The sequence below is a fragment of the Schistocerca americana genome, chromosome 2 (genome assembly GCF_021461395.2).
Source record: "Schistocerca americana isolate TAMUIC-IGC-003095 chromosome 2, iqSchAmer2.1, whole genome shotgun sequence".
In the NCBI taxonomy this organism is placed as follows: Eukaryota; Metazoa; Arthropoda; class Insecta; order Orthoptera; family Acrididae; genus Schistocerca; species Schistocerca americana.
Genome location: NC_060120.1, coordinates 937523143 through 937577389, shown reverse-complemented (window position 1 = coordinate 937577389; position 54247 = coordinate 937523143). Strand labels below are relative to the sequence as shown.

General features: G+C 39.7%; 1 protein-coding gene across 1 annotated transcript; it reads left to right on the top strand.

Moving 5' to 3' along the window:
• Window positions 1-18077: 18077 nt before the first annotated feature.
• On the top strand, window positions 18078-53278 carry LOC124594562 (WAS/WASL-interacting protein family member 3-like). The gene is made up of 3 exons (XM_047132933.1): window positions 18078-18181; window positions 39518-39885; window positions 53215-53278. The coding sequence occupies exons 1-3, from the start codon at window positions 18152-18154 to the stop codon at window positions 53276-53278; spliced, it is 462 nt and encodes a 153-aa protein (XP_046988889.1). The 5' UTR covers window positions 18078-18151.
• Window positions 53279-54247: the final 969 nt, after the last annotated feature.

Here is a 54247-nt window from a genome sequence, read left to right as displayed (position 1 = left end):
AAACATACGTTTTTCATATTATGTGCATTGTGCGGCCACCTATTACCAGATAATCCATATCAGCGACCTCAGTAGTCATTATACATCGTGAGAAAACGTAATGGGGCGCTCCGCGGAATTCACGGACTTCGAACGTGGTCGGGTGATTGGGTGTCACTTGTGTCATACGTCTGTACGCGAGATTTGCACACTCCTAAACATCCCTAGGCCCACTATTTCCGAAGTGATAGTAAAGTGGAAACGTGAAGGGACACGTACAGCACAAAAGTGTACAGACCGACCTCGTCTGTTGACTGATAGAGACCGCCGACAGTTGAAGAGGGTCGTCATGTGTAATAGGCAGCCATCTATCCAGACCATCACACAGGAATTCCAAAGTGCATCAGGATCCACTGCAAGTACTATGACAGTTAGGAGGAAGGTGAGAAAACTTGCATTTCATGGTCGAGCGGCTGGTCATAAGCCACATATCAGACCGGGAAATGCCAAACGACGCCTCGCTTGGTGTAAGGAGCGTAAACATTGGACCACTAAACAGTGGAAAAACGTTGTACGGAGTGACGAATTACGTTACACAATGTGGAAATCCGATGGGAGGGTGTGGGCGTGGCGAATGCCCGGTGTACGTCATCTGCCAGCGCGCGTAGTGCCAACAGTAAAATTCGGAGGCGGTGGTGTTATGGTGTGGTCGTGTTTTTCATGGAGGGGGCTTGCACCACTTGTTGTTTTCTCTCCACTGTTGAAGAGCAACTCTGGGATGGATATTGCATCTTTCAACATGACCGAGCACCTGTTCATTACGTACGGCCTGTGGCGGAGTGGTTACACGACAATAACATCCCTGTAATGGACTGGCCTGCACAGAGTCCTGACCTGAATACTATAGAACAACTTTGGGATGTTTTGGCACGCCGGCTTCGTGCCAGGCCTCACCGACCGACATCGATACCTGTCCTCAGTGCAGCCCTCCGTGAAGAATGGTCTGCCATTCCCCAAGAAACCTTCCAGCACTTGATTGAACGTATGGCTGCGAGAGAGGAAGCTGTCATCAAGCCTAAGGGTGGGCCAACACCATATTGCAGGGGTTCCCAACAAAATTTTCTCGAGGACCCCCTCATTGAGCATGATTGGTACCTTGTCATATCTCAGTATCAAGTACCTAAAAAGCCAAATTAAGTCTTTTATGCCTTTTCTATTTTTAGTACTTAGAAAAAAAATTGACATAATCATTATTGAAAAAATATTGAGCTTAAAACTTTTTCGATGTAGCCATCATTGTTACTGTTAAATTTTTGATTATTGCTCAAAATCTTTGTCTTCAAGTCTAGGTGTTTAGTATAACAAACAACTTAAAAAATAATAATTGAGTATGAACTGAAAATGACAGGAAAAAATTAAAACTGAGTGTATTGGTCTTTCAAATGTACTAAACTTGAGATTGCATTGAGTAGACATGTGTGAAAAATAAGAAAACACTAATTTAATACAAGGTATTATTTATTTGAAGAAATACAGTTACAACAGAGTACTCTGTCAGTATACAGTTAGTTTCAATTTTCAGTTCTTAAGCTCTGCTCAGGCAGGAAGCGGCCAAAACAAAACATCTGTTATCATACCGAAATATATTTAATACATTTTTTATTGTAATAGCATCTTGCGGACCCCTCTGGCATAGCTCGCGGACCCCTGTGGGTCCGTGGACCACTTTTTGGGAACCACTGCCATATTGAATTCCGGCATTACCGATGACGGCGCCACGAACTTGTAAGTCATTTTCAGCCAGATGTCCGGATACTTTTGATCACGTGGTGTATATATATATATATATATATTACACACAGTGCAAAATATATAGACTATCTGCCTATGTCCGTCCTAATGTTAGAAATTCGTATAAAAATTTGAAATAAATAGGTCAAGAACTTTTCAAGGTTTGTGATAACTATGCTTCATTAGAATGTCGTGTAAAAATTCGCAGTAAACCGGTCAAGATGACAATGAGCGATCTCTCTTTCATTGGCCTTGGTGTTAAAACTGATCATTTGACACTGTGTCTCTGTGGTAATCAATAGACTTGTGTGAGTCACATTCAGACTGATTCCACTGTGGCTTTAACACATTATGTAAATTGATGGTGGCGCGGGAGAAAGTAAAGTAAAGGAAAGGAGCTAAAAATATCAGCTGCCTCGGAACTTTACGCGGAATCAGGGCGATGCAAGAACATGTGTGCGGGAGTGGGACTTGAACTCAGGATCTCCTCCTTACTAGGGACTTATGTTAACCTTTACTTCGCCCAGACACAGTGTTTATCGTGAATGGTGTATTATCACGGCACGCTCCCTGACCGACGCACATTCCCACCTAGTGCCATCTGCCCACAGTCCCTGACCATGAGCTCCATGCTCGTCAATATTACATGACCGTTGGAAGTCGAACGTAAATGTGCAACCGCACAGAAGGTCGCACATTCATTACTCACTGAGGCGAATCGATTGTATGAATGTGTGATGCCTGTTCTTTACCTTGATGGGCAATGAATCCACAACCTTCAGTGCGGGTGCAGGAGGTTCTGCGTTCGACTCCCAGTCCAGCACACATTTTCACTCATCGCTGCTGATTCCGTATTAAGTCCGACGAAGCTGATTTCTTTAGCTGTTTCCTTTCCTTTCTTTCCCTCCACCTTCAGTTTACATAATATGTGTATCACAGTTGCAGATTTTGGGTGGTCTGTTCTTTCAGATAAGTATGAAAGAACAGACACCACGCATTCATATAACTTTAACAAATGTTTTTATTTCAGTGAGACTGTTATTGGCAGTTACATACGTAGTCACCTTCGGAGAAAATGGAAATTTAGGGTGCGCAATACAGCACTCGGTGGCTGCATTCATTACATTTGCCCCACTTACATCCTTATGATTTGTCCTAATTCTACTTTAAGATGACCATTCCTTTCTTGGTATATTGAAACCAAGTGAATTCTGCAAGGATTAAGTTAGATGGTAAGGATCTGAAGAGGTACATCCTCCAGGCCAGGTGTAACGAGGCCTCGAAACATGATTTGATGAGTTTGTCAACAAGCTTCCATGATGGGTTCCTGGATTTCAGTCTATCTGATTTCTCTGGGGACTGCAGTCCTGATACAAAGCAAGCTGAGGTTACTGCGATATTTCTGCGATTGTCTTAGCAGAGCTGCTAGTCTTCAGATACAAGGGAGGCGTATACTAGGTGTCGGTGTGATGGTGCACAATAATATCTTCATTGTATCTTTCAGTTGGCTGATATCTTTGACAGTACTTGCGTTGTTGAGCCACACAGAATAGCAATATTCTGCAACTAAATGGACCAAGACAAGAGCTGATATTCGTACAACTGTTGCCTTTGCTTCCCATCTTGTTAACCTGCTCCTCTGAACTTGTGCATGGTGCTGCTCCACTTTTCGGAAGGGGACTTTTTAGCAAAAGTTGAATAAAGGAATACGAGCCATACAGAGACTTTCACGAAAAACGTAAGAAATCATCCAATGCAAGCCTTCACGTGAAATTTCGATTTTTTCACATCTTTTCCTATAAACAAAATGCACGGCCAGTTTCTGAGCTGCCATTAGTTTAACAACAATGACAAATTTTAAAATAATAGTCACTTGATATCACACGAGCGCCATCTATTGGGTGCAAAAATTTTAAAGTTGACCTAGCTTCTCCATCGGGTGGGCAGTATAGTAGACAGCCTGTTTGATGCGACATGTCTTCAAAATGGCCCTGAGCACTATGGGACTCAACATCTTAGGTCATAAGTCCCCTAGAACTTAGAACTACTTAAACCTAACTAACCTAAGGACATCACACACCCATACCCGAGGCTGGATTCGAACCTGCGACCGTAGCAGTCCCACGGTTCCGGACTGCAGCGCCAGAACCGCACGGCCACCGCGGCCGGCGCGACATGTCTCATTGATAGCTGTGCCCACCGCTTTGGCCATGTGTATTAAGCTGTTAAGCTGCGCAAAGCTAGCCCAAAAATTATCACAAAAATGACTCTGAGCACTATGGGACTTAACTTCTGAGGTCATCAGTCCCCTAGAACTTAGAACTACTTAAACCTAACTAACCTAAGGACATCACACACTTCAATGCCCGAGGCAGGATTCGAACCTGCGACCGTAGCGGTCGCTCGGTTCCAGACTGTAGCGCCCAGAACCTCTCGGCCACCCCGGCCGACCATTATTTCCGGCAGCCGCTTTCGATTTGAAATGTTATTACCTCAATTGACTACAACAGCTCATAAAGAGAGGTGTGTGATACTGTTAATACCGTAAGACGTACACTTCATCTACACGGCACCGACCGGCCATCGTGTCATCCTCTGTGAAATAGCGTCATTGGGTGTGGTATGGAGAGGCGTGTTGCCAGCACATCGCTCTCCCGGCCGTTGTCAGTTTTTCGTGACCCCGAGACGCTACTGCACGGTCAAGTAGCTCCTCAATTGGCATAAAGAGACTGAATACACCCCGTAGGCGGACACTTAACAGCGTTGTCCTTGAACTCTGTAGGAAGCGAATGCCATTCTTGGAACACTGTTCTCAGCGATGCAACTGCTGGGGAGTAATAATGTGAACAGCAATACCCTCCTGAGAAGTCGCGAAATAACGATACAGTTCTAAAGTCGTGTTTGGACTACAACAAGAAGATTTTAGATTTCTAGAATGAGTGTTGTCTACAGACAGCCACACGTCGAATCTACGAATAAAATCGAGAGGAAAAAGATGACGCTTCTAAGCGTCTCAGACCTACCACCTAAAGTCATCGAAGATGCGTTTACAAGGGCAATCCGTGCCCACAATATTGCCGACAACATTGCTCTATTGCGGATAAAGTATACGGCAATACAGCTTTATGGCTGGACAATATTGTTGACAAGGAAGGCTGTTGCAAGTAGTTGCAAAGGTATGGTTTAGGTGATTCCGGTGTTGTCCACAAAAAGGGATAATATTTCATATGGCAGGACCATATCTACCTCTGTCCTTGTCTGTAAATTCTTGCCCCTCACAGAGCGAGGTGGCGCAGTGGTTAGCCCACTGGACTCGCTCTTGGGAAGACGACGGTTCAATCCCGCGACCAGCCATCCTGATTTAGGTTTTCCGTGATTTACCTAAATCGCTCCAGGCAAATGCCGGGATGGTTCCTTTGAGAGGGCACGGCCGATTTCCTTCCCCGTCCTGCCCTAATCCGATGAGACCGATGACCTCGCAATTTGGTCTGTTCCCCCAAACAACCCAACCCAACTCACGCCCCTCAGTCTGCCTTGCTTCCTCTTTCTCATGGTTCAAAATGGTTCAAATGGCTCTGAGCACTATGGGACTTAATATCTGAGATCATCAGTCCCCTAGAACTTAGAACTACTTAAACCTAACTAACCTAAGGACATCACACACAAACATACCCGAGGCAGGATTCGAACCTGCGACCGTACCAGCCGCGTGGTTCCTGACTGAAGCACCTAGATCCGCTCTGCCACCGCGGCCGGCCCTCATTCTCATGCCGATGGCACTTCAGTGGCAAGTCTTTTGAATATAACTTATCAGTTAACAACAGTTTTGAGTTAATCAGCAATATTAAGGATCTAATAGTGCCAGGTACAGCAAAATGCCTCCTTTGACATAATAAATCTCCAACAAATATCCCCCGGAAAGACCTTCTCTCAATAATACAAAAGTATATAGTCAAGTACAAAAAGCTAAAGAATGCAGACATTTATGTTGCCTGAATGAATCTTCTCACATAATTATTTTTCATTTAATAGCGAGTTTTATATGCAAAATAATGGTTCAAATGGCTCTGAGCACTATGGGACGCAACTGCTGAGGTCATTAGTCCCCGAGAACTTAGAACTAGTTAAACCTAACTAACCTAAGGACATCACAAACATTCATGCCCTAGGCAGGATTCGAACCTGCGACCGTAGCGGCCTCGCGATTCCAGACTGCAGCGCCTTTAACCGCACGGCCACTTCGGCCGGCTGCAAAATAATGGTCTGACATTGGGTAGGAGCCTTGCAGATGTACTTGCTGAGATATTTGTACATAATCTAGAGCAAGAAATCTTCTTAGCTCACACACAATTTACTGACAAAATTACATATTATAAAAGATACAATATAAGAAAAAACGACGCAACACGACGCTAAACAATGCAGACATTTATGAACTCATGATGTTGCCTGAAAGAATCCTCTCACATAATTAGTTTTCGTTTAATAGCAAGACGTGTCTGGAGAGGCGCCGGACAGCAGTGGGATACCAGCCTGACTGTGGCCTGCCATACGAGGTGCATTCAAGTTCTAAGGCCTCCGATTTTTTTTCTCCGGACTGGAAAGAGATAGAAACATGCGCATTGTTTTAAAATGAAGCCGCGTTCATTGTCAATACGTCCCAGAGATGGCAGCACCGTACGGCAAATGGAATTTTACCGCCAGCGGCGAGAGTGGGAACTGTTTTAAATACTTAAAATGGCGACGTTTTCCTTACTTGAACAGCGTGCAATCATTCGTTTTCTGAATTTGCGTGGTGTGAAACCAATTGAAATTCATCGACAGTTGAAGGAGACATGTGGTGATGGAGTTATGGATGTGTCGAAATAGCGTTCGTGGGTGCGACAGTTTAATGAAGGCAGAACATCGTGTGACAACAAACCGAAACAACCTCGGTCTCGCACAAGCCGGTCTGACGACATGATCGAGAAAGTGGAGAGAATTGTTTTGGGGGATCGCCGAATGACTGTTGAACAGATCGCCTCCAGAGTTGTGGGTTCTGTGCACACAATCCTGCATGACGACCTGAAAATGCGAAAAGTGTCATCCAGGTGGGTGCCACGAATGCTGACAGACGACCACATGGCTGCCTGTGTGGCATGTTGCCAAGCAATGTTGACGCGCAACGACAGCATGAATGGGACTTTCTTTTCGTCGGTTGTGACAATGGATGAGATGTGGATGCCATTTTTCAATCCAGAAACAAAGCGCCAGTCAGCTCAATAGAAGCACACAGATTCACCGCCACCAAAAAAATTTCGGGTAACTGTCAGTGCTGAAAAAATGATGGTGTCCATGTTCTGGGACAGCGAGGGCGAAATCCTTACCCATTGCGTTCTAAAGGGCACTACGGTAACAGGTGCATCCTACGAAAATGTTTTGAAGAACAAATTCCTTCCTGCACTGCAACAAAAACGTCCGGGAATGGCTGCGCGTGTGCTGTTTCACCAAGACAACGCACCCGCACATCGAGCTAACGTTACGCAACAGTTTCTTCGTGATAACAACTTTGAAGTGATTCCTCATGCTCCCTACTCACCTGACCTGGCTCCTAGTGACTTTTGGCTTTTTCCAACAATGAAAGACACTCTCCGTGGCCGCACATTCACCAGCCATGCTGCTATTGCCCCAGCGATTTTCCAGTGGTCAAAACAGACTCCTAAAGAAGCCTTTGCCGCTGCCATGGAATCATCGCGTCAGCGTTGTGAAAAATGTGTGTGTCTGCAGGGCGATTACGTCGAGAAGTAACGCCAGTTTCATCGATTTCGGGTGAGTTAATTAGAAAAAAAATCGGAGGCCTTGGAACTTGAATGCACCTCGTACAGCCCGAGAGTCAGGAGCGATGGTCTGTGGTGACATTTATTTTCGTAACAGAGCCCCTTTGGTTGTTATCCCAGGCATCCTTACAGCACCGCAGTACGTCGACGGTATTCTCCGCTCAGTTTTGTTGCCCTTCATAGTTATCCAAAATGGTTCAAATGGCTCTGAGCACTATGGGACTTAACATCTGTGGCCATCAGTCCCCTAGAACTTAGAACTACTTAAACCTAACTAACCTTAGGACATCACACACATCCACGCCCGAGGCAGGATTCGAATATGCGACCGTAGCAGTCGCGCGGTTCCACACTGAAGCACCTAGAACCGCTCGGCCACGGCGGCCGGCTGTTCTACCTCCACTATGTTTTCGTACTTCCAGTACCACTCCAATACAGCCTTGCGTTGCTCAAATGACAATCTTGCTTATTAATTGCTGCACTGTCATCTGCTGGAAAATGCGCTCCAAGAACTGTTGAGAAAACAATGGACTACGCTACCGCGCAGAACTGCAACGATATTGTATTTTTTCAAAGATATTAACTATCAAAGACTGTCTACATTTTTCTGGACCCCTCTGTATAATGGTCAGTTTCGCTGTAGTCTCCCTCTTTACAAGAGTCCCACTTTTTGAATCCCAGGAACAAATCGCGGAAGGAAGTTCGACGATTGTTTCCCTGAGCTCTTAAGGGGATACGGAATCACCTATCCCCGCAATGTTAATATATGCCTACTATAGGGAACATTTTCTCACAAACTACTGGAGACAGAGAGGTAAAAATTTTACTGTATGTGCATTCATATGTTACAACAATACTGAAACAACAGTTTATTGTCAAAGTATTTTCTTACAGAGATATTGTACATTTATTTTTAAGTAAATTTTTTCCATCGCTTTTTACTAGACTATCACCCCTAAGTCTTTTGTAAATCAAGTAATTAAAAAATCGTTGTTTCAGTATGTAATAGGGACCTATGTCACTACGTCATAAAAATTTCAGACTTCTAGGTTGACCAGTACCTGAGATAATGTTCCTAGATGAAGTAAAAAGTAAACTTACGGGAAACGGAGAAAGAAGATTAAAACATTCCTGATCCGTAGCTAATACCCCCTTCACAGTCTTCATAATCATCTTCAAGTCTTCTTTTGGCACCCCTCTGCACCTGTCTTGCTTTTTTCGCTAATGTCTTGATTATATTATCAGCATGCCTTAGTCTGTGCTGATCTAAAAAGAACATAGCACGTACCGTACGGGAACCAACACACATACCCAACTTTTGAAGGACCTGGCATTTAGTTATATTTCCAAGATTGAAGGTTGCCACAGCATCATACACACCAAAATGTAGTGTATTAATTCCGACAAACACTGTTTTTGGGAGACGATGCCATATCACACTATTCAAGCACTCGTTGGGGTTCTGCGTTTTTCCGTGAAGACATTTCATCAGAAGACTTCTGTCAGCCAGATCTCTGAAAATGGGCTTTATTTCTGCCATGATGGCTGATGGTAGACTGTGGTGGTGAATGTATTTCTCTCCTGTTGTTAGTCCCCTATTGTATTTACACCAGCTGTTTTCACCTTTGGGGCACAAACCATGTTGTGGATGCTCATCCGTGGATGCGGTGTGGAAATATAAAGCCCATATAGCTCTCCTCATTTCTTCAAGATTGCCTGTATTTTGCCTGATTGCAAGGCCATAGCAGTTCTGAATGTGGTCTATTATGGAATCAGTCAATCTTCCTCTGCCATCCAAGGTTTTCCCATCATCTAGTTTTTTCCCTTTCATAACTGATTTTAACCTTCTCAGCCTGGCACCCATTCTCTTCTGCACATGTCCTATACATTCAAGTTTGCTTATATTTACACTGTTCCCATATGGTTTGCTTTCCAAAACTTCTTTGAATGCTTTAGAGTCACCATCTCCCAGATATTTGACATAGCGAACATTATACCACTGTGAAGAGCGATGAAAAATTTTCTTCACCCCAGCAACCTCCATGCCACCACTACTACCATAATAATTAGCAATACAGTCATCACTGTGTTCATTTTTCAGCCTGCCTGTGCACCTACAGTATTTAGACATTATTGCAACATCAATAACCTTGCCAGTATCAACACTAGTTGCTGTTACAACACCATTGTTGGAGGTGTGGCCCCTTTTCTGCCACGTGCCATCAAACGCCACTGTGAGGTCACGACTGCCGTCATTTTCTTCCACTGCTTCTTCCACAGCAACCTGCATTGACTTCTGTGCTACATCTTCAACTGCAGATCCTAGTACATAATTGTAAGCTTCAAACTTTGAAGGTGCACTTGGAAGATTTAGAACACCACATAGCATATCACCAGCTGCTTTGCCCTTACCAATTGCTCGCAATCCATAAACTAACCTAATATTTACACTATAAAGTTCAGTTTTCTTGTATCCATTATTTACAGTTACTGAAACCGAACTTGGAAACTTACAGCTGTATTTACAAACACTGCATATTAAATTAAACTGGGCAGCCAGGCTAACATGGGATTCTACTTTCAGAGAAACGTTTCCATGACATTTTTTGCAGCACAAACTGTTTTCAAGAGCTTCACACAATATATTCGTATCAATGAGTTCAAAAACTTCATTCCCTCTATCAAGTAAATTATATATCTCTTCCAAATCTCTTAGTTTTTTATGAGAAGCACTGTTTTCATTTGGTGTAAGTTCGTTCGGCAAATCAGTAATAAGTGGATTCACATTTTCCAACAGTGATGATGATGAACTGCTTTGCTTTGCTAATGAATCATTATTTCTTTTCTTTTGCCAGTTCACACGCTTTTTAAATACTTTTGCTTTAGCTTTAGGCATTTTCACTGCGAAAAATGAATCACTAAATACGAAATAACTCAACAACAACTACTTTCTTATATCACACTGTTTACAAAACAGTCCCGCCACAAAGTCAAAGAGTAACTTGAGGAAACCAGAGAGAAACATTTTCGGGCAACTAGTGTATAAATAGTCGCTGGAAACCGGGATATTTGAATTCATGTCACTTTAAAGGTACTGCCAAAAAGTTCATGGTCAGCCACGAGAGACGTGTATAACTAAAGCGCAATACCCGATCTCACAAATATATAAAAATAAAATAGTTATAATTGTAGTAGAGCTATGTATGATACGTCATTTTAAAGAGGAAACATGGCAGAATATAATACGCCAATAAAAAAAAAATTCGATTTTTTAAACCAAAATCCGATTCCGTATCCCCTTAAGGCATGTTCTCTCTGTTTGAGAGAAATTATTATCAGCAAACTGAAGGTGTTGCGAAGAGTAGTCCATTATAGCATTGCTTGACGAACGTTTGCGTGAAATACTTTGAAGCATGCGGATTAGAAGCTGACAATTTCAAACCTACGTTTTTGTTATAGATACATGGGCGAATGTTTGTGATGTGGCAACGTGGAACGAAAGAAATTGAAGAGTTTAGGGAATATTACAACTCTATCCATTCTAATATAAAACTTGAAGAAGAGAGTCATTAAACTTTCTTCGATGTGCTCATTATGAGAAGAATGGATGGATCCTTGGGTCACAGAGTACATAGAAAACGCACGCACCCAATGCTTCGAGCCATCACTGTTCGTAAAAAGAAATTCCGTGCACACAGCGTCCATACAGCGTCCATACAGCTCTAACACTTACAGACAAGAAGAGCCTCACTGAAGAATTACACCACCTTCGAATAGTGTTCCCAAAGATTGGTTACTCGGATTTTCAAACTGTATTGAGCGAAATATAAAAAGTGTTCTATGTAATGTTGAAGAAAGTCTAAGTCTCCAAAATACAGACGTGTACCGTATTCCATGCGAATGTGGCATGTCTTACGTGGGACAGACGATTATGAGTGCAAATCAGAAATTCTTTGCCCCTATTTTTTATTAGCCAAATTAAGGTACATACAGGTAATGACAAATATGCATCCTATTATACGTGCTTTACACTATTTTCCCACATATTCCCCACACCGGTTCACACATTTATCCCATCAGACCACTAAATTTGAGATGCCTTGGGGCTGAAATCGTCCAGCTGGCTGTGGAACCACCCTCAGACTGCTGTCTTGGCTTCATCGTTACTTGTGAATCGCTGTCGTGCCAAAAACTTCTTCAGTGGTCCGAAAGCGTGGAAATTGCTAGAGGCGAGGTCTGGACTGTGTGCTGCGTGCCCAGAATGTCCCAGTGAAATGCCCAGAGCTTTTCGACAGTTTTGATTGCCACGTGTAGTCTCGCATTTTCATGGAGCAGTATACGTTGCCCACATCGAGAATTTCTCGTCGCCTTCGACTAATGACTGTTCTCAGACGTGGCAGTGTGGAACAATAACTGTCAGCATTGATGGTCGCACCTTCTGGCACGAAATCTAGCAGGAACGGTCCATGGCTATCCCAGAAGGCCGTTAACGTCACTTTCCCAATAGATGGCGCTAAACGGAATTTTTTTGTCACAAGCAAACCCGGATCTTTCTGCATCTCTGCTGCTTGGATTCCAGCGTGGAATGCCGTATCCACATTTCATCGTCAGTAACAATGTGGTCCAGGAAACTTCAACTTCGCCCGCAGCTCGTGGTCGTACGGTAGCGTTCTCGCTTCCTGCGCCCGGGTTCCCGGGTTCGATTCCCGGCGGGGTCAGGGGTTTTCTCTGCCTCGTGATGGCTGGGTGTTGTGTGGTGTCCTTAGGTTAGTTAGGTTGAAGTAGTTCTAAGTTCTAGGGGACTGATGACCATAGATGTTAAGTCCCATAGTGCTCAGAGCCATTTGAAACTTCAACTTCGTTTGATTACCTTTCCAGATGGTTCAGTGAAGAAATCGTTTGGTTCCCTTTCAGCCAACTGCTTAGGCTAGGCACCCACCAACATGAAACCTTCCAGTATCCTAAGGACTCGTGAACGATGTTGTAAGCACTCCCATACCATATGCCAAGCTCCTGGGAAATGGCCATAATGTGCGTACGCCGATCTGCTTTCTCCCTTGCATCCACGAGGGAAATATCGTCAGCCGGCGACGAATGCAGCCTTCCTGACCTCTCATTGTCAAGCCCTTTGTCGAACTCACAACACAACCACCTTACAGTTCTCAGAGCGAGATGGTTTCCCTCATATGTGGACTGCATGTGCCTGTAGATCTCGCTGGGCGTTCGTCTCTTGCTCCACAGAAAACGCGTTCGTCTCTTGCTCCATAGAAAACGAATCACATTTCGTTCCTCTAACGCCATGGATGTGTGAAGCACAGCCACCATCTTTAGAACTGACAGCAGCGCCGTGCAGCGGAGCTAGCGTCAGATAAGGCCGTCACGAGAGTCAGGAGGCCACAATTTATAACCAATTAAGCAACTCAAATCGCGTGGCAAACAAAGTAGCGTTCTTCTCAAATTTACACGAATCTTAAATATTAAAGCAAACCCCTCATCTGCTAACTCTAAAAAAAAAAAAAAAAACTCTTGGCGGAGGGGATGACTCAGTGTTGTCGCCAATGTGACGAACGAGAGTACAACTTATTTTACGAAAAAACAGGGGTACGCAACAGAAGCTTTCCACTTTCAGCATACAAAATGCACATTGGTACTGTCCTGGAGCAATGTCTTCTCGATTAGTCAGCCTCTTCCGACCAAGCCTGGTGGCGGAATGATTCAGTCGACCAAAATTTTGGAGCAAAAGCAAGCGATTTTCCCACACTGGTCAGGTGGCGTTATGGTCTACTGTTCTTTGATACAGAGAAAACAAAAATGTCATGCTCAGATATGCTCTGGAAATGGCGGTGGTGCACGGCATTCTCTGGTGTGAGCCAATGAAAGTACGGAGTAGGCCATGGCCCAAATTCTGCGAAAACTGCCCAAGTCACTGGGGATGCTCATCCTTGGTAATGTTCCATGTTGCATGAATCCTGCATTCGTATAGTTATCTTTTAACCTGGGTTCATAGTGCAGGCTTGACAGTAGGAGCAAAAATTGCTTAAAATACAAGTGAAACTAACGTTAGAACTACATTGTTTTTTAAAAAAAATTATCATATATCATAAAATAATGCTTTCTCACATCAGGATGTCAAAATTACATTAACAGTGTGATACAAAGAAGTTTTATCCGTAGTGAACTTGCGTGAGAACGACATGTTGTGAACTCGTTGGTAGTATCTAATACCTCTTGCATTATAAAAGGTCTGCTCACCCAAAACTTCCTCGCAGTTTTGGGATTCGAACTCAAGATCTTTGCCTTTCGTAGCCAAATGACTGAACTACAAAAGCTCGCCTCATGACATGCCCTCTCACCCGTACTTCTGCTGGTACCTCATATGAGTCTATTAATATGTTTTTACTTCTTACAAGCTGTATGATACGTTAATCTCAGTGTGAAACGACATATAATGAATGCAGTAGTATCAAAAATGAAATCAAGTGGCGCCTCAGTGCGTCTGTCTATAACTATGACCTTGTGACTAGTACCTGTGGACGTGTGTTGCGTCAATGGTGGTATGTGGTATGTGTTTACCTATCGAAATGAATGGGTGAGAAAAATTATTTCTTGTGGATAGCAAGACGTTTTTTTACTAGATTAATTGTACTTGTACATAAAAATGTTATCCACAAAAATTGATTGTTTTTGCGTGTGTCTAATATGCAGATTAGTAATAAAAACCTTTCTCGTTCTGAGACAAGATTAAGTTACACCATTATGTTGCACATAGCTACACTCCTTTGAAAGGATGGCTGTTTCTGACAAATGGCCGGGAGACCGGTGTGCTGACCACATGCTCCTCTATATACACATCCAGTGACGCGTGTGGGCTGAGGATGACATGTTTGCCTGTCAGTACCATTGAGCCTTCATGGCCTCTTCAGGAGGAGTATGGCTTTCAGTGCCTTCTGTTTACTGTCACCTGTAACCTGCTGGCTGACACGGCAATAAAACAGGCACATGCAAGTGGTCCATCCGTGGTTTAGCACAGGGCGGTTGCTGATGTGCACTGCCCCAAGGCGAGGGGAGTCTTCCATTCTATCTGCTGTTTGAGCCTCTTTTACCCCATCTGCCCCCGTAGCAGTCGTAACACTCAACTAGCGAGCTTTGGAAGTGTACGCAATGCTACAATGGCACATGATAATCCTGAAATAATCTTCCCCATGAGTGAATATTTAGAGTAAATGTCAATGTGTAGTCATGAAAATTTAATAAAAGAACTTAAGCTTGACGTCTATCTTTAATTTACTTCATCACAAATCAAGACAAAGCAAAACATGGTTTTCACAGTAAATTTTCTCTCTTTGTATGACTATATCAACTTTTACCAGATTATATATATTCTTATGTCATTTGAAGGTGGTCTCTTGGTGATATTAATCTCCTGCACCTAATTGTGTTTCAGGAATATATAAGAGTTGCTGCTCCATGCTGTGTTGAGCAATTCATACAGACTACTGTTGTGCATGCAATGTGGGCTGCCTCACCACTATTGTCACATACAGAATGCCCCTTACAAGCAAGTGTCTTGATTCAATACCATTGCCACTTCAAACATCAAAAGAGTCTGATGTACATAACCTTACTCTGAATCAAAGGAAGCTTGAGTCAATGCACTCTCGCAAAGTAGGTCAATCAAATGTTGCTATAAAGTTGGCAGTTTGCTTTATTGTAATTTCTTGTTTGGATTTCTCATTGATTACCCACTGAATACAGACAGCAGAAGTAAAGATGTCCAAAGATACCCTCAGAGTTACTTTGAGGGTATCAAAGCAGAATTTTCAGATGAAATGGTTCATTTTACATATTATTTTTCACAACTAGAAAATGTAACATCAAAAACATTTCCAACATTGTGGTAATTTACTCATTTTTTAAAATACTACTCCATCACCTTTTGCAAATGCTACAATGATATTAAGAATATATAGTTGCAGCCGTGTGTGTTACAAGTGGATGAAGTTAACTAAAAGTTTTGCAAAATTGTTGTCAATATTTAATGAAAGTACTTCTTGATACAGTCACTGACAATAGTGTATCACATAAGACAGACTTTGAAATTATCCTTAAAGATTTATCGTGAAAAATTGAGGAAAGTGAACGTTTAATATGGTGGCTAATTAACATTTAATTTCTACATTGGCATGTGGTATTGTTCAAGAATTGTACTTGTATGTATTTTTTGGAAATAAACTCTCCAAACAGTTGAGGCATAGAGTTGTTAAAAGGCTCATAGACAAGACTGAGAACTTTGTTAGCTTTGCAGCTCAGCACTTATTGGGGTTAGGGGCTGTGTCACATGAAGTGGGCAAGGGAAAGAATAAAATGATGTGTGAAAGGCAGGGCTGGGAAAAGGTGGCTAATGGCTGTGGTGGAGAGACAGCAGGTGCATGAGATAGGATAGGAATGCTGCATGGGCAGTGCATCGAGTGACCTTGGAAAGCTCATGCATTGCAAAATAATGTGGACTAGTTGATTGGGAGGGGGAGACAGAACACAGGAAAGAGAGACTGCAGGGAAGAGGATATTGGTGCAGGATGAGTGAGTTTAGGTCCAGGGGCAGGGGTGGAGTTGAGTGTGAGGCAGAGGGCTAGCAAAGATTGAGGCTGGAATATTATCACATCAAAGGATGTGTTGCTGCACAGCTCCCATCTATGTATTTCAGAGAAGCTAGTTTGGGGGAGAGAACCTAAACAGCACAGGTTATGAAAAATTCACTGAAACTGCGCATGTTGTGCCCAGGAGTGTTTTCTACAACTGGGTGGTCAATTCTGCTCTCGGTTACCATTTGAGAGAGGTCACTTATTCAGATGGACAGGTGATTGGTGGTCATGATCATGTAAAATGCTGCACAGAAATTGCAACAGAGCTGGTATGAACATGGTTGCTTTCACATGTGGTCCTCTTGCTGATGGGATAGGATAAACCTGTGCTGTTGGGAATGGGTTCGGTATAAGGATGGACTAGTGTATTGCAGATTGGGTAGATGGCAGATTACCACTTTGGGGGGGGGGGGATGTGAAGGACTGTTGATAGAATGTTTCTCATTTCCAGGCACGAAATAAATAATCGAAACCCTGGCAAAGGATCTAGTCCAGAATGATACTGGGTGATTCTTTGCAGCTGATTACTGAAGAAAGGGGGGGGGGGGAGGTGATGGAAGCTTTGGTGAAGTGGATGAATGCTGAAAAGGAAGATAGGAGTACTTGGAGAATTAAAATGGTAAATCTGAGTTGTGACTGTACATGAATATCTCAGTTGAGAAAATCATCGCACATGAAAGTCAACCTTCTGGGATCAGATTCTGACCCAGTGCACATTTCATTGTGCCAGGGAGCTTGAATGAATGTAGCTTTTCTTGCATATTTGGGTATCAGTTGCACACTATTACATTCTGGGTGCACTGTAACAGTCTACATTGATACTATTGCAAATAAATAAATTGATTTTAAAGATATCCTAAGTCTGTGAAATTTATATTTTCATTAAGGGATCTATGAAGAAAAATCAGTTAAAAGAATTGATTTTTCACAAATATAAATTTCAAAATTTGGGAAATAATGTTTCTCTTACACTGCATCCCACCTTCCCCTACTTGAACCAGATATGTGAATTTCTACTGATTTTAAATCTTTCACAGTTAGGAGTAGATTTTTTTCAGCTGGAAAAGGAAGTCTTGACATCTAGAATATTTTTTTTTTACGTGCCATTCTGAATCCACCACCTCCTTTTGTGCCAAAAAAACTCCATAGAAGTTGCTGGTGAGAAGAAGCAGGTCATTCAGTTTTGAGTCTGGAATTATTTAATCAGATTTTCTGGTATCTAGTATAACTGGCAAATGGTTCAGTACTTTAAACCTACTTTAAAATACAAGACAGTTTGAGGAAGATAATAACAATCTGTTAACAATCTGTTTCTGTTAACGTCACCATAATAAAGAAATGTGAATACTTCACAAACAATTCACATTTGGTATCTACAAATATAGTTAAGGAGAGTAATGATTTATACCAAAATCTATTCTGTTGTTAGCAGAAAAAGTTGTGAATACATTTCTGATTTATTGTTGTTATTTTGTCCTATGCCATTTCTTTTTTCAATGCTGTTATAAAAAATACTAAACATCTCTGCTCTCAAGATTTACTGTTCTTATTCTCCATCCTCAAATTTGTAGTGGAATTTATGAAATGATGTTTTCGTCAATCAGTGGTGTAATTGGGAATTACTTTCCTCAAAGACAATGGAAATCATTTTGAAATATGAGCAGACTCAGTGGGAAGTTCCATATTTTTGTTCTACAGATGTCAACCAACCAGACTTGGTACTACTTGTCTGAAGAGTGCCAGTTATAAAATGAGTGTTAAGTGGCAGCACAAACAGACATGTGAGTAGTGTGGCTGGCACTAAACGGTTAGTCAACCAATTTGTTAGTGCTCCAGAGCTTTAATAGCTTGCACTGGGTTTCCAACCTGTCAGTACTGTCAGAGAAGCCTCTGCTGCAGGCACTTGTGTTTTTGTGTCATGTTATGGCTGGAGTAACTGCCAAACTTTTCATGGTATGTTGCTATTTGTTTAACTATTATTACAATAGATTACTGACACTTGAAATTATAATTATGAAGGAAGCATCAGATGTTAAAATAATAATATGAGACAAAAAGAGATACAAGAAGTTAGACAATTTTTTAAAAAACTAGAAAAAAATATATTTTGCCCCTTTGTGTCTAATTTTTATGCTGCAATTAAAAGATCTAGCATTAAATGTGATTAAAGTAAGTTGTGGTTCCATATCAGTAACAGGATAAAAGTGAAAAGTCTGCAAAGAAGAAATTTAATAAGGTTATCAGCAGCTTACTTAACAATCTCTCAAAAAGAGTTATGAATGAATTTGATGTTGCAGTGAACTTCTTTGATGGACAGTATTCTGCTGATTGTCATTACTATACTGCCATATAATTTTTTCTGTGGAGGCTCTAGAATTGTAGGATTTCATCTACTTTTACATAAATAATTACATTTGCTTTGTACTAAATACAAATTTAGCTCCTCACCCAAATCTTGCCAGGGCTATGTCATTTATACAAATGTTTTAGAGAAGTACCTTTTGCTGTGTTAGGTTATTTAAACTTTTTTCTACATCTCATTGCTAGTATAAAGTTTGATGAGTTCACATATGTTTTTTATTGGATAGTTCTAAGCAATCCTGTATTTGCTGCTAAATGAACTATGTCTAATTCCAAATAATATCAACCTTATGGAAATTGAATTCAGCTCAGTTTTTTTTACAATTAGCCTTCACAACATATTGAAATTTATATTTATCAGATGTTTCAGCTGTATGTACAGTGATTCAGTATTTTTAACCACTTGAGACTGGCTATAATTTAACAGGTACTTCATCACACCAGCTGTTCAGTACACCTTCAGCTAGTAAATAACTTATTGTAAGCATAATTCACCAGCTTCATGTTTTGTAACTGTGTTATGTCATTAACATATACAAGATACAAAAATGCCCAAAAATACTTCACTATGGAACGCCACAGCTGAGAGTCTTGTATGCTGATTTTACCGGTAGGTTTTTCCCTTCAATCTTATAACCTACTTTAGTTCACTGTCTTCTGTCTTGGAAAAAATTTAGCACCATTCCTCTTATACCGTAAGCATCTAATGTGGATAAAAGGACTGGCTTATTCACAGAATCAAAGGCCTTAGACATATCTATAAAAGTCCCAATAATTTCTGTTGCTTTTATGCAGTCTGTGTAGCAGTTAATGGAAAAAAGTTGCTACTGCAGTTATTGCAGACCGTCCTTTTTGGAAACCTATGCTACAAGTGGTTTAGTAGGTTGTAATTTTAGAAGAAAGATTCCATTTGAACTAGACTTTTTCTTTCAAGTAACTTGCCAAGTGCTGAAATCTATTAAATTGGCCTGTAATGAATTCTGTCAATGGTTGCTCCTTTTTATACACTAATTATATATCACCCAGCCATTACATGTTTTTATTTTGAGTTTTGATATTACTGTCATTACTTCACATGCTGTTACACTCCTCATGATAAATGAATTACTCATGATAGTTAAGTTTATTACTGGTGCTGATTCATAAGTGTCTTCCCTGTATGCCTTACTAAAATGCTTTGTGAACACCTCACTCACCAGTATTCTGTTTTCTCTTAATGCTATATTATTGCAACCTGATATTCTTTTGACATTCATTATTCACTATATTCCATGCTATTTTACTAATATTACTGGATTCATTATATGTCTAACGTAATAATGTACTTTTAGTGTGTTCAGCGATCCCTGTATGTTTGACTGCTAGATTTGTGTTTTGTTAGCAGGTATTGCAGTTTGGTGTCCCTCAACAGTGCATATAAGTATTTCATATTTTCCTATTATTTGTGAACTTCTGTATGAATTTTAAGTTTATTTGTATAGTCTATTTTCCTTAGTGTTTTACCACTTGATATGCCTGATCAAATTCTTTGGTTAAATATTTCATACAAATGGCCCCAGTTTTCATTAACCTGCTACCAGTCTGTGCCATTAGTTATCCTTCTAGAAATGAGTAAGTCACTGTGCAGAACTATTTTGTGGTTGGCATTAATCTCTGTGGCAAGAGCTCTATGGCTTTTAATATTCTCGCCACTAATTCTTCTCTATTTAAATTCACAACAATATGGGCAATGCAAGTGTGTGGGTCAGGTGTTATTCTAATTTTGACAAATTCATATGGATATGGTCATTATTATAGCTTAAAAAGTACATGCTCACATCTCCTATTACATAAACTGTTTTTTGTTTGTTGAGAAGTTATTCAGAAGTTCTTCTAAATGACAAAGGATTTCATCTCCATGACTGTTTGGTGCTCCATACAGGACAGCTATTATTAAGTTGTTTGTGTCTAGCTTTATTTGTACTGCTGCTAATTAAAAGTCAATCTACACAGTGAGTTCATCAACATAAGGCCGGTATTACACTATCAAATTTCTTTGTCCAATATCTTTGTCAAAGATATTTGATGGTGTAATAGGGACTTTGTCAAATGTCGTCCAATATTTGATCAAATCTAGGGCCTCGCTGTATATTTGATCAAAGAAACCGCTTGTCTTCTGTTCACTGCAATGTGACATGTTACCACATGGAGCGCCAGCATCGCTGCAGCGTTCTGTCGTCTGTAGTGTTTTTATGACCATTGCCGGTAAATACAATTGGTGTGGCTGACAACTACAAAATTAATAGAGATGTCTGAAGCTGATGAGGCACCCTGAATACAAAAATGGATTAAGAAGATTGGAGACCTAACCTAACCTAACCTAACCTAACATAACCCTCTCCTGTAGCAAGGAATCGAAGTGTTATAGTGAGCCTGTCTTCTGAAGATGTAGCTGTTCTTAAGTGAATATTGTGCTTTGTGATATGAGGATACACTTCATTGAGCACATACAGAAATGTATGCTCATCCATTCTTAAGTAATTGATGTACGACTTGACGTCTTCCACTGTAAGCTCACGTAGCAAGTTTTGTTGAATGCTTTTATCATGTCGTCGTAAAACCCACGGCTTCACCCAGATTAGATTAGTTTTTCGTTCCATAGATCCGTGCTGAGGAGATCCTCGTGGATGTGGAACATGTCGATTTTTTTTTAGCTGAAATAACAATACTAATAGTATGAATAAATACATCATTTGTTTCTATTAAAAATTTCGCCAATGGAGTAGAAGGAGTTGGCCAGTAGTAAGTCTTTCAGGCTCCTTTTAAACTGATCTTTATTTCAAACTAAATTTTTTATGTTTCCTGTCAAATTATTGAAGATGAGTGTTCCTGAGTAGTGGACCCCTTTTTGAACTAAAGTAAGTGCTTTTAAGTCCTTGAGCAGATCACTTTTGTTCCTGGTATTGTATGTATGAACTGAGTTGTTTGTTGGAAAAAAGAGATATATTATTTACGACAAATTTCATTAAGAAGTAAATATACTGAGAAGCAGTAGTTAGTATACCCAGTTCTTTGAAGAGGTTTCTGCAGGAGGTCCGTGAATTTACTCCACAAATAATACGTTTTACACGCTTTTGGACCTTGAAAACTTTTGTTTGACTTCAAGATTTACCCCAAAATATTATCCCATATGACATTATGGAATGAAAGTATGCAAGCTTTTTCATTTTTATGTTGCCTATGTCTGCTAACACCCGAATTGCAAATACAGATTTGTTAAGGCCTTTCTGCAGTTCTGTGGTGTGCTCCTCCCAACTGAATTTATTATCAAGTTGTAATCCCCGGTCTTTTAAGACTGTCAACCTCGTATGTATGGTTCCATTTTTTCGCCCCACTTCTTTTCCGCATGTGCACACAATGCAATTGGAGTACGTAGAACTGCTGTGGTTAATAACAAGTTGTTGTCAGCCATCTTGAACTTTGATGAAAAACTTGATGACAGTGTAATACTCCTTGTAGCGCTACGTCAAAGATCTTTGTCAAATATGTTGGACGGAATATTGGATCACATCTTTGATCAAATCTTTGACAAAGAAATTTGATAGTGTAATACTGGCCTAATCAATGTTTTTGCATTGAATGTTATTTCTAGCCTAACATAAATGCCTGCAACATCACCCTTATGTATCTTTCTACAATACACCATACAGACTCACAGTTTTGTATTTATTTAACTTAAAACTATGAGTCTATTCCCTCTTGGATCCAAGTTCAACTGCAATAGAAAAACGTAATTTACTATGTCTTACAAATTCATTGAATTGTTGTATTTTATCAGTGATGTACTGGATAATATTGGACATTATTTTACATTTTTGTCTACTGTTGTTCTGTCAGCAGTTCTGTTGCTTTGGTGTATGTACACTGAAGGCTCTTTTACACTAAAAAAAGGAACTTCACATTCACTCATGCACAAACTGTTTTCATCAACTGCGCAGTTCAGTTCAATCCTTTATATAAACATATATGAACATTCATGTTATCTGGAATTTACATCCTTGAGTCCAGATTTTCTGATAAAGAAGGAGTGATTAATAGTTACTCTGATTTTGAATACTGGAATCTACATATTTCTAATTTCCTGACTGATGCCTACCAGCAACCATTTTAACACTTTTGATCCATAACATACAACTACACACTGAACCACAGACTGTAATGCATAGTCTACAGGTAAATTATTTTTATATCAAGTACTGTGGCTGTGAATTTCGCCATTCATCTTACATTCACTCTTATTTATAATCATAGATAGGATTATGGTTTAAAGATATTAGCATGTAAGTGTGTGAATCTCAAGGTCCCAGAAGAGGCTTATGAAAGGTGTTTAGTTATTTTCTCAAATAATTTTCTTACTGTACTTTTCTGTAGAATAAACATATTTTGGCCTTAGCAACAATGACAAAGGAGGTGAGAATTGGTGGAATGGGGAAGCTACCAGGGAGAAAGGGTCTGGGCGGTATTGAGTGATAAGGGGAATGGTTCGGAGTTTAATGGAAGTGGGAACTATGTGAGTCAAAGAGTAATAAGAGAATATTGCCCAGGAGTTTTGTCTGTGAATAAGGCCTGTGGACTAGTTGTGGGGGAGGAGGGCCAGGTTGTCAGCATAGGTAAAGGTCAGGTAAAGTTCCGTATTCTGGCCCTAGTGGGGCCAACTGGGCTCGACCAATCGCCGTGTCATCCTCTGCTAATGACCTCACAGGATGCAGCATGGTGAGTCATGTGGCCAACACACCACTCTCCCAATTGTGAATAAGGACAACCATCAGCTGTAGAATGGAATGATGACAATGAAAATTTGTGCTGAACTGGGACTTGAGCCTGGATTTCCCACTTATCGCAAGCAGTCGCCTTACCATTTGACTATCCGTGCACGACTCATGGAAAGACCCAAACTTCCATATGTCGTCAACCATGTGTCTACAATCTGTGCTCATACATCCATTATGTATATTCCCGAACAGGGCAGACATTATGCTTGAAAGTCACTCGCCCAGTGTTGGCAGAAAGTTACAATATAGCAGTGCCTGTGTTATTCTGATTATGATGCAAAGTTCCTTTGGACTGCTCGCGATAAGCGGGAAATCCGGGTCCACGTCCCGGTCCGGCACAAATTGTCATCGTCATCATTCCACTCTACAGCTGATGGTTGTCTTTATTCACAATTGTGAATACATGTAATGTGTTTCGTAATGGATGTAGTGGCCACAGTGCCTGTTCCTTTGTACATGCATGCATGTCCAAAGGAACTTTGCATTGTAATCACAATAACACAGACACTGCAACATCGTAATCCACCACTCCTCAAGTCATTATTGGGTTCCTTGACCTTGGAACCACCACTAATTGGTTGAGTAGCTCCTCAGTTGGTCTCATGAAGCTGATTGCACCCCATACCAGTCCTCCCACCAAGGACCAGGAACTGAAACTGGGTCCCCCACGCGGCAGTCAGCTGTGCTGACCACTCAGCTACAGGGGCGGATTGTTGTTGGTGCAGGTGTTGAGAGAATTCATGGTAAGGCAGTTATATTTGTTGTGAATGCCTAGGCTATAGGGAAAGGAACGTTTGATAGGAGAAGGGATGGCAGCCGTTAAAGCGTAGATATTGTAGTACTGAGGTTTGCGTGTAGGCTTCATTGAGGTCCACGTCAACATCAAGGAAAGTAGCTTTTGAGTCTGGAATAAGAGCAATAGCCCAATCTTAATTTAATATTATCTGCTTCTCTCTACTTCTAAAGGTCAATAACACAGCAACATCTACCTTTTAGGAAATACAGCTTGAGGCATTGACTGGCTGCAAAGTTTGTTCAGAGCTGAATAAGGCGTCAATATTTAAACAAGTACATCTCTATAACTACAATAAAAATATAAGTTTTAGCAGCATAAACACTTCTGTAATACAATTGTATTTATTCCTCTGAGACTGACATTCTCTGTTGATACATGTATTGGAACAATTAATGTTTCGTTAGTCCATGGCTCCATTTCCCTTGGGAGAAATGTGTTCCAAAGGTTTTCAGAAATTACTGCAACCAGTCGCCTTTTATGTAGATGTATTTTATTTAACCATGACCGGTTTCGAGCTGCCTAGCAACTCATCATCAGATGGTATATACATTTAGTGCTTTTTTGTACCCATTGTGTGGGTGGTTGAGTATCTGTGGAGATAAATCTTTCTGCAGGTATATATATATCTCTTTTAGGACGTATTTTTGAAACCATTGTGTCTTGTTTATCACAATTTCACAAGTTAAAACTTTCACTAGATGTATATTACTTTTATGAGGCACTGTTGGAAACATATATCTTGTTTTTCGTAATCATCGCTGAACACACTTAGCCACAGATACGAATACAGGATTTACACATTATAAACAAGCCAAAGATTGCAATCTTTGGCTTGTTTATAATGTGTAAATCCTGTATTCGTATCTGTGGCTAAGTGTGTTCAGCGATGATTATGAAAAACAAGATATATGTTTCCAACAGTGCCTCATAAAAGTAATATACATCTAGTGAAAGTTTTAACTTGTGAAATTGTGATAAACAAGACACAATGGTTTCAAAAATACGTCCTAAAAGAGATATATATATACCTGCAGAAAGATTTATCTCCACAGATACTCAACCACCCACACAATGGGTACAAAAAAGCACTAAATGTATATACCATCTGATGATGAGTTGCTAGGCAGCTCGAAACCGGTCATGGTTAAATAAAATACATCTACATAAAAGGCGACTGGTTGCAGTAATTTCTGAAAACCTTTTCACACCACAGTCGCAGTGTTCCACATCCACAATGGATAAAAGTCTCAAATGTGTTCCAACTAGGGACCAATGCTTACTCTCTATGCTAATAGATCCTATCACAAGTGCTTTTGTTAATATTCGCATCTGTCAATGCCAGGGCAGTATTTAGGCAGGTGAAAAATGTGCAGCTGCGCAGGGCAGCAAAATGCTGCCATTGAAATTTTTTTTAAATATAGTTTTAATGAAACTTCCTGGCAGATTAAAACTGTGTGCTGGACCGAGACTCGAACTTGGGACCCTTGCCTTTCGCGGGCTAGTGCTCTACCATCTGAGCTACCCAAGCACGACTCCAGGAAGTTTCATATCAGCGCACACTCCGCTGCAGAGTGAAAATCTCATTCTAGAAACATAGTTTTAATGTTCATTGCATCAGCAGCCAGCCATTCAATAATTTATTGGCAAAGTGTTGACAAGGTGCACCTGTCATTAAACTCGTATTTCTTCCAGGGCCGCTGTTTAGGGGAAAGGGATCGTCAGATATGATTGTAATTTAAACCCTGCATCACCTATCAGCACGTGAGGGACGGGCATGTTTGTACCTGACAATGGTTCCTGATGCAGAATATATTTTCCTCACATGAATTCGCGGAAAACTGCAGAGTTTTCAAAACTTGTGCTGTCAAGGCGTCGATAATCCTGGAGTTGTAATCGTCATCTTTCCTCTGAACCTATGGGCTTTTTGAATTTTTTTTTCGGTTAAATGAGCTTGAGTAACTTCGCAGTTGTTCACGAGACATTTGAAAATAACTGAACAAACTGTTTTCATAAGACCACATTTTCTGGATAATCGACATTCCACTGCAGTTTGATTATATCAAATGCAACAGAACCAACTTCACTATGGCCAGTTAGTACTCGAACTGCTCCCTAAATTTGGAGCTGAGAACCACGTGAACTGTTGTGTTGTGTGTGACGGCAGTTACATGCGAGCAGTATAGTTGAAAACAAGTTTTTGTAACAAAAATAATTTGAGCCACTCCATTCTAACATATTTGGCATCTATGCCGAGTGCAGTTTACAGTTCTCCACACACACACATTTGACTAAGATGGAGACAGCTTCCTTCCCCCTGTGGAATTAAAAAGCGATGGTGTGGCGTGAATCACCAGTGGCCAAATATCTGGAACAAAATGTTCTATTTGTTAGTAATAAATGCGTCATATGAGATAAAATGATTTGCATATGCCTTGATTGATAGGCGAGACTGTTCGAGCAAAGCGGAAGAATCTACGAGACTCCCACAGAAAATTTTGTTTCAGGGTAGAAGACTGACGATTGACGTGTAGCCCACACTTGTTTGTACACTGTTTCAATTTTTGAAATTTTCGGTTGAATGAGCTTGTGTGATGTTTCCAATCATTCGCGGTACATTCGTAAATAACTGAAGAATCCGTCTTCACAAGACCACAGTTCCTTGCAAAGATGGTGAAAATCCCCATCATTTATTGTTAATTTCATATTTCATTTTTCTTCGTTTCCTGAAAGCAAGTGAAAATAATGACAACAGTTGAGCGTCGGAGAATGGCAACTCATGTTTAGTGGGCAGAAGCTGACTTGTCCGTGACGAGCGCCATTCAACAAGTGGATCACTGCGTCCCGCAAACTCTGACCACAGCCAACTGCAGCCGTCAACAGAGCGATCCGAACACATGGGCAGCCCGTTCACTGTTTTACACAGCCTTACTCTCCACGTAATAACGTAGCGTACGAGATATTACGTGCAGCATCGTGTTGAATTTCTTCACCCATTCATGGTTATGTTTCCGTCATACGCAACACAACGTTTCACTTAGTTCTCAGCTTTAAATTTCAGTATTAATTCCCAGTATTATAACTGGTCAAAGTGAAGCTGGTTCTATTGTGTTCGATATCATCGAAGTACGGTGGACTCTCGACTACCCGACTCGTGCCTATGGCCTCCGCACTATTCGGCCTACTTAATTAATATCATAATAATACTTCACCATAATAATATAAGGATTAAGTTACTGTACGTACAGTACTTTTACAAGGCTTCAGCAAGCAGCTGCCGGCTACAATGCTGCGTGACCTTCCAGTATGTTTTATACATCTTTTGTGATTGTAACACATCTGGAGTCACAATTACAATACTGAATAAATTACTGGGACTACTGTTCAAAACACGATACTTAGAAGCGCTCAAAACAACAATGAACACACGTAGAGAGCAGCTGCCTTGGCAAACTGTGTTCTTTGCTGCATTCACAGTGGCACTGACATCGGTGGATTCCGCCAACCACCGACATCGTCCGAAGATGGCCGATCTTTTCAAATCAGTGCGCCGCTACGTGCGCGGTCACAATGTAGCCGATCTCATCGCCCGAACGTGCAGATTTCGGACGACAATCGATGAAATTAAAATCAGTTGGTTTTTGGTCATAATGGCCAACATGACACGAAACATGGAATGTGGGAAACTGATAAGTTTAGTGAAAGGAATAGTTTGTGGTACCCGGAGGATGGAAAATATCATAAGCGTGTACTGAAATCGCAGGTTTATTGGAAACGACAAGTAGGCAAAATCTTTACCGGAAATTTTAGGTCAAGATCATAACCTCTAAAATTAAATTGTTCAAGCGACAAGGATGGTTTATCTTATGATTAAAGTTACTGTTATGGATCTTTTTGGGCTGTGATAGGTGGACATTAGCCGTCCACAAATTATTGTTATTGCTCATTGGCGTTTTTATGCTATTAGGCTGTTTATTCTGTTCCATGAAGTGGTTTGCAAATGTGGTGCACGTATGTTTTTCCACTTTACACTGCTTTAGGTTTTAAAGTATCCCAGGCTCAGTGTTTGTCTTTCACATGTATGCTGAATGACAATCATTGATGGTTAACTGACATATATCTGCGCAACTTCAAATACATTCAGCGAAACAGATTTCTAGTCCTTCCCTAGAGGTGTGATTTGAGCTCTATTAAAAACTCTTAATACTCAATACTGGATCAAATAAAGCTAGAATTTTGAAATTAGATATTTGACATCTTACCAATCATTAGGCCTGTACTACGTTCTGAAAAGTACAGTTTCAAAGTTTTTGTGGGATGTGTTGGATGTTATATACAATGCCATAAATACTAATTTAAAAGCTAACATTTTCACTCTTGCGCCACAGATACTACGAAATTTTTAATTTATACTGTGTCGAATTTTGGAGCTATGCTCCGTGCAAGTGCCCTGAAAGACACTGTAATATAGTTGATACCGTAGTATTTATTATAGCTACACTGAATCTGAAATAAAACTGCCTCCAGGAATCTTGTTACATCCTTTCTCAAATCCACTGGGCAAGTGTTCAAAGAGTGGTGAAGCTTTCAGTACTAGAATCTGATTATGTGAATATACTTACTGCCAGTATTGCATTAATATATGAGGGTTGTTCAATAAGTAATACTTCACTTTTTTTCTCAGAATATATTTATTGCTAAGAGTCAGAATTTGGTGACAATATACATCAACATGTCTTGTCCATGTCCTACTTTTCTACGTAGTCTCCATCATGTTCTATGGCAGTATGTAACGTTGTGGATGAGCATGTATTACCTGCTGCTAAAAACTCTTGTCCTGTAGGCGTACCTATGTTTTCACTGCATGACACTCTCGTCATCTTCAAAGTGTGTTCCTTGTAGGGAATCTTTAAGCGGATCAAAGAGATGGAAGTGCGAGGGTGCCAGGTCTGGACTGTAGGGTGTATGAGGCAATGATTTCCAGTGGCTGTGACAGTACATCCCGAGCATGGCTGATCATGGAGCTCTGTTTCTGCATTTCCTGAGGTTGTAACTTTCTTTACCCATCGTCTAACTGCACTCCTATCAACTGCAGCATCGCCATACACTGCACACAAACGTTCATGGATTTCACCATGGTTTCTTTTTCTGCACACTAGAATTCAATAACAGCACGCTGCTTAATTGCTTATAACGTGAGACGTATGTAGGTGCCATCTGCCAGAACGGTTCGAAACTTCACAGGTGCACAGAACAAACATCAAATGTGGAGCACCAACAATGACGTTTGCCTATGTATATTAATAGCTTTTTTTAAAAAAAAAAATGTGGGGCATTACTTACTGAAGGACCTTCGTACACCGTCTTTAGAACAAAATATGCTGCTGTGAAACCGCAAATCTACTTTTCATTAATTAAACAATACTTGCTTACACTTGAATTTTATCCATTCATCATGTAATAGAAACATCTACTTTCACCACGTAAATTAACCATTATGTGCTCATAACCTCATTGACAAAACCTTTATACACCAAAGTCACCACTGTAGAATAATAAACCATAACTTGAACAATGTGTTTGGGAGAGATCCTTAGTGCGGTGTATCATTGAAACTACATATTTTCGTAATACATGGGTACTTTTTGAAACTCATCTGGTGATTCCAATAACTGATGACAGAGTGTACGGTACTCGAGACGTTCTTTTCGAGACAGATATAGCTCATCGGCATCTCATTAATAGCAAACGCCGCATTGCAGCACTCGTCTCCGAGCACAGAGGCGTCGTGGTTTCCATCCCACCCTAGGAAGTTAAAATCTAACATACCTCATAAAAAGACTAGATTCTAACCTCACCTAACCCAACGTGCTCGACCTGCCCAAAAGCTGACGAATGAGATTGGACGCGCCGTGACTGAGCTGTCGTCCCATTTTATCGCACGATCTCTGGCGACAGCGCCTGACACCCGTTGTCGGTGCCATTAAGAACGCAGCCTTTCTTGAGTTGCACATCAGAGGGCCAAAGTGCGTGCATTGTTAAGCTGTTATTTTGAGCGGTCCTTTGTGTTTTGAGTCCGAAATGGGTGATAAATGAAATAAATTTGTAGTGATTATGGAAGTCAGAAAATCTTAATAAAATTGGGTTTTGCTGTAAAAAGGGTTTTTCTAATGGTCTTGTTGTGGTCGGAAGAGGGAATTTATAAAATTCCGGCCTGTTTGTTGTCCAGCTTGACCATCCACCACACGACGCCACATAATCAGACTTCTACTGTATGTTCCGTTTCCAACACCCTACATCGCAGACACTTTTTTTTCAGTTCACGCAAGCGGTATGGATGGACGATCTAGGTTCAGTGGTGCTGCATATTGAAAGAAAGCCAAAAAGGCAGAGGAATAGTAAACTTTTACAGAAAATACTGCGAGTAGACTCATATTTCAGTTGTAAAAGTGAAAGTGAACCGTGTGGCTCTGAGCATTCGGGTGAGGTTGCGGTTCAAAACAGTTAACAGTGAACAGTGTAGCTCTGAAAGTATAGGCGAAATGAGAGTTTTAACTGGTAAACAGAATGTGGAAGTTCTAACTTCCAGCACTCCAAAAGGGTGTCCAGAATCTACACACTCTAAAGCAACGGGTTTTCCTGTTTCCAATAATGACCCATTTTATTGGTAGAGCAATGATCAGCACTGGATTATTTGGTTAAAATGATATTAATCAAAACAAAAATATTGATTTTTCAATTTGCTCACAGCGACACGCCGACGGATCTCAGCGATTTTGCAACAAAAAATTGTTTCAGAGGGTTTTGGCGAATGGGGTAATTGTAACCGTGAACATCTTGTACATTCTCCTGCGCAAGAATCGTTTTTCTTTTTATGTTGTAAATTATTTGTTGATGCATTCCAGTTCGCAGTATCTGGTTTCGGTGATTGGAGACACGCTGGAATAGGAATAGCTGGACATGAACATTCTACCTCTACTGAGATTGCTCGTTAAAATTGAAAAACAGAGGGAACGAGCTGAATCGAACTGACAAATGGTTGCTCACCCAGCATGAACATGAAGTTATGTATTAGAGAACTGTGCTGAAAAGAGTCGTTTCTGTAGTTAATAAGCTAGCTTCTAGGGTCAAGTATTTTGTGGAGACAAAGAGGTGTTTGGTTCTGCGAAAAAACAAAATTTCATGATGTGTCTGGAATTAACTGCTCTTTTCTGGCTGACCGTACAGAAGTTCTGGTAACGCTGGAAAAGGATTTACTTCATACTTGTCACCAACACCAAGATTTAATACGTCTTGTGGCGAGATTAACGGCCCCAGAAACATGTAATGAAGTTATTTCTCCTAAATATTTTTTATTCATAGTAGGTTCTACACCAGATACATCCCACTATGACCAGTTAAGTACACTATGTGATCAAAAGTATCTGGACACCTCCAAAAACATACATTTTTCATATTAGGTGCACTGTGCTCCCACCTACTGCTAGGTACTCCTATCAGCGACCTCAGCAGTCATTAGACATCATGAGAGAGCAGAATGGGCTGCTCCGTGGAACTCATGGACTTCGAACAAAGTCAGGTGGTTTGGTGTCACTTGCGTCATTCGTCTGTATGCGAGATTTCCACACTCCGAAACATCCCTAGGTCCACTGTTTCGGACGTGATAGTGAAGTGGGAACGTGAAGGGACACGTACAGCACAAAAGCATACACGCCGACCTAGTCTGTTGACTGACAGAGACCACTGACAGTTGAAGAGGGTTGTAATGTGTAATAGGCAGACGTCTATCTAGACCATCACACAGGAACTCCAAACTACATTAGGATCCACTGCAAGTACTATGAGAGTTAGGCGGGAGGTGAAAAAACTTGCATTTCATGGTCAAGTGGCTGCTCGTAAGCCACACATCACACCGGTAAATACCAAATGATGCATCGCTTGGTGTAAGGAGTATAAACGTTAGACAACTGAACGGTGGGAAAACGTTGTGTGGAGTGACGAATCATGGTAGACAATGTGGTGATCCGATGGAAGGGTGTGGGTATCGCAAATGCCCACTGAACGTCATCTGCCAGCGTGTGTAGTGCCAAACGTAAAATTTGGAGGTGGGGGTGTTATGGTTTGGTCATGTTTTTCATGTTGTTTTGCATGGCACTGTCACAACACAGGCCTAGATTGATGTTTTACACACTTTTTTGCTTCCTACTGCTGAAGAGCAATTCAGGGGTGGTGATTGCATCTTTCAACTCGATCGAGCACCTGTTCATAATGCACGGCCTGAGGCAGACTGGTTATATGACAATAACATCCCTGTAATGGACTGGCCTAACGCCAACTTTGTGCCAGGCCTCACTGACCAACATCGACACCCCTCCTCAGTGCAGCACTCTGTGAAGAATGGGCTACCATTCCTCAAGAAACCTTCCAGCACCTGACTGAACATATGCCTGCGAGAGTGGAAACTGTCATCAAGGCTAAGGGTGGACCAACACCATACTGAATTCCAACATTACCAATGGAGGGCGCCACAAACTTGTAAGTCATTTTCAGCCAGGTGTCTGGATACTTTTCATCACATAGTGTATAATAATTAGATACGGTACATAAATGAAGATGGGCTCTCAGTTGAAAGATCCGTATTTTATAAAAAATTAAGATCACATTGGAGAGAAGCCTCGTGAACCGTTTTGAATTCTTTAGATCTACGTGGACTGAAATTTGACAACTGTAAGTGTCAGTCATATAGTAATGAAACCAACATGTCTGGTGCCTATTCAGGCTTGAAAGCAAGACTTAGTGCTGAAACCCTCTAATTTTCTTCGTTACATATCCAGCTCTCTCATTGAATCTACGTAGTTGGCCCACGAGCTGCACAATGCTGCAATCGGTTTTGTGAGTTACGTACTTCAAGGTTTATATAGCTTCTTTACAGATTGTAAAAGCAAATGGAATGTCTTGGAAACATTTTTTTGATTCTGCAAGTATGACTCTGGAGTCACTATCTACATCTCAATGGTTTGCACCTAAGGATGCTTGTAAAAGTTTGAATACAGATTGGAAAGCTGTGTTGTTTACATTAAGAACAATTTCTGAAAGTGAAAGTGGTAGAGTTAAATGTGAAGCTGAAGGACTTCTTAGAAAGTTACGTAGTATGGAGATAGCTTTCATGACATCAGTGTGTGATTGTATTCAGCAACAGTTTGGCAAAGCAATGAAAAAATTGCATGCTGAGGATGCATACATTTCTGCTTCTGCTGAAGTATATGACTCTCTTGCCACGTTTTTAGGTGAGCTTCAGACATCTTTCTCAGTTCACAAGGATTATCTTACAATAAGCTTTTGGAGATCAGGAATTCGGAATCAGCTCCACCTCCTTCAGCTGCTGAGGACCAAAAAGTGAAATATCAAATTAAAAGCAAGAGATTCTCTGATGAATCATCTCACTCAGAAGACAAACACAAATATCCTGAAGAAGAAACAGGATCAGATTGTGTTGAATTCTGTAGAAAAATGAAATCATCATATGAAACAATGGAAAATCCGGAATGGAATGTAACAATATAATGAAAAGTATAGCTGCTACTCACTGTATAGCAGAGATGCTGAGTTGCAGAAAGGCACAACAAAAAGACTGTTGGGAAATTAGCTTTTAGCCCACAAGGCCTTTGTCAAAAGTGGTCAACATACACACATGCACACACTCATGCAAACACAACTCACACACACATCACCACAGTCTCTGGCAGCTGGAGCCATAAAATCAAGAATGACTGCTCAGTCATGGTTCTAGCCATAGAACCAGGCATAAGAGTCAGACTGGGTTTTCATGAAGTGATAAATGAATTCACAGATACAAAAGTGAGAAGGAAATTATTTATCTAAGTTTGCTATATTTTCGAAAAGGTTGGTTAGACGGTACTGAATCATGCATTTGAGACTGACCAAATTTCGCATTTAAGTGAAGTAATTTTGGTATAGGGTATTCAAGTGTAATGATTTTCTTTGTATTTTTACTGTGTATTGTGACCAAGGTTAATGTTTCCACAGTAATTTTTCAGTAAAGGCAGCCATTGAACTGTAGTTGTTATTTAATTTTTTTTGAATATTTAACTTCATGTTATATGTTATTTAAACACTTCAGTGAAGTTTAGAACTGAAGTTAATGATTACACAGCTTTATTCTTGGTAGTCCATAAGTCAACAGCAATGCTAAAGTTTAGCAGCAGATAGTGTAAAATAAATTACTGCACAAGGGCATCACACAGGCTAAATACAGCCCTGGTCACTTTAGAAATTTCACCATTCTATTTATTCTTTGTTAATAATGATCTGTTAGCCTTCACTGTATTTTCCAAGGTTTTAATGTTTTTTTAGAAACTATGTTGAGTGTTTCATAGCTCTGTTTGCAACAAAGCATTAACAGTTTGTGTAATAACTGGCGGCTAATTAGACAAATGTCTCAGTTTTATTAGGTACAAAGTATTCTGATGCAGTACAGTGACCGTCCTTTTACCACACACCTGCTTAGATGCAGGAATAAATTAGATTTTGCTTTATAGTGTCTGCTTGTTAAACATCTTACCAGTGACGATGTTAAAAATTACAGTTTTTGTATTTATGTTTACACTAAACAGGCTTTATTAATTTTAATTGGTTGATTAATGTATGGGACAAGTCTTAAACTTGGATCTTTTTTCAAGATATTACAAATGAGGCAGACAACTCCATGCAGGAGGGCAAGGGCTGCAGAAGGAGGGAATAAAAGAAAAAAAGGAAGAAAGGATGGAAGATTATAGTTTAAAACTCACTGATGACCAGGTCATTAGAGATGGAGCATAAGCTCAGATTGGGGGAGGGTGGGGAAGGAATTTGGTCATGTCCTTTTAAAGAAATCGTCCCAGCATTTGCCTTAAATTATTTAGGGAGATCACAGAAAAGTTAAATGTGGATGGCTGGATGGAAATTTGGATCACCATCCTCCTGAACGCAAGTCATTTGCTAACTATTGTGTCATGTTACTTGGTGGGGTGGACAAGCATGTGGTGTAGATTTGGTGAGTGGTGGGATACAGCTCTCTGAGGAGTGGTAAGGATAATAGCGTCATGGGAGATCTGCTTCTGGGAAACGTGGAAAAGTGCCTTATCTCCACATGCCCACAACGCTGTGTAATGTTTTACATCATGCTAGACACCATAACCATGTGCTTTCTCCACAGACACATGTTGCAGATTGAAATAATGCAAACGGGGGCTCTAACTTCAAGGATAATTAATTCATATGGGATTAGTTTATGCTTAAGAGATTCAATCAATTTTATTGTATTGGGACCAGCCAGGTAACTACAATCCAACTGAAACAAACTGGGGAGTGGATACAATCCTGAAAGAGAAAAATCCAGGAAAGTGATATGTGAGTATGGAGTATGAGGCAATAGAACAATGTTGGCAAATATACACTACTGGCCATTAAAATTGCTACACCACAAAGATGACATCCTACAGACGCGAAATTTAACCGACAGGAAGAAGATGCTGTGATATGCAAATGATTAGCTTTTCAGAGCATTCACACAAGGTTGGCGCCGGTGGCGACACCTACAACTTGCTGACATTAGGAAAGTTTCCAACGGATTTCTCATACACAAACAGCAGTTGACCGGGGTTGCCTGGTGAAACGTTGTTGTGATGCCTCGTGTAAGGAGGAGAAATGCGTTCCATCACGTTTCCAACTTTGATAAAGGTCGGATTGTAGCCTATCGCGATTGCGGTTTATTGTATTGCGACATCGCTGCTCGTGTTGGTCGAGATCCAATGACTGTTAGCAGAATATGGAATCGGTGGGTGTAGGAGGGTAATATGGAACACTGTGCTGGATCCCAACGGCCTCGTATCACTAGCACTCAGGATGACAGGAATCTTATCTGCATGGCTGTAATGGATCGTGCAGCCACGTCTCGATCCCTGAGTCAACAGATGGGGACGTTTGGAAGACAACAACCATCTGAACGAACAGTTCGACATTTGCGGCAGTATGGACTGTCAGCTTGGAGACCATGACTGCGGTTACCCTTGACGCTGCATCACAGACAGGAGCGCCTGCGATGGTACACTCAACCATGAACCTGGGTGCACAAATGGCAAAATGTCATTTTTTCAGATGAATCCAGGTTCTGTTTACAGCATCATGATGGTCACATCCGTGTTTGTTGCTGTAAATTACATATTGGGAACACTTTAATATTTAATGTTAAGAAATATCAGCTGTATAGTAAGATATTGGGAACACTTTAATATTTAATGTTAAGAAATATCAGCTGTATAGTAAGATAAGTGGTTGGTTTTAGGAATGAAATTTTTTAATCTTCACCTATGTGCTGCACGTCCATAACATTTAATCATGGGTTAGACCACAATATTATGCACTGAAATAGACAAGCTTTTGTTTTTCAAACTAGACCATATGCTGCCATCTGTTAGGTTTTTGTTGTATTAAATGCTACCAGTCAATGCCAACTGCTGTAAACTGAATATGTTATTAGTCCAAGAAGTATGGGAAACCATACATCACTAAAGCTGTGGATAAAATCACTGCTCCTTTCATAGCCTCATTTCATCTTACTCTTTTATCCAAATATATGCCCATAATTTTGTATGCACTGCTTCATTAATTTTCTGCTCTTTAATATTTAGTTAAGAATATTGCAAGCAGGAAATTAATGTGATCTGTGTTTGAAGGTGTTATTGTTAGGTATTATTGTTACATTATTTGTTGTACATGTCCTGTAGTTTGTAACAAAGACTTTGCACAGGCCATATTATAAAGTTAGTATCATTGATATGTTTTTGTCATCAGTTAATATATAAGTATTTGTTTGAGCAAATGCTGACAATTGAAGATAAAAAACTTACCATATTTTATGGGCTATAAGACACACTTTTTTTGTTGAAAAATTGTCTCCAAAATTCAGGTGTGTCTTTTACTCGACATTAATATAAAAATGTCTAGTGTGTGATTTAAAATTCCTGCCCATCTTAAAAATGGCCATATATTTGATGCTGCCGGAAACTTACTTCTATCTGGCAACAATGAATTCAACTGGCAGCAGCAGTGCACCGATGCAATGAACATGAGTTGAAGGGATTCACAAGCTTGCCAGCACTAACTCCCTCCTGCTTCACCATCACAAAACCAGAATACCATCTAGCATATGATGCAACATCGCAATCTGTGGGCTAAGTGAACTTGAATTGAAAGTGATTTATGTTATCAGTAACAGTACAATATTTTTGTTAGTGGCTAGTTCCATAATGGAACATAATTCATATGATGTGGGCTATAAATTGAAAGTAATAACATATGCAGAAGAACGTGGAAACAGAGCAACTGAGTGGCAATCCTGCCCTCCACACTAGAAAAAACCATTCGTGATTGGCAGGCTAGTAAAGAAGAACTGAAAAAAATGAGCAAGACTAAATGTGCAAATAGAGGACTAATGCAAACTGGCCAAAACTAGAAGATGACATATTGAAATTGATTCAATGACCCATCAAAATGACACTGGAATTAATACAAAAATGATTCAAATACATGCTCTCAAGCTAGTGCTACAGCGGAACTTAACAGACTTTGAGGGTGGAGTTGGGTTGGTGCTACAGGTTTAAAAAGTGTTTGTGGACTTAGCATGCAAACCAAAACATCTCAGAAAATGCACAAGAGTATGAAGAGAAAATATTATCTTTCCATCACTTTATGATTCGACATCAAAAGAAAACCCGTGTGGACCTAAGCCAAACAGTGAATATGGATGAAAGTCCTTTGACATTTAATGTGATGAGTAACAGAACTGTTGCCATGTGTGTAAGTGTATGTGTGTGAATTCCTAAGGGACCAATCTGCTGGGGTCATCAGTCACTGTTGCCATGAAAGGTGCTAAAACTGTAAACATAAAAACAAGTGGGCATGAAAAAATGCACTACACTGTTGTCCTTTCTTGTTGTGCTGATGGTACTAAACTTAATCCAATGATCATTTTCAAGTGCAAAAATATGCCAAAACCTTCTGAAACACTGCCAGGTGTTGTTGTTCATGTACATGTCAAGGATTGGATGGACAATGCTGATATGCAATTATGGATTAACAGAGTGTGGGAGAGAAGAGAAGGTGCTTTATTGTTCTCTTCTTGTGCTAGATCAGTTTAGAAGTCATTCAAAAAATTCTGTGAAAGAGAAATTGAGACAGGGAAATACAGAGTTTGTTGGTACTACAGGAGGACCTACTTCACAATTGCAAGCTCTTGATGTCTCGATAACCAAACCCCTTAAAGTGCATATGAGGGAGGAATGGAACAAATGGATGATGGATGAAACCCAGCATGAATTCACATGGGAGGGAAATTCCAAACAACCTACAATCAAAGAAGTGTGTCTGTGGATAAAAGAGTCATGGTCTAGAGTGAGAGAAGAGATTATTATTAAGTCTTTCAAGAAGTGCGGCATAAGTAACACTGTTGATGACAGTGAAGACCATCTTATATATGAAGAGGACAATGATGATGACGAAGAGGAAGAAGAAGAAAAAAAAGATGAGAAGAAGAAGAAGAAGAAAGTTCAAATGATGATTTTCAGGGATTTTAAAGGTCAGTTCAGTTTTATAAACAAAGAATTTTTTTTAGTCTGGATTTGAAATTTAAAAATAAAAATGATAAAAATGTAATTAAAAAAATGTTAAAAATGAAGGTACATCTTATAGTCCATAGCATCTTATAGTCCATAAAATATGGTAAATCAATAAAAGCTATATCCCTCTGATAGGGTCTAAGAGCTCTACAGATAATGTAGCTGTTATTGTCCTCAGAGAAGGTACATACAACTCACGCTAAGCTTATGCTAGCGTAGTTGTCGCTTTGGTCCAAGCTGTGCATCCTCTGTTGCAATGCAAGTTGGAGTTGTGATGGCCACTGCAGATGACAGTTAACAGGATACAGTACCATACTACAGCATATAAAGTGAACTGCCTGGCACTGAACTGCTGCTCACCAGAGAATGCTGTGTGACATCAAATCCAGGACTACTTATTCCATTTTTTTAAAAATTTTGGCTTGTCAGTCTTCAGTGCACTATCTCACTGAAATACTTTTACTGAAATCACAAGAATTCATGCTAATGCATTATCCAAAAGATACAGAATTTTATAGTTTATTGGGCACTCTCTTTCTCTCTGTTCATTTTATCTTTGTTGTTCAATTATTAAATTAACTGGTTGTTACTTTTGTTAAAAGGCGTTATTATTAATTCATACTTCATTATGTACCTAATTTGTTTTCAGCTCTGCTTTATCATTGTGGTACTCATCTTGCCGAGGGCTTACTCTGAAGATGTTGAGAGCAGTATGACACCCTCATTTTATGGATCAACTAGTGCTGAAAATTTCACTCCAACCGAGACAGTGACAGAAAAGGATGGAGAGCTGGAGACAGAGAGGACAGTTCAAGACAATGGTTCAGATGCCAAAGAAACTATGCAGACTGCAAATTTTGTGTATCCTGTAGGGGTGGTTGTTGTTGGAGTTCATCGTCCTTTCTATCCTCCTTATTTTTACCGACCTTTCTATCCTCCACCTCCTCCCCTTCCCCCTCCCCCTCCGCCTCCTCCTCCTCCTCCTCCTCCACATTTCTTTCAGCCATGGAGGAGATGGTAGGGGTAATGTTTAACACACATACATTAAAATTACGTTTTTATGCAGAATACTGTAAGCCTGAGATGTTCAACCAATAGAAAGAAAATGTTGTTACAACAGAAAGATAAGCTTAAAATATATGGTTTTAGTCCACAGTACATAGTCAATCATTAGTTGTCAACATATCCTGATTCATCTTGAAACCTTATTTTCATCTCAAGGTATATTGTTTCATTTAAATATTTATTTTGATTTATTTTATTTTGTATACTGGATTGTCACACCGATTTTAAATAGAAGCAAACATAGCTAAACAATGATTATATGTAAATTTAGTCATAGAATATGCACTACATTTGAAAAGACACAGACTGAATGTCTCTTCCGACAATCTTATTGAACCTAATGATCTCCCTCTTTTTTCTTCTAAAAATATTAATGGGTAATATGCACCTGCAAAAGTAAGTCAATAATCATCTTGTAGACAGCCTTTTTTCAATAAATCTGTAACAGTCCTACTGTTTTTGTACTTAATTCAAATAAATCTGTTTTATAAATGCATGGAACATATTTTATATGCTAAGTGGGCAAAATTGCAGTTAAAATTAAGTGATTATATTCATCTTAAATATTCGTTCGAATATCTTGAAATTTTTGTATTTAGACGAATCTGGAAAGCAATGAAATTATATTCAGGTTTTTTTAATTCAATCTATCACTACAAACATATAAAATTCTTCAAATTTTTCATTCTTTGACGTTTTTCTCAGTGACTTTTTCATGCACCACAAGTATCCTGGAAATTGCTGATAGGAACTGTGTTTAGGGCATTTGTTATCATGGTTTAGATCACTTAAGTGTGCCAAAACCAGACTCCTATTAGGCTAATATTGTTCCTTGAGAACAGGAAAATCTGCTGGAGCCTGGTCTGGACTGTAGGTAGCTGGGGCAGTGTTGCCAAGTTGTGATTTGCTTGGAACTTCTAGACGTGAAAATAGACATGGCTAGGAGTATTAGTGTGGTACTATTATTAGGTATTGGTGATTTGCTTCCATGTTTTGATGAGCTTTTTTTTAAATTTCTTAACCATGTCCACATGCACTATCTGTCCTTGGGGTATGAATTCTTGGTGAACCATGTCTTTGGTGTTGAAAAGGAGAGTTAGCATCGTTTCATTTTTGGGCATGCTCACTCTTGCCTTCTTGAGAGAGGGGTCTCCAAGAGGTGCATTTCTATGGTTTGGAACTTCGTGTCAGAGATGTATTACTGTGGTAATGACTGTATTTAAGAAGGAGGTTTAATTTACACATGTTTCAGAAGTTGAGTTGTGATCAGCACTCATTTGTTCTTCTCATCATCAGTCAATAGTCTGCGGACCAACTTGGCATGCACCCTTTATGCATGTTGTCACTAACAGAGTCTTTTCTATCATCTGCACACTAATTCAACAGTCAAGAGTTCCAAAGATTATGAACACAACACTCATTTTCATAACCTTTGTTGGTTGATGCTCATTCCAGATGGAATTCATCACCTGAGTCTTCTGCCCTCTTTAAGTCACATCCATAACTTGAAACATGAAAATACAACAAAGTAGAGTCCCTATTGGTTTACTAAATCATTTGGTAGGTGTTGATAAGACTTTTGTTGAGTTTAACATAATATTTGATTGCATACCATTCTCCAGGTGTTTACTCTGTAACATACTGTGACACTTCTGCTAATGGTAGTTACTGGAAATAATAATCCTGATCCTCCTGGAGCTTGGAGCAGACTGAATTAGTAGTGATGGATTCCCACAACTCTACCTCCCCCCCCCCCCCCCCCAATCCCCTCCTTTCCTTTGTGTACTGTTATAACACTTACTGTTCAATCCTTCACACAGTTTCAAATGTCCAGGTTCCTGTAACACTGGATGTCTGACTCTCTTCCATCTGGCATGTGCACATATGTGTGTAAGAAAACCCTCTCTCTCTCTCTATAACAAACAACACACACACACACACACACACACACACACACACACACACACACACACACACACACACACACACACACACACACACACACACGGCATGTGCACATATGTGTGTAAGAAAACCCTCTCTCTCTCTCTCTCTATAACAAACAAACACACTTACACACACACACACACACACACACACACACACACACACACACACACACACACACACACAGAAGACAGAAAGAGAGACAGAGACAGACATAGAGAGAGAGAGAGAGAGAGACTGGACCAGTCATTACTTATATCTACAGCTACATCCATACTCTTCAAAACACTGCGAAGTGCATGGCAGAGCATACCTCTCATTATGCCAATTATTTGGGCTTCTTAGCATACCATTCACACACTGAGTAGAGAAAGAATGATTGTTTAAATAACTCTCTGCACACTTTATTTGTTTATTCGTTCATATAAATCTCTTTTCCAGTACATATATCGTACACAGGATATTGGACAGAAAACCTTTTTATCTATTGGTTTTTCAAATGTCAAACATACATTATTTTTAAATTTTTATAACAAATTGGATCTATACAGTTAATAATTACATTTTTTTAAAAAATACTGTATATTTATAACTTATTTCTACAATTAAAGATACAAATTACTTTTTTTCTTGCATATGATACTGTGAGATTGAATAGTAGCAGTTTTTCAGAAGGTATGCTGTCAGGCTTTTTACAGCTCTGTAGTTCAGGAAGAGATTTTATATATCTTGGTAATCTGTTGTATTGTTTTGTTCCTGCATGATATACACCTTTTTGGCATAATGTGGTGTTACAATGATTAACATGTATGTCACTGTCTGACCTGGTACTGTAATCATGGACACTTTTGTTTTGAGGAAAAAAGTTTTCTTTTCTCAGTATACTTTTTTTGACATGCATGTCTACTTCCGGTATATAAATGCAGGGAAGGTGTACAATCTTTAAATCTTTAAAGAAAGGTTTGCATGGTTTTCTGCTTTTCACTTGTTTCATCATTCTTATAGTTGCCTTTTGTTTCCTGAAAACTGTTATTGCCTGGTGTTCATTTCCCCAGGAAATGATACCATACTTCAGAGCTGAATGTACCCGAGCAAAGTATACAGCCCTGACTGTTTCTGCACAAGTAATGTTACAAAGAATTCTTAATACACTGGTCATTTTTGCTAGTTTTGAATTTAGGGATGTGATATGAGTGCTCCATTTAAGATTTTCCTGGATATGAACCTCAAGAAATTTAGTTTCATGGACAGCACTAATGGTTTGGTTATCTATACATATTACGGGTTGTGCTGCATTTTTATTTTGATTGGTGTGGAAATTCATGAGTACCGTTTTTTGGAGATTAACTCTTATCCTGTTTCTGGTAAACCATTCAGACACTCCTTTTGTAATATCTTTTGCAGATACAGTAAGTTTTTCTTCTTTATTCCCTTCAGTCAATAGACTGATGTCATCTGGAAACTGTACTGGTTGACAATCCCTAACGTGTGATGTGAAATCATTAATGAACAACAAAAAAAGAAACGGACCTAAAATGGAGCCCTGTGGAACACCATGACTTAGTCCACATCGTTCTGAAAGGTGAACATGGAGTTCATTTCCTTCCATGTCTTTAATTTCAGTTACCTGAGAGTGATATTCCAAATATGATTTAATCCATTGATTTGGCACACCTCTTACACCGTACCGTTCAAGCTTCCTCAAGAGCACAGAATGATCAATCATATCAAAAGCTTTTGTTAGGTCCAAGAATAAACCTGAGATATTTCTGTGGTTGTCTACTGCATTTAAGACATGGTTTATCAGATTGAAAGTGGCTGTTTCAATTGATCACTGTGGTCTGAAGCCATGTTGACAACCACAAATAACATTATTCTTGTCAGAGAATGTAGTTAGTTTTGAAAGGAACACTTTTTCAATAATTTTCGAAAACCCTGACAGTAGAGACACAGGACTATAGTTACCCATACATTGATGATCACCTTTTTAATACAGTGGCATTACTTTTGCCATTTTCAGTTTCTGTTGGAAGACACCACATGATAAGGATGAATTGTACATGTCCAATAAAGGCAAAAGTATTTGTCTTGCTGTTATTTTTATAATATAATCTGTAATATCATCAATACCAGTTGAAATAATGGTATTTAGGAGCTCTGTTGGGCCTATTGGACTGAGGAACATGGACATATTATTTATTTCAATAGATGAAAGTTCTTTCCATGTTGTATCAGGTGGATTATCAAAATTTTCCTTCACTAATTTTCCAGCAACAGTTGCATAATAAGAATTGAAACTGTTTGCAACTGCCCTAGGGTCAGTGACACTCTTGCCATCAAGTGATAACAATATTTTTGTGAGTTGTCTTCTTCCCCATAGATCCTCCACAGCTTTCCACATGGACTTAGTTTTATTGGATGACTTCATAATATATTTGTCATTTTCCTTAATTTTTGCCTCTTTTATGACACGTTTCCAAAACTAACTTGTATTTTTTGAAATGACTATGAAATTCTGGACTGCTGTCAGTTTCTGTCTGCAGAAAAAGTTCTTGCTTCATTTTATAAGCTACTCTACTGTCAGATGTAACCCAGTTTTTGAATCTATCTGTGCTTTTGGACATCACATTCCTTTGTGAAAAAGCTATGTCAAAGTTATTCTTGAAAATTTTCAAAAATTTTCCATCTTTTCGTTGGTAACAGAGGTATCATATACTTCTCTCCAAGATTGCTTGCTGTTTAGATACTGGAAGTATTCAATATTTTTCCTACTATAAATTCTTTCATGGATAATATTTTGTACACTGATCAAACTGTGATTTGCAGGTATGGTTAGTAATTGCAAAAGGTGGTCACAATAACTGATATCAAAGTTTTCTGATGTACACTTGTCCATGTTTCCACATACCTGATCAGGGAGAGTGATACTAGCTTTTGTTACATATGTTGGAGAGCTAACAGTCAGATAAAGATTGAAGGCTTTTATAATAGTTAATAACTTTTCCCTGTGAGGACTATGGCTCAGAAAGTCTATAATAAAATCTCCACATAGTACCACTGGTTTCGCAGTTGTCTTAAGTTTGTCTAAAGCAAGGTCCAGTTTTTTTTTGGGGGTGGGGGGGGGCGGGGCGGGGGGGCAAAAAAAAAAAAAAAAAAAAAAAAAAAAAAAAAAAAAAAAAAACTTTATGTTGCTAACAGGAGATCTATACACACATAAAATAATAGTTTTTTCAGACATTAACTCAACAGCTGTGATTTCAAAGTCTCTTTCACAACCAAGTTTGCAAATAGAGGCTATACTCTTATAATCTACATTTTCTTTTACATATATACAAGTTCCCCCATGTTTTGATTCCATTTTACAAAAGCAGTTTGCAAGTTTAAAATGCAATATTTTTAAGTATTGAAAATACTCATTTTGTAACCAATGCTCACAAAAACATAAAACTGAAACATCATTCCATTCACCTGTCCTCATGGTACCTGCAGGAGCAATATGTAAGGGGTTGTAGTATATTTCTAGATTCATCATTTAAAGCTAGGCTTTCTCAGGAATGTTTGTTTCCAACTTCAACTGACTGCTAATTCAGTTTTCAGCGTCTCTGTGATGCTCTTTTAGGGGCCAAACAAATATGTGACCATTTTTGCTGCCCTTATGTTCATTACCTTCTTTTTGTCCTGTCTGGTATGAGCCCCATACGCTTGAGCAAAATTCTAGTATGGATCATATATGTGTTTTGTACGTAATCTCCTGTGCAGACTGATTGCATTTCACTAACATTCTACCAATGAACTGAAGCCTGCTGGAATACAAAGATATTTTGGTGAGATAAATAGTAAATGGATAAGATTCTCCATGAATGTTGGTATTTGCATATTCACAAAACAACACTGTAACCAACGAAAAATTCAATTTAGGAAAGACAGTTTGCTAATCAAAGTAAGGAAGATGCAGGTGATAAATACAGGGTCGATACATGCTTTGGAGGTGATAGTATTCGTGATTCTGAACAAAAAACTTCATATGGACATGTGCCCTATTCAGAATGGTTTCTGTGATAGCATACATTATTGAGCATTGTTATTTATTTTCTGTATTGTTCACAGTGTACAATAGTAGTGTAGAGGATGAAGATGAACAATATCATAAAGGACATTTGTGGTCTATCAAGTAGAAAAACTACCTCAAATTGGGCTACAAAAACTATCTAAATTTGCAGCACATGCAAATTATGTGAAATTTTCAGTATTCTCCTGCTCCCTTCATACAAACTATTAGTTCTAGAGAAAAATGAATAGGATCATTTTTGTGGGAAATTTAAAGTAGTTTAATTTTGTACTGCAATGTATTTTAGCTTGAGGGTGAAGTTTTTGAGTTATTTTAGAAAAACTTACAAAATTGATTTTAAATTAGTTCTGTCTTGGAGACCATTCAGAATAAGGCATATGTCCATATCAAATTTTTTGTCCAGAATCACCCCTCAAAGCATGTATATTTCCTCCAGACTCACGCTGTATAATTCACTGAACAATATTGGTGAGTTTTATTCTTTTGTCTCTTACACCACGAAAATTTGATGAGCATATAATTATGACTTTTATGAGTAATTTTGTGAAGGAAGAGCTAATTTTGGTTTCTGCCATCGTATGGACTCACATTAAGAGATGATTGGTGAGTTAATATTAAGGGCTTTCTCTCTTCCTTTTCTCACAATATTCCACATTGCTTTATTTTTGTTTGGGGTATTTTTAATTATATAAGTTTTAGACTTTATAGTAATTGTTTAGGATTGGTTTGTACTTTCAAAATTAGCCTCAAAATATATCTCTGTGTTTGTAATAATTCACTAATCTTTTTATTTATTTTCATTATTTTCTCATTAATGAGATGGAAAAATAATTCAGAATAACAGTGGAATATATTTATGAATATGTTGAATTTTTTGTTGGGGGAGGGGGACACCAGTTTCTCAAAACTCCGCAGGTGGGAACTAGTGCTACAACATGTCCTTGGTTCTCGCCACCCACCTGGCCTTAATTTATGTTACCTTCTTCCATCTCAGGCTTGCTTCACAGCAAATACTCGTTCCCTTGTTGTCTGTTTTTCACCTCCCCCTCTCACCTCAGTTATGCACAATGCACTTTGATTTTCAATCTTAATAACTCAAGCATGATGTTTTAGGAGTAATCTCTGAATTGCTTATTACCTTGGCTTCCACGTTTAAGCTCTAAAATTTTCAAATCTCATCCGATGTAGTCCTCAACAATCAGTCTTTCCATATCATTGTGTGCGACAAGTCTCCCCTGACCAGTGGTTCTGGGTGAGTTTATCGAAATCTACCCCTTTGCCAGACCTCTCCACTCCTTTTCCTTCACCCCTCTTCCTTCCCCTTTAACCCTTCCGCCTGAAGAAGGAGCCACTGGCTCCAAAAGCTTGCCTAATTATAACCTTCTTTCATATGTGTGTTCTGTTGCCACTTGGTGAGTAGATTTTTTTATTTATCTATTCAATTAAATTATTTTGTTAAAAATTCATTTTTTTCGTTGTTGTGGCCATTATTCCTTCATCTTATGTAACCCTCTTGTCAGTCTTTGTTGTCATTCGTCTTGGTCAAATTGTCGTCTGTTTCCTATCTTATACGCTAATCCATTCGTTTATTTATCTACCTCACCAAGATTAACCAACATTATCTGTACATCTTTTCTAGAACTGATTTTTGTGCGCGTAGATGGGCCCAATTCCATTGTTATTTACGAATTTGCATATAACAGTTTACTGTTCATTACACTGCATGTTCTTCTCCCGATCGTCTTTTGCCAATTTATTCGCAAATTTGACAGCTATTTCCTTTCTAGCCCTCCACCTATTTTGTTTATATGTAGTTCGTTCATGTTTCTGTGTGGTTTTTTTTTTGCCAGACGCTCTGATCACTTACGTTAATTGCCAAGCTAATTAGTTTGCATTTTCTCATATGACTTTCACATTCTGTCTACCCAGTTTTTAAAATTTCGTGTTTTCTTGACTTTCCCAATCGATTTTTTTCCTTTTTTCTTTTCCAATAATTTTTTTGTATCGTATCCACACATCAAAAAAAGTTTTGCATCAACCCGCTTCCCAGAACATCTGAAGATAGATGTTGACTGTGGATATTGTATCACAGACACAGTCCCTTTGACTGTTCAGAGATGTCACTAAACCCACCAAAGATGTAAACAACCATGCATGAGCAGGAGGGGTTCCGACAGCCAATCCATTCCAGTCATTCCACCAGGAAGGAGGTACACGGCTCATGTTGTCTGTTGTTCAACCATTCCTAGATGGTCAATACCACATTCGATTGTGTCCGCATTGTTCTTTGTGCCAGGGAGGGCTCTCAAGAAGGGAAGTATCTGGCATCTCAGAGTGAACCAAAGCGATGTTGTTCGGACATGGAGGAGATACAAGGAGACAGGAACTGTCGATGACATGCCTCGCTCAGGGCATTCAAGGGCTACTACTGCAGTGGATGACCGCTACCTACAGATTATGGCTCGAAGGAACCCTGACAGCAAAGCCACCGTGTTGAATAACGCTTTTCATGCAGCCACAGGAGTCATGTTATCACTCAAACTGTGCGCAATAGGCTACATATGCGTAACTTCACTCCCAATGTCCATGGCAAGCTCCATCTTTGCAACCACAACACCATGCAGCACAGCACAGATGGACCCAATAACATGCTGAATGGACACTCAGGATGGGCATCATGTTCTGTTCACCAATGAGTGTTGCATATGCCTTCAACCAGACAATCATCAGAGATGTGTTTGGAGGCAACCCCGTCAGGCTGAATGCCTTAGACACACTGTCCAGCGAGGGCAGCAAGTGGAAGTTCCCTTCTGTTTTGGGGTGGTATTATGTAGGGCCTATGTTCACCGCTGGTGGTCATGGAAGGCGCCGTAATGGCTGTATAATACATGAATGCCATCCTCCGACCGATAGTGCAATCATATCGACAGCATATTGGCAAGGTATTCGTCTTCATGGATGACAGTTTGCACCCCCATCGTGCACACCTTGTGAATGACTTCCTGCAGAATAACAACATCGCTCAACTAGAGTGGCCAGCATGTTCACCAGACATGAACCCTATTGAACATGCTTGAAATAGATTGAAATGGTTGTTTATGGGAGATGTGATCCACCAACCACTCTGAGGGATCTACGCCAAATCACCATTGAGGAGTGGGACAATCTGGACCAACAATACCTTGATGAACTTGTGGATAGTATGCCATGACAAATACAGGCATGCATAAATGCAAGAGAACGTGTTACTGGGTATTAGAGGTACTGGTGTGTACAGCAATCTGGACCACCACCTCTGAAGGTCTCACTGTGTGGTGGTAAAACATGCAATGTGTGGTTTTCATGAGGAAAAAAAAGGACGGAAATGATGTTCATGTTGATGTCTATTCCAATTTTCTGTACATGTTCCAGAACTCTCGGAACTGAGGTTATGCAAAACTTTTTTTGATGTGTATAGATCACCCACCCATTACCTCTTATTCACTATTGTCTGTCTTTATGATATTCGTATGAATTTTTCTGGTTTTTCCAAATTTTTTCCTTGCTTTCCTTCCTTTCTTCCATCTTTTATCCACCCTCAGCTTTTTTTCCCCATGTTTTGTAACTACAAACTGCCCTCTCTTGTCATGATGAATCCAGTATCACGTTACATCCATTCTTTTCCAAAACATGGTTTGCACTATCTAAACTAAGCCACACATTCTGTTTTTTGAAACATGCTTGTCAGCTGGAGTTACTCCAGAAGGCCTAACATTGACAATTCCTGTTGCTGGATGAAATCCTACTCTACACCAGGATCTTTTACAGTTTCAAAAACAGCAATCTCTTACTCTTACCCGGCTAATCTGTGACCTATATGCCACGTCAACCAATTTCCGCTCCACAAGACTTCTCTACTTCTACAAAATCCTGTAGTCTGCCCCTTGGATGATATCATCTGCCAAGCCAACTTCAAACTGCAATATACCAGATATCACCTCAAAAAGCTATCCCACCTTCTCCTCAACTACCTGAACAGTGGTGTTGTCCTTCCTGTCCCTCAGCAGCTCCCTAAGCAGCCACACCATCAACCACCACTCCCACAGTCTTCACCACTGCCTCCCAGACCAAGAATAACCCATAATCACAAGAGACCATCACAACAGTGCTGTGTCCTTAACCTCTCGTATAAAGCACTCTCCCCTCCTGAATTACCTGTATTATCCAAGGGTCTCACTTTTAGCCGTAAACCTGCATTTGATCGTGCTGCTTTGGTGAAAGACCTATTTTCCTTCACATGTAATATCAATTGGAAATATCACTTTGCAACCCATTCCCAAAACCTTTCCAACAGCAAACCTGACATTGAACCCTGCCTTGAACAGCTCAGACCACGACCCCAACTTGGTCCGCCACCACTATCTCAAAATCATCCCTTACAAGCCTTCCAAGAATTCCTCACATCAACCATTGCTTCACAACCCTACCTCAGGTCCCTACAACATGGCCCTAACCTGTCCTCTGCAGAACTCCAGGCTCTATGTTCCCTAAAAGCTGATGACTCCATCATTATCCTCCCAGCAGACAAAGGATTTACCACTGTGGTACTTGACTGAAAGGAGTATGTTAGTGAAGGTCTACACCAGCTGTCTGACATCTTTACATACAGCATCTGCCATAAAGACACTGCGATTCATACTGACCTGCAGTCCCTCTTTAAAACCTCAGGCTCCCTCACAAAGACTAACACCTCAGTCCATAGAACTTCTCACCCCATCCAAACCATGCACCCCCACCTTTTACCCTCTTCCTAAGATCCATGAACCCAATCATTCCTGGCTGTTCTATAGTTACTGGTTTCATAGCACCCACTGAATGTATATCTGCCTTAATTGTTCAGCACCTGCATTAAATAGTACAAAGACTCCCCTCCTATATCAAAGTTAGCAACCATTCCCTAGATCGTCTGAAATCCATGCCCGTCCCAATCCCACCACACACCTTGCTTTTCACCATTGATACCACCTCTGTCTATACCAAAATCCTCAAAGTATGTGGTCTGCCTAGTGCTGAACATTTTCTCAGTCAGTGCCCAACTGATTCCAAACCAATAGTAATCACCTTAATCAACTTTATACCTAGACTTACCAACAACTACTTCACCTTTGAGGGGCAGACATACAAACAGATCAGGGGTATAGCCATGGGAACCAGGATGGCTCCTTCCTATGCCAACCTTTTCATGGGTCACTTGAAGGAGGCTTTCCTGGGATCCATAAGTCTTCAGCACCTGGTTTTGACTAGATACATTGATGACATCTTCACCATATGGATTCATGGTGAGGCTGGCCTGTTAAAATTCCTGGAATCTCTGAATACTTTCTCCCAATTAAATTTCATATTGTCCTAGTCTGAATTCCATACCACTTTCCTTGATGTTGATCTTGTTCTCAACAAAGGCCAGCTACACACTTTTCCACATTAAACCTACCAACAAATAACAGTACTTACATTTTGACAGTTCACTCCCATACAACCTTAGCATTTGAGGCAAATGTATTTGTTCGGATGCAGACACTTTACAGCAGTACACCACCGTTATCACCTCATCCTTCACTGCATGTAATTACCCCACCAGTCTAGATCAAAAGTAGATTTCCTGTACCATCACATCCAATCCTGGTACTGTAGATTCCTCCAAAAACGAACTTCGGAGCACACCACTGGCGTCTCAGTATTATTGTGGTCTGGAATGTATTAATCAGCTACTCTGACAGGGCCATGACTTCCTAAAATCATGGCCTGAAATGAGATCCATTCTGTCTGAAATTCTGCCTACCACACCTAGAATAGCTTTTTATCACCCTCCCAATCTCTGCAATATTCTTGTCAGACCCATGCTCCTTCTGCACCCATCTCCCTACCCTATGGCTCGTGCCCCTGCTCCAAGACTTGCCCTTTGCACCCTCCTACCAACAACTATAGCAGTCCTATAACTGTCAAAACATATACTACCAAAGGAAGAGCCACCTGTGAAATGACACATCATATACCAGCTGTTCGGCCTCTTTCAATGGCACGACTACCACGAAAATATCAATTAGGATGAATGGGTGTAGGCAGAGGGTATATACTGGCAACACACAATATCCTGTTTGCACAGCATGCTCTGCAACATAACAGTCATGACCTCGGAGCTTGTTTCACTACACGCACCATCTGGATTCTTCCCCCAGACACCAGTTTCTCAGAACTCCGCAGGTGGGAACTAGCACTACAACATGTTCTTGATTCTCGCCACCCACCTGGCCTTAATTTAATTTAATTTCTTCCGTCTCAGCATTTCTTCACAGTAACTACTCTCTTCTTCTCTCTGTTTTAGTTTTCTACATCTTTCATGGTCTTACCCATCTGTTTTTCACCGCCCCCTCCTACCTCTGTTACATACAGTGCACCCAATATGGTTATAAACTTCATTCCTCATTATTTAAATACCAAAATAACTATAACTTTGGTGACTTTGCCTGAAACCATATGAAAAATATGTGTACCTTGTGGTAGTAATGGTTTTTATCTTTCCAACTTACTCTGAACAAGCAACAAAGCCTCTGCATTTACAATAAGTGTCTTGTTCATTTTTTTTCCAAGAAATTGTTTAGGACTACTCAATTATTTGAATCTTTATTGTGTGCTGCAAAAAATGTTTTTTGGATTATAATTCAACGTAAGGGGCTTTATACGCACTTGATCTTCTAACATACACATGCAAATGAAAAACCAATAGATGGCCTATGATAGTTTTCCACACTATTATTATTGTTTCTGCTTATACTACATATGTCTCAGAGACTTCGATTAACCCTAATTAGAATGCAAGAAAATTGACTAGAAAAAGAATATTCTTGGAGGAACTTTGAAAATCACTGGTAGCAGAACACACTGCACCAAGGACACTTATTCCGAGATCAGAGGATTCTCTGAAATTGGTCAGGAGCATACAAAATGCTGAAAGTGTTGCAAGTGTGTCAGAACAACAAGAAAGCCAAAAAGTTCTGTCCCGTAAGCAGTGACAATAAAAGAAGCATATTGCATATAAAGCATAATAACAAGTTGGCAAAACACATTTTGTCTACTTGTGTCCAAACTGCAGCCACTAAAATATTTTAAAAAAGTAAGAAAAATAATGTAATGCTTTCTAGGAAGAATGCCTTGTATTATTCACTTTTTAAGGTTTTTAAAAAGGAAAGTTCTGAGTATTATTATTATTATTGTTATTATTATTACAGTAGACTTGTGACTGTCCGGGCTAATGGGCAGAAGATCAAGTTGGATAACAATAAATCTGGATAGGCTGGAGTTGAATAAATTCTCTCTTCTGACCCCATCCGTACCATTCAAAATACCCCCTTTTTATACCAAACCCAATTTTATTGACATTTTCTGACTTGTTATGTAATACTTGCTAGTTATAAATGTTTGTTATGTACATACTGCAACCTTCGAATATTATTACTGGAAACATAAAATAATATGTTTTGTAAATTATGAATGTGTGATTACACACATGTGAAAAGCCATGTCTAGCAAAAAAGATGAAGTTTACGGGTTTGAGGTTTTAAAAAAGTCTTTGATAGATGACTGCTTCCCTCCTTTAGCCCTCTTCCATGTTGCAATATCCCTCCACTTACACAAATAGATATCAGCTGGCATTGACTCCTCCTACTAACTGATGTACTGCAACATTGCCCAAGTCATCTTGAACCCTTGCAAATGTGAGATGAGATTTCTTCTGTCATGTAAGTTTACCTTCTCTTCTTGTATTACTTCCCTCTACATCACCATTTCCACAGCACTGTAGTCAATTAGTTCAACTTCATAATTTGTCATCCATTCTGTGACATCCTCTGCACTGACATTCTAACAACCTGGTACATTTTTGAGCAATTTAATGGTATAATCTTCTCCATCTTTGACATTTCTTTAACACAGGGAATCAAAGTTAATATGTCCGTCTTCATAATCTAAAAGAGTTTTTCATTACCTTACAAATGATGTGTTTGAAATCTCTTCCCACACTTCAGCCAATGACCTTATGACACCTAGCAAATCAGTCCTCTTCAGAATGGTTACACAGTCTTCATTATTATTAACTGCTGGTATCAGCAAACTGAGAAGATAATGGCGATGCTTCTTCTGTGGCACTTCAGGGATGCCCTGGTCCATTGGCTCACAAAGAGCAGTCTTATTTGGTGAAAATACTGATTTGATATCTGTATCTGTGAGTTCATCACTGGGAAGAAGCAAAGGCACATTATCAAG

What these genes read in the sequence shown, in the direction of transcription:
- LOC124594562 (XM_047132933.1), top strand. Translation starts at nt 18,152, where the DNA reads ATGGCTGGAGTAACTGCCAAACTTTTCATG. An exon ending in TAACTGCCAAACTTTTCATG is followed by an intron (nt 18,182 to 39,517) that starts GTATGTTGCTAT and finishes ATTTGTTTTCAG; the next exon opens with CTCTGCTTTATCATTGTGGT. An exon ending in TTTCAGCCATGGAGGAGATG is followed by an intron (nt 39,886 to 53,214) that starts GTAGGGGTAATG and finishes TTATTATTACAG; the next exon opens with TAGACTTGTGACTGTCCGGG.